Here is a 65,566-nt window from a genome sequence, read left to right as displayed (position 1 = left end):
CAAAAACAACTCTCGGCCTCCTACTGCGGCTTCACATACACATTAAACTGCATGTGAGAATCTTACGGGGGTTGGGAGAAATTACCCAATGCAGCTCTTTCAGTCCACCCCAAAAAGAATGAATGGCACCATTGTAAACACAGCCCATTCATCCCTGCCAGGTCCTGTGCATGAGTAAAGAGTGGGTGCTTCATAATCAAATGTGTCATATGTCACAGAAAGATCTAATAATATGAGCAAGAAGGCCTGAACTCTGTTCACCACCAGGAGAAGACTGGCAGCCCAAGAAATAAGTACATTCTCCACAGTGAGCCAAGGTCCTCCATGCCTGGTAAGACCTTGAAGATAGATAGACCTTCCCCACCAATCTGCTACAAAAAGGGGAGAGCTGAGATATGGGGAAATTGGCATGGTTAACAAGAGAAGTTTTCCTAAAGAAGAGTCTCACCACCACTTGCTTTAGGAGAGTAAACAGTTTGTTCTTACGAAGGGAAGCATGAACAATGCCTACTTATAATGGCCTCAAGCATTCCCCAGAAAGGAGAGGAAGACATCTTGCAGGCAGCTGAGGGAAAAAGCTTATTCAGAACATGCCTCTGGGAACTCCTGACGCGTTGAATGAAACTCAGCCAAAGCAAAGGAGCATGGTGGCTCCTCTTCTTTCTCTGACACTCCATCTAGTACGTCAGACAAACATCGAGAGAGATCCTATTTGTGACGTAGGCCAAGGGCTCTTCAAAGCAAGATCAGCTCGATTCTTTTTCCATGTGGAGACACTTGAAAGGCCCTGCAGGCCCACCGCTGCCCTGCTGCTCACAGACACTATAAGGGAGGAAAAGAATATCCTTAATTTCCATGGCATCCAGAGCATGCAGCCAGAATCTTGTAGTCAGAGTCAGAGCTAGCCACTGCCACAAGTGCTGTGGCCTTCTTTTCTTTCGTTTTAGCGTCCTGGGCCATCTACGTATCATAGTGACCTACAAGCACTACAAGAGGAGAAGGGGTTTCTAGGACCCAGTGTATACCTGTTTGCGGACAGAAGAGGACTGTGTTGTCCCAGCAGGCTGCATATCCAGCTTCACACATCAATGCTGAGCCTTACCACATGCCCACCTACGTGAGACAGAAACCACTCACGTCTCTCCCACAGTGATTATGAAACTCATCAACACACAACAGTCACCTTCTGCATGGACCCGTGCGTCACCCAGCATGAAGGGTTTCCAGCTCCAAGCATGACAGCGGCAGAGTCATGATTCCCACTTGCTAGTATCATGGCTCCTAAATTCATTTGATCTCAGGACTCACATAGCCACATGACTCCTCTTTCAAAGTTTGTCTGTGGTCAGGTGCGAACACCCAATCCCTCTTTTCCCGACCTACCTTAGGCTGAATCCAGTACCCGCTGGCTAGAACTGCACCCATACGGACCTAGCTCAGACAGGCCTTGGTGGCACACATGTGAAAGCATTGTTCTGGTGCATGGGCAGGTTCTGGGGGTAAACAGAGGAACTGAGTGTTCAAAGCTGGCAATCCAGCATCTTTCATCAGCACTTAATTCACTAAAAAAAAAACAACCCAATAAGCCACGCCAACCCTTAAAAGCTTTAGAGCTGTATTTCTCATGGATGCAATAATACTTACTTACAATATGGACTCTGGCTGCTCTTTATATAACCACTACTCTTAATCAGCTCAGTATTAGCAGCTCTAACCTGCTCTCATTTGATTTTTTTTTTATTTTTAAAACACAGATTTACAATCTCTTAGATTCTCCAGCTTTTAAACCACTTTGCAGAGATACTTTAAAAGTCTTATTTACCTCAGACACATTGGAAAATTACAACCCCTCCCCCCTGCCTAAAACACCCCCATAATTGGAAAGCATTACTTTAAACAATAAATCTAAACCAAAAGAGAGACTAAAACATGAAAACAGATTTTTGCTATGCAAATTAAGTGCTAAGCTTGAGTACATGGAATGCTCATTTGCTCCAAAGATTCTCTAGTTTTAAATCTAGAGGAACTGGTAGGGAGTATGTATTTTTCAAAGTCTTTTTGAGATGATTGCAAAGGTGAACTCTACCTTTTGTAACTGCAAAGCTTGCGGGGATTTTGCTAAAGAAATTTCGTTTGTGTTAATTTGGCTTGTTAGAGGATGTCATTGTTTTCATATCTTTTCCCTCTTCTGATCACTTCTACATTTGTGAGATAGTTAGGGGGCACTGGAAGTCATTGTTAATGTTTTTAAGAACTAGGATCTCTAAATTACATTTTCCTATGGAGTACATATTTACCATATGCTGCACTATATAATTTACTTAGTGAAAACTACGAGTTGTAGAGTTTAGTTATTCTGAAGATTACGTTTCTCTTCAGTTAATAATGTTTACCAAATATAATAAAGAACTATATTTAAGGATAATGTCTATTTTTAAACTAGTGACGCTGACAAATATTTAAACATTTTCTTTCCATGTTTATTGCGGTTTTCCTTTAATACTATTACAAACTTGTGTTTTTTAAACCTTTAAATTTTTTTTTCCTTAGAGTATTCTCTCATTTCTTTTCTAATTCAAATATAATAGATTAGCCATTCTTTATAGCATAGTATTTGATTTTGGAATTGCAAAGATCTACTTTTTTCCAATATTTATTGAGCATTTTGTTATTTTATACATATACTTTTATACATACACAGACACTTCTATATATAATATATATACAGCACACTTTTCCTGAATAAAATGTGAACCTATTCCCCATCTGCATTCTCCCCATCTCCTAACCTTTTAATATTTTTTAGAAATTTTCATTTACACTTTCTAAAAAGTCCGTTTAAAAAAAAAGACCCTGGGAGATTTTTCCTACTAAGGCTTGGAAAGTTTGAATTTATATTTAAAAAATAACAAAAAAAAATTGCAATAATTCACTGTACTTTAACAATTAAATCCAGCAATTTAACAGGGTGGATTTGTAAACATAAAGCTTGCAACAAATGAAAGTCTCCTATGCATTGATAGATCAAAACCAAGTTATAAATCTAAACCCTACATTCTGAATCACATTCCAAAATGTAAATACGCACACAAGCATGCAGCTACATATTTTTACAGAAGCAATTACAAACAAGTCTTATCTGACTCCACTAAGTCAGAAATGCACACAATACTCTGTTGTGCCCTCTGCTGGATAAAGTACACAAGGCAAGTAATATTATTTCCCATTAATTTTTGGCATCATCACTCTGCATCTGCTTTCAGAATGCAAAGCGTGAAATCTGTAGTAGCAGGTTTAATATTTGATCCAGCCAAAAATATTTTTGCTACAAGGACTTACCTTTGGTAGTTTTTTTCCCCTGCCCTGCTTTGTTTCTTTGCCATCCGGCCTTGTTTGCTGTCCAAACCAAAAGATCTGCCACCAAACGCAGTACGTGGCAGGAATAATTTCATGCTGTGCAAAATTTATTTAATTTCACATCCTGTAAGAATAATCACTTAGCATAATGCCAATTTAAATATATTTCTATCCGCAAATGCTAATGAAACCGCAAAATCCCAAACCATCTTTGGAAAGAATTATGGTATTTAAGGGTCACCCACTCTTCCCAAACGCAGTCTCTCTCAATAACCCGCGGCTGCAGGAAGAATTAAAATGAACTAAACAATGTAACTGTAATTTTAAAAAAATTAAAACCTCAAGGATACAGTAAGATCCCCAGAGTTCTGGTGTTTTTAATAGTATGTTTCCTTTATATACATTATCAAAGACAAATGCCCTGATGTGGAAGCACTTATGCAAGTGTTTAACTTTACTCATGTGAGTAGTTCCCTGAAGTCAATGGAACTTACTCATTTGAATAAGGTTAATTGTGAGCATCAGCATTTCCAGGATTGGAGCATTACAGTAGCTCACTCCCTTGCATGTTGCAGAGGACAGGAACCAGAGGACCAAACAAGGTTAGATCATCAGAATCCTACAACAGAAAAGTTCATTACTACGGTGACAACATCAGGCATAACAGAGAGGGATGAGAGAACCATGTACACAATAAACGGTATTTAGATAGTAAATCTGAGTAGTACTAAGCCATTTGTTTTCTATTCTAGTAGAATAGATAGGTGAATATCTATACCAGTATTGCTAGGAGTTCGGTAAAGTCAGAGTACCTTTTAATGCATAGACAGCATATTATGAGTGGAGTAAAAAAGGATTTTAATTAAGATCTACTTTACTATGGGTATTACCTGCCCTGATGTAATAATCTTGCTAGACATTGGATACGACTTTTAGTGTTTTTTAAGGAAAATATTCTAAAGCCACACATTGTCACAGACTCAGATTTACTACACAAATTTGTCAGATCGGCACAGTGGATTTTGTACTGTAGTTTTCCTGGCAGAAAAACAAAACAACAACTGAGGTTAAACTTTAACCAGTTGATGTTTCCATAATAGGAAGTCTAAATAGGAAATACGCAGAGAGAGAAGTAATATGACAACTGAAGAAAAGAACATGTAAATGCATAATGAAAAGTTTCAAAGAAAATCTTAGGAAAAAACAAAGCAAAACCCTGAACAAGTCAGATCATCCCAACATACCACTGTAATGTGCTGTTCTACTCTTAGAGCCCACATTCTGAAGTCTCTCACAAAAGGGAGAGATGCTTGCATGGATTTTCTGAAACAATCTCTTTATTTAAAACCAGAATTACTGGTGTTTCAAACTCTCTCAGCTGTAAAAATGGGCTTTTCCCCTACCAAAACCAAACGGAATTCTTCAAAAGAGTTTAAGTGTGGAATTGACTAATCATGGTAATGCAACTGATCAGTTTCCAAGAATCAGGTTATGAATGTATGGTTTTTAAAATACATTTTCCCTGCTTCTGAACCACATCTTTAAATTTGTCTGCAAAGTGTTTTTCTGCATGCTGGCAAGAAATAATTCCATATAAAAATGTTTTATGAATTACCTTATTTCTCCTGCATTTTAAAATGCAATGACATCACAAGCCTACACCAAAATATCTGGGATGACCTTTATGTTCCTCACCGCCACCAACCATCTTATTCTTCCCCATGCAAAAATGTATGTGGGTAAAACACTAGAGTAAATGAAGAGGAGTCACGAATCACAGATTCACTGGTGATCAATATATTCATATCTATAGATCAGACAATTTGGCAGCAATACAAAAAGCAAAACTTCAAGATAAGCCCTGTGTTATATTAGGGAAACAGGATTCTTTGGCATTAAAAACCACCAATAGAACACATTTGAACCACAACCTCAGCTGATGTAAACTGAGGCAGATCCTTCTCTTCATCTTTGGTCGCTCTCATTTTTAAACAAGTTTTTACTGAAATGTCGTTTCTGCATGCAACAAAAAAGTCAAGCCACACTAAGACATCCTTTCAGGAGTAGCTATGAACAGAAAAGGGGCTACCTTTTCCTCAGACATCACTTGTAAAGGGCTTTTATATTGAGGGATGTGCTACATGAGCTCCTGAATCAAAGTCCAAATTAAAATAAAAAATAAAATATACAAAAAAACCAAAATGTACCAAATAAGGTTACAGGTGTGTGTGTGTGGGGGAGAGGGGCTACCTCTCTATTATTTATTTGTTTTCAAGGCTCTCAAAGTTTAGCAGGTTGTTCATACATTTGATCTGCAGCGTTCTCGTGATTCACCCCTAAATATCTTGTGGCATATTTAAGAGCATTCGAAGGCTTTAGAAAGAGAGACCATACTATGAGGCTGTTTGGATTTGTGTATTGTTTTCCATTCTTTTTTAATCTTAGTCACTCAGCTTTAACCAAATGGCTCCTGATTGCAGAAAATTAGGTCTTGCAATTCACATTAATTTTGTTTTAAATTATTTATGACATCTAAGGACACCAACCAGACTGGACACCAACGTTAAAAGTCTGTAATGCCACTGACTTGCCATTAATATGGAGCCTTGAGAGTAGTAAACTTTCCAGATCTGCATTCCCAGGGGTGGAGTCTGGAACTTGCCAACCGTCACTATTTTGAGAATGGCATTTAGTAATTCTTTTACATCAATAAATCTTGCCCAAAGATTGTACGCTGGTTTATTGTAAAGGGATGAGAAATTAAAGAATAAAAAAATCTTACTACAGAATTGCAAAGACACATTTCCTGTGGAAAACTCATAGCTTACACACACCTCCAGGTAGGAACATCGCTCCATGATTGCTGCTCCAATTAGACTTGCATTGCAGATCCAAATTAAACAGACTTTTAGAGGGTACTGACAATGATGTCTTCATTTGATATCATGATCACTGCAGAAGCTTTAGCTGCATGTTTGCTCATGTAATGATGTGCCAAGATCTTGTCCTTTAAATGTTCCCAGAATTCCCTGGAAACATGACTCATTCATTTGAGAGTACAGGCTTTAGAGCTTTTTGCATTTGTGACAAGTGTCAGGATGAGCAATACGGACAATCCTCCCCCGGCATCTCTTAGTGGGTGCTGCAGTTAACCAGATGACTTAAAGCAAGCCAGCAACTCATCAGGACTTTTTTGTTCAGATCTAAGCTTGTAAATACCATCCTGAAGGCTGAAGCCTAGTCTGGTAAATTTCCAAAACACACAAGTTAAGTAGTGAAAATCAGAGAAAGGGTTTTGTGCCATAATGCGTGACCCTGAGGTCTTTCAGGCTGTGCTGGACCATGACATTTTTAATATAAGCATAAAAGCATTCTGAGACATGGAAACAGTTATTTTATGTTTCACTTGCCGAGGGAGGAACACACACAAGTTAATTCTATATTTAACACAATCTCTGTTTAAACAAAATTTTGGTTTACAGTAAAACACCTAAGTGCCTGCAGTTATGGATTGGTTGATTCAACCCCTTTTTATTTGTTTAGGGCAGTGGGTCTCAACCAGGGGCATGCGTATCCCTAGGGGTATGCAGAGTAGGGTGACTAGATGTCCTGATTTTATAGAGACAGTCCCAATTTTGGGGTTTTTCCTTATATAGGCTCCTGTTACCCCCCACCCCGTCCCAATTTTTCACATTTGCTGTCTGATCACCCTAATGCAGAGATCTTCTGGGGGTGCATCTAGATATTTGCTTAGTTTTACAACAGGCTACATAAAAAGCACTAGTGAAGTCAGTACAACTAAAATTTCATATAGACAATGACTTGTTTAAACTGCTCTGTATACTATACACTGAAATGTAAGTGCAATATTTGTATTCTAATTGATTCATTTTATAATTATATGGTAAAAATGAGAAAGTCAGCAGTTTTTCCAGTAATATTGTGCTGTGACACTTTTGTATTTTTATGTCTGATTTTGTAAGCACGTAGTTTTTAAATGAGGTGAAACTAGGGGGTACACAAGACAAACCAGACTCCTGAAAGAAGTACAGTGGTCTGGAAAGGTAAAGAGCCACTGGTTTAATGAGATATAGTTGTTAGATATGGTGCAATATCCCAAGATCAAAATCATCACTGGCAGATGGAAACTATGCAGTATCATTACACTTCATGTACTGTATAAATAATTTCAAATGATTGATATCAACTTTTCCACCCTACAAAATGGGTAGGAAACCTGCGGCACGCGAGCTGATTTTCAGTGGCACTCACACTGCCCGGGTCCTGGCCACTGGTCCGGGGGGCTCTGCATTTTAATTTAATTTTAAATGAAGTTTCTTAAACATTTTAAAAACCTTATTTACTTTACATACAACAATAGTTTAGTTATATATTATAGATTTATAGAAAGAGACCTTCTAAAAACGTTAAAATGTATTACTGGCACGCGAAAGCTTAAATTGGAGTGAATAAATGAAGACTCGGCACAGCACTTCTGAAAGGTTGCCGAACATCATTCCCTGGTCTGTGGAGTACAGCTTCCAGGGAAGTGTGCAGTTTTGAACGGGTAGGTGTTTCTATCACATACACGGGCATTTAATGGTACTGCAGACACGCAAAATCCAACTCAATCTCAGGAAAGAATATCCTCCTGTTAGGATTTTGGCGCCACGATTATTTTATAAGTAGTGACTATATGCAGTGTAAGCACAGACGTGCCCATTTACCAATTGCTTGCTTAACATTTTACACTGCACTGAACCCCAACAGGTTTGGTTTTGTTTTAAGGTAAACCAAGCATTTTCTGGTTCCTCCCCGTGGAGAAGTTACTTTCAAGTCAGTGAAATTTCTTGGCCCATGATTAAAAGTCTTTGCCAATTAGGACTCAACAACTTCAATTCATTTTTTTCTGGTTCAAGATGAGCAGGAGCCTAATAAGGCTGCGATAAAAGGGCAAAAGGCACCGAGAGCCAAAAGGGGATTAATGAGCTCCTCCATTTATTTGTCTTCCTAACAGCTGAACTGTTACAACTACTGACACTCTTCAAAAGGTTCCGCTCTGAACCCTACCCAGACGCTGCAGGCTCCAATGGACATCTTCAAATCCAGAGAATGCAGGGGCAAGAGCTTCCCCTGTGTGATGCCAAAACCAACAAAGCCCCACGGATCAGGTAATGAAACTTCAGCTTTTCCCCCTTGGAGATTTATTTACTGGCAGCTGACAAGGGGCAAATTCAGCTCGAATTGTGTAGTCAAGGCCCTGTCAAGCCTTTAGAGGCACCCTTGTCTTGAAGCACCTTCATGACTGGCATTTCACTCAAAAGCCCTCGGCACTGGTCCTTAACAGCTTATGACATCACAAAGGACACTCCAGACAGATGCCTACATGGCATCCTGCAGCATTTTAAAAGAGAATTAGTGGTTTTAATTATGGTCGTCGTCTGAAAAGGAACCATGCAAGCTCCACAGGAGACCTTTGATCAGACCCTTTTGCTAGTACAATGCCACGGAACTGTGACTATTCCTAGTAAGGGGCCTTTTCTTGCTGAATGACTCACCAGTGATCTTTGAATGCAGACAAGCTCCTAGCCCTCCCTCTTCATTAGTGAGCATTTCTATACAGAGGCCTATATAGTGCTTGGAGTCTAGGAGCTATACAATTGGGGGGAAAAGAATCCCTACAGATTCTGGCCTCTACTTAGGAAGTGCTGAAGGACTCTGAGTGACTTTATTCATTAAAACAGGTTGCTATTAATTAACTGTCATAATAAAATAAAGAACTATTATTTGCATTTCTTAGTGCGCTCCCTTTAGTAATATGTATAAAAGATGCTTGTAACAGAAATGAATTTATAAGAGAAACCCTCAGAAGTCTCCTTTTTTCCATTTAGGCAGCAGGAGTCTGGCTAATTATTAGGACCAGTTCTGCAAGAGAACAAACAGAGGTAAAACACACATATGAAAGTAATTAGGAAAATGCAAAATCCTGTTTACTTGGCAACCGATTCGTGCAACTGAGACTAACGAAGACTATATCAGCTTTGCTTGTTTGATAAACTTAAGGGTGCCACCTAAGAGGAGCCGATAAAAATTAAACTTCTGCCAGCATCTCTGAGCATTGCCGTTTAGCATGTAGGCTTTGAAATGTTCTCAGAACAATTGCTTTGGGTAAAAGTACCAGCAGACCTAATCCAAACGGTTTCACTGAACGGAATCTTGAAACTTCTGTTGCTTCCAAAGTTTTACCTTCACAGTCTGATGACAGTGATATTTTTCAGCTCTAGAGACACACACTATCTACCTACAACACGTGTATTGGGGAATAGATAATCCAGAGAAATTCCCTCCTGACCCCTTAAAATAGCTATTTGCTAGCTTCACATTTCCAATAATTTTCCAGCCAGGGAATGTATTTTTCTGTGGGAGAATTCGTCTCTGGTTTGTGTTGCTATTTACTAAAATAGAGACGACACATTATTTTAATCAGATCACAGCTGAAATGTCTTTGTGTGGCTCTGGGTTTTCCCCAAGTAGGCATTGGAATCCACAAAGGCTTCAAATTATTTCAGGACGCTGCAGCTAAGAAGGGGCATCTAATCAAGGTAGAAATTGCCTAACCATATTTACCTGAATGGATTGTGATTAATATAGGGAACAAAAGCAGTCCAAAAACCGGGGTTCCTAATGTCATCCATTGTGCTGAAGGACTGATCAAGAGAAGGGAGAAGAACACTCATTTTAAAAGGCTGGTATGTAGGGAGGTATGATATACTGTAGTTTTATATGAATGCTTTACTTATACAGTAATTGACAAAATGGAAGGGTACTATCAACCTGAAATCTAGTCAATTGCAAAACAATGAGTTAAAACACACCTGAGGACTTGTCTACAAGAAGCCTTAGCTCATGGCAAGCTGAGGTGTAAAGCAACCCCATGTCATGCACCCGGTGTCTGCTATACGCTAAAAGCTCCCCCCAAGTGAGGTAGATCAAAGCGGAACAAAGGGAACACAGATCAAAGGAAATTTTTAGTGCACAGTAGCAGGGTCCACATGGATACTCGGCGCACGCACTTAGTGCATTTAGCACCCCAACATGCTCACAGCTAAGTTTTCGTGCAGACAAGCTCTGAGTCACCCTGGCAATTTTTGTGGTTTTATAACTACACGTTCCCATTCTTCTCAGTGTTTGCAAATCGCCCACCACAAACATCGAGCGACCGACTATTCAAAACGTGCTGCCAAATGTGCACAGTAACCAAAATGGAAAGAAAGAGAGGAAAATATTTTTCTCTAATATTGTAACGGAACAACCGGAGGGTGAGAATTTTCAGAGAGAAGTGTGATCTGTAAGTACTCAGTGTCCACTTAAGCCTCTATGGAATGGAATGAAGCTGTTACATTTAAAAACACAGACCCTACACATGAAGAATATCTGAGAAATATCAGGGCTGGTGCGTGGAGTAACAGTCCAGAATCACATATGCACAGACAGATACATTACATATAGAATATATACACGATATATATATACGGGGGGGAGAGGGGAAATCCATATAATAAATTGCAGAGCCATGTGATAAACCTATGGTGCACCTTTGACCATTTCTCTTGCACTCTGCTCACTGTACAATCTCCACTTATTCTAAGGTTCCAAACCCCGAGGTAGCTTTGATCAGTGGTTACTGAAAAAAAAATTCAACCTGCCACATAAATGTTTCCTCTTTCTCCTCCCAAAATTACCTCCACCAAGATTCCATGGTGGGCCAATGACAGCTTCTCTAAATCTAAAAATATCTCAAGGGCCTGCAGGGCTAGAAACGGGAACTTTATAATCACTGGGAAGGTAAAATTCCTACCTTGCCAGTGGAGGCCCAGCACTCAGTTTTAGCCCTTGAAGGACCAAAGAAAAAGGAATCAAAATCCGTAACAAAATAAAATATAGAACAGCTATTTTAGGTCATTTTTAGACAATTCTGTTGGTCCCTTGAGCCTGACACAGTTAGATTCATGGTAACCAACTCACTTGGCTCTACAGGAAAGACAAAAAATAGTTCAGCTAAAATGCTATAAAACATTTCTAAAACTATTTTTTGTAGCATCTGTAACATCTACAGGATGTGTGAGAGTGTAGTGAGGTATAAAGGTTTTACCAGCACTCTTTCTGGATAACTTGTGTAACTCAATCATGGCTTCACCCACTATGAATAATGATCCTATATCCTAAACACCCACACACTCTCTCTAATGGCAGTGTGTAATACTGTACACAAAAATATACAAAATAGGGATATTTTACATAGCTGGAACGCGACAACAGAAGGAACTTTTTGTAGGAAATGAATTTTATATATTTATGAAGTAATTATACATATCAAATAAAATCAATGGACATATTTGCATACACAGTATATTGGACTTCCTCACTTTTTTTTTTTTTGTAAACATAATGCTTAATTTGGTAACAATTTTTTTTCTACACAAATCAATGTCAAATGCACGCTGGCTACCAGAACTCTTCATCTGGCGACAGCAAAAGAAAGAACAGTGCTACATTTCCATCCAGGAGACCACTTGATTTCCTTCCACTATCAGTTCTGTCGTATTTAAAAAACCTTCTCGCGTTGTTAATAACGGATTCAATTTTACCTCCCGACTTCAGAATTTTAACACTTCAGAAAGCAAGTCCACAAATGGGTTCTATACAGTCTGCCGGTTCAGATTTGTTTTCATTTTTCTGAGTCCCTGCAGCTCTTTCTTCAGGTGTTTTACAGCCTGCAAAATATCTGCTCGCTGGGGATCATCCTCTGCTTTCTCCGTATAGAGGAGGAAATGTTTAACAGTTTCAGATAACAACACTTCAGGGTCCACATCCACCTTATGGAGACGCAGCATCCTTTCGCAAGCTATCGCATAGTTTTTATGCCAATTGACTGGGTGGTTTTTATGTGAATTGATGATTTCCTTGTATGACTAAAAAATAAATAAAATATAAAGCACACACACATTTCTCTCTTTACTGGCTTTTTCAGAATTTTATAGAGTTAAGAAAACATTCACGATAAACATTATTTTGACGGCCAAAATCTAGACTGGCATGTCTGTGAAATCAATCTAGTAGTAATGCAGAGAATTATGAGTTGGAATAGCACGGGGTGGCAAAAATATGTCATTTACTAGCCCAGCTAAGTTTTTTTTAGAATGCTGCAAATGAATGATATAACCCCATTCCATGACATAATATACTTCCCTGAGAGAGTTGTTATCCTAGGGAAAAGAGATTTAATTGTAACGCATGGAAAGACATTTACCCAATAGTTCAGAAGGTCGGGACATGTTAAACAAGACTTAAGCAGTCCATTGACTTCAATGGGACCATTCACATGCTCAAAAGTTAGGCACGTGCTTAAGAATCCGCCTGAAGAGGGGACAACTCAAACTTCAAAATGCTACACAGTAGGGAACAATTTAAAGAAAACGATTAATTGTTCATCTGTTGGGCTAAGACGTTCCTCATCTCTACCAATGGAGATTATTAGTTTTGCTATTGTGCATCATTTAATACCTTTACCAATCAGGTACTACCAATGAGCCACTAATGAGGTCACGGCTAATATTTCTAGTGGTGTGAAGTGCAGCACAACTTATTTCCAGAAAGAAGATTTTAGAATGTTTTATTTGCTGGCTCAGTGCTGTGGCACAGCTATTCATGGACATGGGGACTACAGTGCTCAACTGGCATGGGTTAGGAGTACCTCATTCTACAAAACAAGGTGCTAGCTAGGTCGTTTCTAGCATCACCTTTATTTGCTAACTGAATGACCATCCAGGCTGCTGCAATTGTCTGGGGCAGGCTTTTAAAGGGGGGAAACAGGACTGGGTAAAATCCCTGAACAATCCCCTTTTAATTTGTTAATAGACTTGGATTGGATGAACAAGAACACATCTAGTACTCATGCTATCTAGCTATGTATACATGCCCTGGGCCTTGCTATGGTATCAGAGCACTAGAGATAGCTCAGCAACAACAACAAGAAAAGGAAAAACGGTGAGAGAAAGTTACCTACATTGTATGCAAAGGTATAAAGTTGGGATTTTATATCTGGAGACACGCTAGCAGTTTCTGCAAGGTCAAAGATAAAGAAGGCTGTTTTCATCCTAGAAAACAGAATAAACTCTATCAAGATAATTATAATAATTTTTAAATATGACTAGGTCACTTCACATTAACAGGCAAAACCTTCAATACTGTCTCATGGAAGATGCATCCCCAAAAGCCCCTTATAATGGTATATGAAAATCCCATCTCTTCTCCACTTGAAAGTTTACTGTGGATTACATTTGACACAAACATATTTTCTCACTCTATCTCCAAACTATCCTCTCCTTCATCGAGACATTTACAGCAAAATCCACATTTCTGCAGGAGCTAGTCAACAGAAATCACTCCGTTCTAACCATTTCATCAAGTTGATGTACAATCCATAGGATGCAGGGAATTTTCCTGTTAGGCAAGTCTTCCTCTAGACAGTTTTTTTTTTTTTCTGAGAAGGAAATATTTCACTTTGCGGCAAAGCAACATTCGCTATTACAGCACCCAATTTGTGCATGGCAACAAATTGAAATCATTAGCCGTGGGCTGCTGGGAAGTGAAGGGAACCTCACCTGGCTTGCCACATCTCTTCATTTGCTACAGCTTCCCATGAAGATGGATCAAACCTAAAAAACAATTCAAGTAAGATTCAAGCACGCCGCCTACAGCACTGCATTTCATCCACTGGACTCCATGCATATCACCCACTGCACGATCATCTTGCACTCTACGACAAAACCCCTTCCCTTCCAACTTCTCGGGTTATAAATCACCTAAGCAGAAGGAACGTGGCCATGGAGCCTAGGGCACAGCAGCAAGGAATTCAGAATGAACCTGCTCCCGGATAAACCTTATTTTTCTCTCTAGATATAATCTCTTGCTGCTCCTTTTATACGCCTCACAGCACCCTGACTATCCCCAGGCTGGGCGGCCTGATATGAGCACCCTTTATAGCTCTGTTTGTGATGCTTTGGGAGTTAGATAAGTCATGTCCTTAATACTCTTGGCCCCCGTGAAAAGGGAAGAGAAGTTCTGAGCCCAGTGAGTCACCAAACTGGCCTATGTCTCATAGTTTTAACACTGTAATATAAATAGCATCTTTCTTGCAAGCAGGCACTACTGAGATTATAATCTTACACTTTAAAACACCCAACTCTTTTGTTATTAAATTGGGGAACAGAAGTTGTCATTCAGCATAGCACTTAAGCATATGCTTAAATGCCATTGACTTCCCTGGGATTTAAACATGTGCTTAAGTGGTCCACTGAACAGAGATGGACTTAAGGACATGCGCTTAAGTGCTCCGATGGTGAGGGGCCTTTTTGCTCTTGAAGACAAGGGATCACAGCGCTGACTATAACCGGAAAAGACTTTATAAGACCCTACCGAGTTGTGTGGCTGCCCCTCAATTTCAACTTAACGTGCCAACAAATCTATAGTTATGAAGTACCTCACCAGTCCTAAAGATCCTCACTAGCCCATTCCCAAGCCTCTCATAGAGACACGATTAATCCCGGAGAGTGGTGCCACACTCACCATGGTGGAGGAAGACTGTGATGATACCTCTAAGCCAATTTTCACTCCTAACCTCATCAGTGTTTGAGCCTAGCTTTCTGAGGGTGAACTGCTAAGTGAATTAACACTGCAGCACACAGCTCCCCCCCAGTTTATGCTGGTGGCAGAGGACTAATTAACCGGAAGACCCAGAGCAGAGTCCCTCATGATTAACGAGGCCAAGAAAGACAAACAAGATTTGAAACAGCCACGCTTCATACCTTCCATAGTCTTCAGTCCAGTTGTAGATACTCCTTGTAAGACGTAACCACTCTCCTGGGTTAAAAACAGTTCCTGAAGAAACCAATTTGTCACAGGAACCCCATGGCCAAAGTGAATAGCTTTTTCTCCAAGTTGAGTCCCCTTCGTTAAGACCTATGCACACAAATGCTTCCTTACTGTCAAAAAAACAGAGACTCCGTTATTTGTAAACGCTTCCAGCGTTCTAGTTTTCACTGCATCACTCACCACTACAGTGGAAAACAGCTCCTCCCGAGTGTCGACAAGTACAAAGAATGGCATCAGGGACAATGCGCAGGCAATGAACTGGGAGAAGATCTGAAACCAGTGTTCAGTGAGTATGTGCTATTTGGGACTGACAAGAAGTGGGGATTGTTGCAACATCCCAGCAGATAATGGCTCCCCTGCCTGGCAGCTATTCGCATCCACGGCGCCGGCAGCAGATGGTTTTGTCCTGATGCTCCTGTTGGCAGCAGCGGTGACAAACAAGTCATCTTCTGACCTCGAGGGTGGTCAGGTGGGAGAATGAGCCCTGCCGGTGTTGAGCTGGATGATCAGTTTGGGGAGCATGGGTCTCCCTGACAGTCTTGAAATGGGCAGGACTCGACTAACAGGTGTGTGAGTGTTCCCCTGGCTTGTGTTGGTGGAGGGGGCTCCTTATTCAGTTTCCAGGCGGGGCCAGCCAGGTGTACACTAGCACATAGAGAGACAGGCTGCAGTACCTGAAGGACTTCCACTCAGTGGCGCAATAGCTTGGTCTGTCTCCTCCTCAGCTGTTGCTGGGGGGCTCACGAAGGAGGGAGGAGACTACAGGAACAGCATGTTGCACTGATGTGGGGCAGAAGGGAGCTCAACTCACACACTGTCTGCTAAGGTTGTGGCAACAGCGGGTGCACTCAAAGAAGGGGCTGCCCAGGGCAGAGTGAATGTAACCCTTTCTATGCCAAAGCCTAGGCAATGACTCCACCTTTTTCCCATGCAGCTGCATGTGGGTGTACTTGCCAGTGCTGCATAAGCCACCTCCCCTCCTTCCATTCCATTGAATCTATTAAGTTATTTCTAGCACCCCTACCACTGGGCACCAGATAGCAAACTGGAAGGGATCTTGCAGTCTGTGAGCTCTACAGCTGAACCTGTCAGGTTGAAAGGAGCATATCAAAGTCTGAAAACATACAGACGTAGACACACACACGCAGGAACAGTTTTTTTTCCCAGAGATCAACTGTTAAAATACTGACTTTTATAAAAAAAGGGAAAATTACCAGACCAATATCATAGGCAGGGTTTACTATCCCTATCACTTAATGCAGAACAACACTATTAGAACTCTGGTGTTAGGAAAGAGTGTTAACTGACTTGCTCAGAACTGCAGATGTCGCCTTTGTCAGGACTGGAATCAGAACTCAGGAGTTCCCAATCCCAGTCCTGTGTCCAGACCACACAGCTCTGTCCTCAAGATCTGCAGCTAGGAGACCTGGCAGTTGCACACTCAGCACTATATTGCCCATCCTTATTCAATGGTCACTCTTATGTGTGTCACAATCGTTATTCATTACATGCTCATGGTTATTGGCATAGTGTTGTGGTATGCACAGCATTTGACTTGCTGGGCTTTGAATACTGAAACCACAGCTATTACACGCCTGTCAAGGCCATTTAACTTTAGAAGGGGAATTTCTGTGGATTAGTCTAATGTTCAGTCCAGTGTTGCACCTCTGGAATGGCCAACACTGGATGCTTCAGAAGTAAGGAGACCCCTCCAGTGCACATGGCCAACTGGGAACCATCACACCATGGAATGGAAACACATTTCTTCCTGACCACACCTGGCAATCGTCTTACGCCTTGAAGCCCTTGCCATGTTTCTCCTGGCTAGTCAAAATGCGGATGCTACTCTTATTCATGTGAGTGTTTAATCCTTTCTTTGCTCTTACAAGGCTATTTTTGTAAATGTTTATTCCTGGAGTACATTCAATCTATACTACTAAGATGGCCGCAGTGTCATGAAGGGGAAACGACAAGTTTTCTCTCTGCCTGTGGTGATTTCAAGTATGTAGGAGCTTTGCTTTTTTTAACTGAATTGTGCCAAGATCTTACAAGCAGTTTTTGTTAATCACCTTTTATTTTTCCTCCTGAACAATAAAGTTTATAGCTGGACGGTGTTACTTCAGCCTAGATATTCAATTAAATCAGTGGGGAAGTCGGTGTAGACAATTGGTCTTTTGGAATGTAATAGCTGCTGCTAGGAAAACAATTTTAGGAAAAAAGCGTAAAGGTTTTAGGAAAGAAATGCTTACTGTTTATTTACTTTGAGAAAATGATGGAGATTAAACGTGAGCGTTCCGTCGGGTAATATTCCTTCCACAGGATTCCACCGCCTCCCAGGAAAAGAGACGCCTGGCAAATGCTTCGCCATCTTTGGTAAATACCACTCATAAGTCATCATCTACCACAAAAGTTAAAAAGATTTAAATGATCTAAACTTTAAGACTAAATTCCCCACCCGCGCGCACACAAAAAATGTAAGTTTGCACAGATTAAAAAAAAAAAAAATTGGCTCAAGAGAGTCTAGAAAAACCTCTCTGCGTGTGTAAATGTATCCACTGACTAGAGATGTGCAAAGAGGCTAAATTTTGGTTAAACATTAGGCAGCATGTTTTGGTTTTGCAGGCAAATCAAAAAACCTTGCAATATAGATCATTTTACACTTTCAAGGTTTCAGTGCTCATTTGTGACAAAGTGAAATAAGTGATCTCCTTTTCCGTGTTAAAAAATTCTTTCCTGCTTCTAGGGCTACAAGGGAATGAAATAAACCCTGCAAACACATCACAGATATAAACATAAAAGGACTCGTCAAGGCAGTTGTATAAAAACGGTACAACTAGGAGCCTGGAAAAATCTCACCCACAAGATTGCAAATGACACAGAGTGCAGGAAAAGAGCCGCAATGTTGTACAAAGTGACAAACCCCATCACTAGCAAACTGCGGTCAGCATCTTGCTTGGGGTGGGGGCCCGGGGCCTGCTCCCGTCTTGCAATGCCTTGTGGGGACAGATCTCAGACTTGCTCCCCCCTTTTAACATTTTCCAGGTGCCTTTCTGCACCCACGGGAGTCTCTCTCTTCACTGAGCAGTCACGAGAGGCTTCAGGTCCAGTAACTTCCCAAACAGCACAAATATTGGCTGTAAGTGGCACCTGAATATTTGCAGTTATCAGTTACTCGGGCAGCCGATTCCCCCTCCACCTCCTGTTCTCCGTGTTGCTGACAAGAGAGCACAGGAGGCAGAAGCACTGATCAGTGTCCCGGCACTGCATCTGCCTCTGAGGTCTGAGCTCCCCTCTTCTTCAAGGAAGGGGTATGATGATGTCCTTCTGAGAGCTCTCCTCCCGGGAAACTGGTAACGTGGAAGAAGTGGGGGGAGAGGGGGACGGAATGGCAAAAGTGACATGCGGCAAGAGGTACGATCTCACACCAGGGGAGACAGATTGGGCACAAGGGTTGGGGAAAGGAGGAAGCAATCTTTTGCAATAAACGACCAAGCTTCCCATATGACGGCAGCGCTCCATTGCGGGTGCTGGGTCAGAACCCCTCTGTGAGAGGGCGAATTGCCATGGCTGCTTTCAAGGATCTGCGTTTGAGACCATCTCATTGAGCATTTCACCTGCCTCATCAGAATAGCCCCAAACTCAAGTGACCCGTGGTTATGGATCAAGGCTACTTTCTTTGGGGTACTTTCTATCATTCCTCTACAAACTGTGCAAGCCCAGATCTGTGTTTTAAAGTTACGTGCAGCTAGTCCCAAGGGCAGACCTCACACTGGACAGCTTGTTACCTTGAGAAAATGTAATTTTTATAATTAAATTAAAGTCACATGGCTAACCATGTGGAAACCTCATGGGCTACTGCATAAACACACACATTGATACGGCTATCTCCGTAGTGACAGATGAAAAAACACTTTTCTTTTACATTTACAGATTTGCCATATTCTTCTTCACTTCTCTCTCACACCCACTGGCTATTGTGGTGACATCTTGCTGGTGTACATGTTCCACTCTAAGCCAAACTCGCTAGCGACAAAGTTCAAGTGAAAGTTCATGCCACTCTGGAGGAGTGCTATAGGCACAGCCTTGCAATAGAGAAAATGGGCCTCCATGGTTTGAACACGTCTTCTGAGTCAAGCCCAGTCACTTCAGGTCTCTGAGCTTGGAAACTTCAATTAGACCCTGAACTAAAGGAGACTATTTATAAAACAACGTTATAAATCAGAAAAATGAAACATAAGGAAAAAATGAAAAGCTGAACCTGTGTTTGCTTTCTATAGCAAAGTTTTGGATTGCCTCCTACGTATTTACCTACCTCTTGATCCACTAATGTGACAACGGGCCTCATTCCCTCACAATAATGAAGGTAACGAAGAGAATTCCCTGTTAGGTCTCCTCTGAGCAAGATTATTGCATCAGGTGGCATGGAGGACAGGAGGTTCCTTGCAAATTTATCGACAACGTAATTGCGGCTTTGGTCACAAATGCTTAACAGAAGACATCAAAATATAAACATCTTAGAACAGACATTGACGGGGCTTTAAACAATTTTATTCGATAGGCAGTCAGAAATAAAAATAATACCCATCTAGCTATTCAATAATATTTTTCACCCACAGATCACAAAGCCTTTTATGACAATCACAATCCCCATTTTACAGATGTGGAAAATGAGACACAGAAATTGAAGAGACTTGCCCAAGGTCACATGGCAGGCAAGTGGCAGAAATATGAGCCATTACAATAACTGTAAATAAATACACTGTAACCTCCCATTTTTATTGGGCCATCTAACCCAGACAAGCGTTTATTAGTGTCAGCTGCAAGGGCCAGTACAATGAAATGTCTGATAGTGTCAATTAAAAACCATTTTTCTAGCTTTAAAAAATACCTCATTGTACTGAGAATCTCAGCATGGGACTATAAAGTCAGAGGGAGAGGGGCAGATTTGCACCAGCTCTTTGGTCATTTTAAAACAAACAAACATTAACAGGCAGCTCCAACACAAAATGTCTGTGGTTTTCCAAACTGCATAGACCCCACACAGTCACAAGCTCTGGGATAGGCTGTCGAATGACTTTAGAGCACAGGCCCACATGCCTCAGAGGCCAGTAGTAAGTTGATGAGCTGCCTGTGGGGAAGGAACTCATGGATTCTACACTTCCCACAGTTCACTGCTTCTGGGCTCTTGCAACCTTTCTCCTTCAGCATGCAGCCACCCGGAGTTAGTTCATACCCAAGCTGGAGACTCTTTGGCTTGGCCATGGAACAGGGCTCTGGTGAGACCTTAACTCCCCCAAAGTACCCAGAGAGGCAGGCAAGGCATGTGGAAAGAGCAGCGGAAGGTCTAAATGGCCGTTCGGGCCAACTGAAATGTGTAACCCTCTTATTGAAATAAAATGGAAATGAATTGCTTTGTTTGTCTGAAAACAATTTAGTTTACCGCCATGTTTTTCTTCTGACGCTCCAGGAGGCCCCAGCTCTCTGGTCCAGAGTGGCATCTCTGGTCCCAGAGAAAGAGTAAGGGCAGACAATGGAGTAGATTATATTCCAGACGGCTCCAGCAGTCAGGTTGGAACACTAGAAGCAGGGGATTTGTTTTCTTGCCATAAAGGGAGATCAAAGCATAGGACAGCGGGGCAGTGTAGAAGGATGGAAAGGGTGATACCAACAGGGTTGGAGGGCACTCCCTTGCATGGATCAGAAAGAGAGCATCAACAAGACCCGATTATGGAAATAATCTGAGGCCACTTTGAGCGATGGCTCTAGGGACTTGGGTGCTGGGGGCAGGGCCTGCAGGACAGCATGGTGCTTCTCTAGGATGAGTGGGAGGCAAAACAGCACTTGCACGTCAAAAGGTCTTCAAGACGCTGCCACAAAGGCCCTGGACAGCACTGTCTCCAAACCCATCTCTGGACGTGGCCTTTGAACCTGCGACCTTCCTTGCCCAAAGCCAGCAAAGAAAACAGCCCCCAGCCTTTTACTGCCTTTGTACGCCCGCTGAGTCCATGCAAGGAATCACCCCAAACCCTCCACCCCAATGCCAATTGGCCTTTTAAAGTTTTATAAGCATTTGAGAAGAGAGCAGTATGGTTAGGGCCACAACGAATCTGAGATTAATGATGTAACAGGGCCATGAGGTCCCATCAAGAAGTATTTCTGGGTATTTGTTACCTGTAATTGGCATAAATTTGACTAATAACAAGAGCAGCAGCGGAAAGCCACTCCACACACTGCAGCACACGGTTGTTCTCAAGCACTGTATTTCCGACAGAGACAAGAGAGGCCAGGCCTAGTCCCGCTAGAACAGCAACCACTGCATTGCTCTGCATCCAAAATCGCTCCACCTACGGCACAAAACACAGCGAGAATGGACCCAGCTGACAGGCTTGTCATTATTAATTTGTACGTGGCAGAGCTCACAGTGTGCTCAGCCAAAGCGCTCTATTTCTAACTGAGTTTTGTGCGTCACCGTCTAGACCTGCACCCTCTGATGAAGTAAGGATAGATAAGAGTAGCCCACTGGACATGATAGGTGCCTCTTTGTAAAATTAATATAACACAAAACTTACCACACCCATAAAAAGTGGTTTTGTAATATCCAAATTTGCCCTCCAAGCAAAGAATAACGAATAAATGCAGAGCATTCCAGTAAACAGCCATATCATTGATGACTTCTCCTGCTTAGCCCTAAAAGAAACAATATAACGTTCCACTGAAAATGATTAAAAGGAGAACAGAAAAGTAACATTTATCTTGAAAAAACAATAATATATATATATATATATATTTAAGACAATGAATTGGCCTGTAGATAAACTCAGTCCTGCCATGAGCGCAGGGGACTGGATTATATGATCTCTCAAGGTCTCTTCCAGCCCTACGATTCTACAATTCTCTTTTATTACTAAAGATCAAAGTTCTCTCTTTTCAAAGTGCACCACCAATGGAAGGATTCCAGAGCTACACATTAAACACTAAGTTTAATTTAGAAGAATCAGAAACAAGTAAAGTTTGTCTAATTAAGACACACCAAACAGCAGGTTCCCTGAAAGTGGGCACTGTGATTAAAAATGCCCTGCATTGGCACAGTGCCGAAAAATGTTACTTAAAACTATCATTCAGCCAATAACCAAAGACAAAATAGAGCATATTCACTCTGACTTACTGCATTGCTGTATGTAACCATGCCACAATCGCAAGGGCTGGGACAGTAAAGGAAAGTTCTGCTTTCATGTGTGTTACCTGAGAACTATAGAGAAATCAATGTTCATTTCATCCCCCCAAATCACAGTTTGCACAAAATGTCAATGAAAGTACGGCGTAAGCACAGTGTAATTTATTCCTGCTGCACTGTGATATAGCTATATGAAACTGCAACCAAAGCTGGGCCTAGACACACATGTCAACATGGCCACATACTTTCTAAACATCCCCCACCAAAGCTATGAAGTCCATAAACTCAGAACTACAGGAAAGGAATAATTATTACAAAGAATACTGAGGGAACAGGGATGACCCCACAACTTTGGGATGCGTTAAAGCTTTTACTCACAGCAACATTTCTCTCATACTGGATCCTGCCTCCGATTTGGCCTAGACACAGAAGTTAGAAAAAACATATGCTTAGACTGGGCACTGTTTGGGGCGCAGCCTGTGTTTTCATTGTGTAGGTGTGAGTGCTTAGTACAGTGGGGCCCCCAACTGGAGCCTCTGGGCATGACCACAATACAAATAATAGCAATTAACTTACATTTTTGAAGACAAAGCTCTAGTGGAAGCTTTGCTGTGATATAATTGTCCAGCAGGTTACATTCCTTTTGACATCCAGTTATCAATTGTACTGTATTTCATGCATGCAATGAGAACTTTATTTCAAATATACCTCTACCCTGATATAATGCAGCCCGATATAACATGAGTTTGGATATAACGTGGTAAAGCAGTGCTCGGGGGGGGGGGGGGGGCTGGTGGATCAAAGCAAATTCGATATAACGCGGTTTCACCTATAACGCGGTAAGATTTTTTGGCTCCCGAGGACAGGGTTATATCAGGGTAGAGGTGTACTACAAAATCACTATTTCTTCCACCCTTTCAGAAACATATTATACACCTTAGCAGAATCTTAACTGACAAACATGCATGGTATCCTAGGTCTGCTTTCTGACTGTCCTGACAATCTGTGTCATACGTGGGTGTTGTCCCATGTCTTAAGACACAGAAGCCATTCACAGACAGTAAAAATATCAGCCCAAATGAGAAATATGTTACTAAATGATTTATTTTCTGGGATTTACACCTCCCCCAATGAGAGACATTTGGGCTGCACCTCTCTTCCTGAATACTGGCGGCAGCTCGTGTTTGTCCACGTGCCCTGAGGGCTTGGCCATGCCCCTCCTGCCACCCTGTACAAAGCTGCACAGAAGCCCGGGATCCTAGCAGCAGAGAAAAGTAAACTCTTCACAACATCGCTTCAGTCAGTTGTATTAACTACATACATGGACCTGAGACGAGGCTACTGCAGATGTAGCAACAGAACTTACCTCGCCTGCTGTAAACTGGAAGAGAGAACAGTCCCAAAAAGGAAATCACCACCTAACAGACTTTCCATTCTAGACTCCAATCCCCACCCACCTAATGAGAGACATTCAGGATGGCGTGAGCAGTAAGGAAAAGCTAACGGAAGAAGAAATAAGTAGAACAGGAAAAAGATTCTCCTCTTCCCTACAATTAGCAGTATTTATTTTGCCATCTCTACTTGGAACAGCATCCTGCTGACAGATGCTGCTGCTGAAGACTGGAGGTCAAGCCTCTAGAGAAGAGGTTCTCAAACTGTGGTCCGTGAACCACCAGTGGTCCGCGAGCTCCATTCAGGTGGTCCACGGATACTTCCCTCTAAGATGAGCGCTGGGGCGGCCGCACAAATTCGGTGCCTGGACCCTGGAGGTGGTGGCCTTGGGGGGAATAGGGTGTCGGTGGAAGGGGGTGGTGGGGTAAGAGGGGATGGGGGCGGAATATGGGATGTGCAGGGCTGTGGCGGCCAAAGAGGCGACTTTCCCCAGCTCCAGGGCTGCGGCTGCTGGGGAGAAATGGCCCTTCTTAGCAGCCCCAGATCTGTGGCTGCTGTGGCAGGGGAGAGACCCCCCTCCTTCCCAGCCCCAGCTTGGGTGCTTCTGCGGCGGAGGGGAGAGGGCACATCCATCGCATTAGAAAGGTCAGATTACTGATATTAAAATATGAGTTGTGTGCTTTTTATTTTACTGAGCAGGGGGTTGGACTAGATGACCTCCTGAGGTCCCTTCCAACCCTGATATTCTATGATTCTCTGAAAACGTTCATTATTATTACGGGTTTTTTGATATAGCGCTTTTATCCAAAGCACTTTACAATAGTTCGCTAACGGTACAAACAACATTTGGAAAGATCATTAAGTGGTCCGCCGAGACCCTCAGCAATTTTCAAGTGGTCCATGAAAAAAAAGAAGTTTGAGAACCACTGCCTAGTGCTATATAAAAGGTGTTAGCGGATGAGCATATGGTAGCTTTGTAGGTTTCCTCTGTGGAGGATGATGGCCTTCCTGCTCCAGATGATGCAGTGGAAATGTGCTGAATGGGTTAAATCTCTTTCTAGAATGAATTTATATGAAGCTGAATATATATTGATTCAGCACTTGATCCACCCAGCTATGGAGGATTTACATGTTTTCAGACCCATATATTGGGATGGAAAAAAATGAATGAAGATGACGTTCTCCTGAAGTGGCTAGTTCTAGCTAGATAAGTGGTAGCAGCTCCTTTTTCATCGACCACGCTTTTTCTTTTAAGTGTTGAGGCTTTGGGATAAATGAAAGAAGAAAGCTTCCCTGTAATCTATGGAAGAAAGAGTTTATCTTGGTAAAAAAAATTACACTGGAGCACAAAGAATGACATGACCCCTTGTGGAATCATGGAATCAAGCAAGGATCATGCTTTCCAAGAGCAGAGGTTCTAGAGACTCTTTTTGCCAATATGATTATGATGAGGGAGCACATCTTTATGAAGAGAAAACACAGGAAAAAGGATGCTATCAGCTCAAAAGGAGTGTTATGTAGAACTCATAACACTGTGGTCTGGTCCCAGGGTCAGGAAAACAGGCCTGACTTTTTGGCTGGATACACGTTATGCCTTCAGTAGCCTTGAACTAGCAGGTGACTACCAGACACTTGGATCTGCCTGCGGTTTTGATATTGTGCAGAGCTGAGATGTGGGAGGGTCTTAAGTTCAAATCTAGGCCATCATGTGAGAAACACAAGAAACCCAGAAGAGCTGGAACACTGTTTTCGCCAGGTTGATATTCCTAACTTGACATAAATAAGAGAATCCTGTTCAGTCTCTTGCCATCTACGAAGGGGTGGAAGGCCTGACGATGGCTTCCAGAGTATGTATCACCCTGGGTGAGGATTCTATCTTGGCTAGGCTAAGCTGCCAGATGCAGGTAACTCATGGTGTAGGAGCAGGCCATGGGGTAAACTGACCGGGGATCGATTCCTGGGCGTCCAACTTGAGATGGCTTAAAGGGGCCTGATTTTCAGAAGATGGTTGTTGACAAAGTGGATCTGAGGGAAAGCTGAAGAAGCTTCCAAGTCCCTTCCGAAGGTAGCCTCTATCTTCCTACCTGCAGGATCTTTGGTGAATAAACTCCCTTCGGCAAGCGTTACAGCCTTTGCCAGAAACGCTGCAACTACGCTGCCCTTAGGTAAGGTGGTAGTGGGATTCTTTATAGCAAGGATGGAGCTTGCACCAAAAAGTTGTGATGCAGCTACTGTGCACATTGGACTTTTCTACACAGAATCTTTGGGTTCTGGGACCCTGTGGAGTTTGCCAAATGAGACTTTAGTTTCCTACGCTTCTCTAATGACTTCTTTGAAGAAGGCACGAATGCAGGGATGATAACCACCTGCTCTCCTCTTGCTGCCAGAGACAGGGAACCTGATGCAAGGGGCTTCGCCAAGCCCCCAAACTCCATGGACAAGTATCTAACTCCCGTATTTGCAGGAAGAAGGGCAAGTTAAAATGTTTCAGACTGAGGGAGAGGTCAAGAACCAAAAAACTTCTTTCATTTTATGTAACATTTATACTAAGAAATACATTAGAAGTACATTCTTTTAAAGAAAAGAAAATGAAAACTGCTTGTGACACTTTTTAAACAGCTGAGATTTCCCCCAAGTTTTACAATTAAAAACCCAACACAACTGAAGCTGCGTAATTTGACTTAAGACAGGGTAATTTAAAATTTACTTTTCAACCTTTCTTAAATATTATTCTTCATGCCAATATACACTGGTAACAAGACTGCAACTGAATGTACTTGTACATTTTCCAATAAATAACTGTACCCCGAATAGCATGAAGGTGGATTAAATTATTTTTCCATTCTCCAAGCCACCTTAGCTATCCCAAGAAACAAGCTCAGGAATAAAGCGCTGAAGGTTAACATTTTACATCACTTCTCCTGCAGGACACTAACCTAAATGAATACAAAGGCTTTACTGCTGCATAACTTCAAGAAGACTTTTCTCTTTTAGAAAATGACACTATTTACCAGACTGAATGTCCCATATTCTTCCCTGAGAAAGTGGGTCAAAAATCCTTGAAAAGTCGTCTGGTCTCCCCAGGTCCAACGTGCTTGATTTAGGTAGGACGAGGCAGGCAGATAGAGATAAGGCAGCAAACCAGCCAAGAAGCATAAGCCCAACTTCAGCAAATGGCCAAAGGACAATTCCTGCACCAAAATGTGTCATATTGCACAACAACGTTTATTTTCGTTTAATCACACTGGAACTTCAAGAACAGATAAAGAAAAACATCAAATATATTTACACAGAGTTGATCTCTCAATTTATAGTAAGTCCCTACAAAATGTTATGTTAAACCTTACGATTTTGTGGATTACTAGGAAACTGCATCAAACTGATCTCCTTTGCATGGCAGGGTGAAATTTAAGTGAAGCAAATAATATTAGCTAGGACTCATGAGTATCATATGCATTGCATCTTTTACATTTAAATCATGTCATGACATGCAGAGATGGCTGAAGCCCTGCAAGGCTGAGATAACCCACTTTCCAGTGATTAAGAGTTGGCTGGTATTCCATCTGGAAAAAAAAAAACAAAAAAACCCCCCGCTGTTCTCATGTAACTGCTTACATCACCGCCATCATCAGGAGTCAGTTCCGCCATTTATTTTATCATGATCACACTGGCTAAACTGGATCGCTCAACTTCAGGGGTGGGATTTTGAAAATGCCTAAGGGAGTTAGGCGTGCAAGACTTTCCAAAGGACTGCTGCTCCTAATTCCTTTAAGCACTTCTGAAAATCCTACTCTTGAATATTTCATGCCGCTTTTTGGGGGGTCATTTATTACATTTTAGTCAAACAAAAATATTTCCTTTCCTATTTCAGATTATTTGGGAGAGAGAATGTTTAAAACAACTTTCCACAGACTGAAAAGTAGTTTAAAAGTTGGTGGCGAAAGTTCCTTAAAACTGAGGTACAGCAATCTCGGAAGACATTTTACTAAATCAAATAACTTGTCTATTATAGGTTCTCTGTAGCACGGAACACCAGGGTATCTAAAGCATTTCTGAGATACACTGAGTCTGTATGGCAAATTCCCAGCTGGAATTCATGAAGTTTTCTATTCTTCACCCATCGCTGGTTAAAAAAAGGCTTTGCTTAGGGAATATATGTTGATTATATCATTAAATCAGCATCACACCAGTTATGGTGGAAACATTTTGGCAAAAAGGGCTTCACAAAATGTGCTGAATATAATCAGATTCTGCATCATTTCTTCTGGAAGCTCATTCCTCTAGAACAGTGGTCCCCAACGCAGTGCCCGCGGGTGCCATGGCACCCGCCGGGGCATTTATGTGCGCCCGCCTAGTGCCCAGCAGAGGAGAGAAGCCGTGGCTCCGTGCCTGCCGGGGACAGAGGGACAGAGAACTCCGAGGCTGCAGGCTTCATTCTATGTTAAAGTAAGAATAATAAATATATTTGGACCAGCAGTTCAACAATGTTTGACTTTTTTAAAATAAATAAGATGAAAACTGTTTATGATATTTATTTTGTAAACACGCCTTAATTTTTCTTACAGGTAGATAAAAAAGAGCAAATTCACATGGTAAAGTGAAAGAGTAATTGCCGAATAATTTAACTAGTACCTTTTACATGTAAAATTACCCTTTTTAATCTTATGGATTCATATATTATGTAATATTAAATATGTTTTTCGTATTATTTAATGTACAAATACAAAATAAGCCTTGAAAAATTGTTGGCACCCCCCACACCTTTCTGAAAACATGAATGTGCTACTGGCCACAAAAAGGTTGGGGATCACTGCTCTAGAAGATGAGTCCCGCGAGCCAGAACATCTTATCCCCAGGTGTAATGTCATCCTGGGCCCAGTACACTGCCTTGTCCCAAAGAAGAGCAGCTGTTTTATTGGGTCACAGATACTGATGCACTCAGGATCTGACCTGTTGACAGCTTTAGGCTCAAGATCTTCAACTGACAGTGGAAGCAAACTGGAAGCCAGTGGAAGCACTGAAGCCACGCTAGTGATGTGCTAACAACATCTGCCTCTTATTGCGCTTTGAGATCTATGTAAGACCTAGGTATTATTATTATTATTTTTATTGAAGTGGGTCACCACATTTTGTGCAAACTGAAGCCTCTGCATTCCATCCATATCCAGCCAGAGGCAATGATTTACAGCAATCCAGTTTGGAAGTGAGAAATGTTTGATCTCTGGCTCGATCCTCACCTAGAAGGAATGTGCAAAGTTTCCTAGCAAGCCAGCAGTGGGAAAACATCACTGATGTTACCTGATTAGCTATACTTAGCCATGAGTCTAACAGAATAGGGAGATTTTATACAACTTTGGAAAACGGGACTTTGACAGAAGGAGAGGACAGTGTTTCAACTAGTTTTTAAGACCAGCATCACTTTGGTCTTGCACAGGTTGAGTTTGAGCCAGATGCTTTTTATCTGAAAGCTGATCTTTTGCAGACCTTGTGACATACTTGGGATGGTGCTGGTTGCATTTGTGGGAAATGAGATATGCAGTATGGTGTTACTGGTGTATTGCTGACAGCAGAGCCTATGGCATCTCATCCCCCTCTCCAATCAGTTTCAGACAGATGTTGAAGTTGAGTCCTTTTGGAGAGGAATGACTGAAGCCATTTTACTGCTGTGCTGTCTACTCCAACCACGGTGGCTGACAGTGTCAAAAGCTGCAGAGAGGTTGTGCAGTATTGAGATGTGGCCTCTATTCACTACCAGGAGGAAGTCAGGACGTGGAGACTAGTCCTGTGGGTTAAAAGGATTTCCATGCCACCATCAGCCATCAGGAGCTCTGAGTCATGAGGTCCAAACAGCTCCCACACTTCTCCGATCTCCTTAAGGGACTACAGTCACCACCAATTTGATCTACTCTTCTGTTTGGGGAAGGTCATTTTAAACACTGAACATGCTCATACTTCCACACACTCAGAACTTCCGTCAGTATCCTCATCACAGTACTAACAATGCTCTAGCTACTTTATAGATGGTCAGAAGACAAGGTCCCTGTCCCACAGAGTTTACAATAGAAATGGACAGCTCTGAGAATGCTCATGTGACTGACAGCTTCAAAATCCTTCAAAGTCATAATCCTTGGCTGTGATGCCAGCCTGATGGATTGTGACTTTATGTTGTCAGTGGATTATGGTTGACTAGCTTAGGCATATCATGAACTGTTGCCATCCATACACATATACTTCAATATAAAAGCAGCGTCAGACGGGAAAGCAGTAAGTGTTCAAACATAAGAATTACAATCTGCCCTAGAAAAATGAGACTTTACTATTCAACTCAGCAATAGATGAGTTACCTACCTTCCCTTTGAAAAGTTGGAACAGAACCCATAGTACAATGCACAACACATAAAGCACTATGGTGTGCTGATTGCACAAACTAAGCCCACAGCAAAAGGCGCCAACTTTCGATATCTGAAAGGAAGAAAGCACTTACAATTATTCTGAAAAATCTGCAAAATATACACACAGTGAAACTGCATCAATGCTGTCCGGGGTATTCTTACAATGGAAAGGCAGCTACCTTGTGTGTAACGTTCAACAAATATTTACAAAGAAAATATCACGTATGTCTAGACAGAGGTATGCCACATAATTTACTGGAAATCTATTTAAGAACTATTTCAGATTCATTTTTTTTAAATGACTATATATTGATATCTATATAGGTAGACAGTATACACAGATATGTGGTGGTGGTATTTATGTCATACCATGTACATGAGGGTAGTATTTATATGATAAATTGCAGAGCCAGAGTGATAAGCTGCCTATCCGTGTGGTTAACTGCATGTATCATGGACCTTTGATCACCTTACCTACCCGCTGTCTACTGGGAGTGCCTCAGCCATCCCCAATCTCTCAGCAGCTTCTAACAACCTGCCTTCTTTCCCCAAAACGTGCAGTTCCCCTAAAATTACATTGGTCTGAGGCTCAGCAAAAATAATATTCAGTCCTGCACTAGTGACAGGTGTGGGGTCCAATATCTCGCAACCCATGAGGGCTAGAAAGGGAACTTTACACTGCTGGAAAAGGGAGATCTCTTGTAGCACTGAATATTCCCCAGCAATCAGACTCTAAAATCATGATTTTACTATAGACGGAGAAACTACTTTAGGTTGTCGTTTCAGTGGTTTTAAAGATTCATGGGTGATGATTTTTCCTCTCCCTCTCAGGTGTGCACAGCTGGCATCGGAGTTTAAACATAAGCACCTTTGCTTCAGAGGCTAAGGGAATTCAAGACAGTACCAATAAAATGCATACAAACATTTCTAAAATAGTTTTTCTATAAAAAAATAGCACATCCAACACATACAGCTTAGACCCAATATTTTAGTGGGGTTGCTCCCCACTTCACTACTTTGTTACATGGCCATCCCAAACTCCTGCTGATAGAAGACTTTCTGCCATGCCAGAACACCACGTGCTCTACGTGCCCCCAAACCTGCCCCACTGAAATCAATGGCAAAACTCTTGACGGTTTCAGCATCAGCCTCATATGAGCATTGGTTCCCCACCTTTAATCTTTCCTACATGAACCACAAACATTCCCGTTATTTGACTTCATTGTCTACTTATCTTCTTTGGTCTTAGGTTTTGTCTGAAATATATGCCTGCCACCAGCCTACTTCTATTCAGCGGGGTGAATCCTCAGGTGGTGAAAACCGACAGAGATTCACTGAAGTTAATGGAGCTGAGGATCTGCCCAACATCATCTGCCCTTCCGCATTCCTCTGACGGGTCAGGCACTGTCGTCTCTTGCTACTCAGGCACTTTTAACATTGAAAATGTAACCATGACACTGCTTTCTTTGATGGTCCGTTAAAATGGCAGAGATGCGCAATATGAATGTTTGCTTTCACTGAGTGATGAAATAATATCAGCCAGGGCGGCTCTAGGCATTTTGCCGCCCCAAGCACGGCAGGCAGGCTGCCTTCGGCGGCTTGCCTGCAGAGGGTCCACTGGTCCCGCTGCAGGAGGTCCGCCGAAGCCACGGGACCAGCGGACCCTCCGCAGGCATGCCGCCGAAGGCAGCCTGCCTGCCGCCCTCCCGGCGACCGGCAGAGCGCCCCCAGTGGCTTGCCGCCCCAAGCATGCGCTTGGCGTGCTGGTGCCTGGAGCCGCCCCTGATATCAGCACGGATGTGAGTTTCTATCAATAGTCTGACATTTTACTTTGAATATGATTTCACCATTAACAAAGGATTTATTTTTTTGCACCACTGAAATACTAATACATCTGAGATTTTCAAACCTGCTTAACAGGTTTGGACACTCAGACCATGTTTTTCAGAAGTCACTAGTGATTTTGGGTGATGAGCTTGAGGTGTCAAATAGGTGGGCCTGATTCCCAGAGAGTGCTGAGCACCTGCTTTCTAAGTACCAACCCCCTTTCAGGTGTACATAGTAGGATACCTCAAAAGTTGAGGCAACCAAAATCATTAGTCACTTTTGAAAATCTTGGCCCTAATTCCCACTGGAAATTGGGTATCTGAATCTGTTAGGCCAGCAGTTCTCAACCTGCGGTCCGTGGACCAGCGGTGGTCCACGAGCTCTGCAGGTGGTCCGCAGATAGTTCCCTCTAAGGTGCGCGCCTGGGTGGCTGCACACAAGACAATGAAGGGCCAACCACCTAATTAGTGGAGCTGCGCAGGCATGGCCCCACTAATTAGGTGCCTGGAGAGGACGCACATGTAAGGAGAGGTGGTGGCCTTGGGTGGTAGGTGAGGGGGCAGTGGGGTGAGAAGAGGGGAATAGGGGGAATTTGGGACGTGCAGGGCTACGGCGGCCAGAGAAAGAGGCAACTTTCCCAAGCTCCAGGCTGCTGGGGAGAGACCCCCCTCCTTCCCAGCCCCAGCTCGGGGGCTGCTGCGGCAGAGAAGAGAGGGCACATCCATTGCATTAGAAAGGTCAGACTACTGATATTAAAATATGAGTTGTGTGCTTTTATTTGTAGAACAAAAAATGTTAATTATTATAAAGTTTTTTTTATATAAGCACTTTTATTCAAAGCGCTTTACAATAGTTCGCTAATGGTACAAACAACATTTGGAAAGATCATTAAGTGGTCCGCCGAGACCCTCAGCAATTTTCAAGTGGTCCATGAAAAAGAAAGTTTGAGAACCACCGTGTTCGGTGACTGTGAAAATGTCAAATGACGTCTTTGTGGAATTTAGCAGTCAGTGATCCAGAAATGGTGGTAACCAACACAACAATTGCTCTCTGTGATGTTTAATGCCAAATAAAAAACCCCTCATCTGTAGCCATCCAGAGAACATGTATGATTTGAAGACCCATTACAGCAGCGCAGAATTAGTCAACTTCTAAAATTCTGCGCTACTTTTATAAAAAAAAAATTATTCAGAGAATTTATTGTGGTCATTAAAAAAAAGAGTTTATAAAAGAACAGATGTGATGTCCCCATGCTTAGGGAGAGTGGAGAGAAACACTATCAGTTTTTAAAAATTGTTTGAATGTGCCATTTTATGAAGTATGTAATGTGAAATTTATGGGTGAGATTTTCAAAGCTCTAGGGCAGATCAAAATTTCCCAACCAGACTTTCAACAGAAAATTGGGTTTTCAACTAAACAAGGATTTTTGTTGCTAGTGCCTGGGTTCCATCCAAAATACAGACTTTTAACTGAAAAATAAGAACCTGAAAACCTAAAACTTTTCAGTGTTTTGACAAAAAGTTGCACTTTTCTGCAGAAAATTGCAATGAAAGCCAGTTTTTGTTTTCATTATAATTTTCCACACCACCTTCTGAACAGCACTCAATGACGCCAACTTAGACCCTTAATAAGGGACCGTATTTTTAAGAGCTCGGCGTGGACAGAGTTTCAGAAATGCTCAGTGCCCAGCAGCTCCCATTCAGAACCATAAACACTTAGCACTTTTGAAGATCTGGCCCTTAATTTTTAAACCAACCAAAATAATTAAAAGCAAACAAGCCACATACGACAAATAAATTTAAAACTAATATTCACTTTGATCCAAACAGGTTACCTTTGATCTCTCCTTCGCAGTGGCTGCCTCCTCAAAATGTACAGTAAGCGCCATAAGCAGCCCCACAAACAGATTGTTTAAGCTAAAAACCTCTGCTGAGATGGACCACTGCCATGTTAGACGAGAAAATGAAAACACCCCCGCAGCAAGGATTCCTCCAGCACATGAGCCAGAAAGCCTGCAAACACAGATAACATGAAATCTTCTTTTCCAACAAAAAGCGCCTACTTCATTGTCCTTTTTTTAACATACTGTAGCAGCAGAAATTATGACTGCCATCCAGCACCCTTCCAAAACATTATATGGTTAATATGTCGCTTCTAATAATTTCCTTGCATAAGATTTCAATTAGTAAGGCCAGTTATTAACCATACTGTACGCTATGCAAGGTAGCGAATGCACTTCCTTCAATGACCAATGGCTAGCATGCCACACACAATATTTCTTTCAAGCACAGAGAGTAACTTCCAGTATTCGAGTCAGTTTGGAAACCTTGATGAGAGATGACATAGTGGAGCATGGCACACCAAGCCAAAGAGTCATGCTTTCAACCAGATACTCTTAGCTGGCAGATTTCTGAGCAACGGTGCAGTCTTAAATTAATCAAGACACTGGATAAAAAGTGGATTATAGATATTCATGGCGGTTGGCATTATAACGCTTTCCTATGGGGGAGCTTTTAGTTTCGTAGGGCGGGGGTGGGCAATGGAACAGTGAGGGCGCTAAGAAGGAAAAGTGTACTTTGGAGCTGGGAGTACGGCCAGGAAAGAGAGGAAACAAGTGTGAATCCCGATGAGGAAGCAAACACAAGCAACACACGAAGCACCCAGCATTTGGACGTTTGCAACCTTTTCTGTCAAACCCAGATCCCACGACAGTAATCGCTGCCTTTCTGACTTCCAGACTGGATTACTGCATGCGCTTCCCATGGAGATACATTCCAAGACCACTTGGATGCTACAGCTGGTGCAGAAGGCCCATTAGATGGTATTTAGCCCCAAGAAACATATTACGTCAGTTCTTCAGCAACTACACTGGCTTCCTACTCTATTCCAGGGCCAGTTCGTTATTTAATTTGATCTATAAAATCCTGAACTATTCAGAATATGGCTATCTGGGAGACCTTGCCTCTGACTCAGTGATGATGAAAGTGATGTCAGGTGAGGCACTCAAGCTAACAGTCCTTAAGATTTAGGGAGTGGCAGCAAGACAATCTCAGTAGAAGACTCTTGTCCTGGAAATTCACCTTCCAAGCTGGTATGACTTAGCCGGAGTGTATTGCCTTTCAGAGCATGGTGTAATGCTCATCTCGCTGCTCAGGATTCTGTCAGAAAGGACAGCTGTTAGTTTATTTGGGGGATTGTCATCTCTCTGCTGCTCCCATTTATATTTTGTTTTTTAAACTCTCTGCATGTCCCTTGAGATGGGGACTTGGAACATTTGATAAGTTAATAAAAGAAAGAGATTTCACCAAGCTATACACAGTTGTTGAGTATCTACTGTATCCTCTGATACTGACATGCCTTGAATCACATAATTGGTTATTCAACCTCAATTGTTTCAGTTGTTTGTGATTGTGAAATGCATCGTCGCAATGTCTGCTTCCAAAATATTTATTCAAAAATAGTAACATTGAGATGAGTGTGGGCACACACTCTAGGTACACCTTCTCCGATATAAAAGAGAGAAAGCAGCTGGCAGAACATTCTCTACACAGGCTCCTTTCCTCTGAGATGCTCTCCCTCCCCTGGTCTGAAGTAGCCCAAACCCATCAACCTTGGCAAACATTGCAAAGCCAAAGCATTTGAGCAGGCTCAGCCAGTTGGGGTGGAAACTTTAAGCCATACTGGATCAATAACAGATGGGAAGCAGTGTGGTCTAGTGACTAGAGCACTGCACAGGGACTCAGGAGACCTGGGCTGTATTCTTGACTCTGCCACTGGTTTGGTGGGTGACCTTGGGCAAGTCACGGCACTCCGCTGTGCCTCAGTTTCCCCATCAGTAAAATGGGAATAATGATAGTCATCTCCTTTGTAAAGTGCTTTCAGATCCATGGATAAAAAGTGCTGCAAGAGCTCGGTATTATCATCTACTCTATTCTACAACTATTTCATCATGATTGGTTGGGTGGGGGGAAGGGGAAAGAGAAGCACTACTGTTGCTTTAACTCACTGTGTAACTTTTTTATTGGGTTTTAAATAAACAAGGGCCCTCACAGCTCCTTCCTGCAGCGTGGAATCCAAAATCTAAACATAGAAAGGTCCAGATCTGTTTGTTTCATTTAACAATTGTCCCCTTCTCTTCTCTGCCAGACCATAGGACTCCACAGTTAAGCAAACTTGAAAAAAAATCCAGATTTTGTCCCAAAATAGATTTCATCATAAAACGTGCTTCTGAAGGGGGCATCCCCCCGACCCGGAGAGAAGATACTTTCATGAACGTGTCTAGTAAATTGATTCCTGAAATTGGTAGGCAACTAAAATCAGCCACTACTGTAATTTCAATTTGCAGGTATAGTACCACAAGGCCCTGATCCTGAACTGTTGCAATCAACGGGATCTTTGCCACTGCTTTCAATGGATCAGGCTTGAAATGTCTGCAACCGGAACAACTGTTAACATTTGGTGGGAAGGGGAGAAAGCTGGGTCAATGGGACGATGCACCAGCCTTTCCCTCCCCTTTGGAGACTGAATTCAAATCCTTGCTTTGCTCGCAGGGGAATGTGAATTTGATCTGACCCAATAACCCCATCACAACATTACTATGTAATCTGGCATGGCTGCTGAGAGGGGCAGAGAACAGGAACGGCAGCAGGTTGTTTTTACAACACAGGACTGAGATACACTGGCACAAATGGCTGAAGCTTGCATAATCCCTACTGGCATTGTGCTGGGCTCCCGACAATTAGATCAAACTTCACTGACAGTACTTGCACTCCTGAAGATTTTACATGCTGCCTAATTGATACAAAATATTTATTGTAAGTGTCAAATTTAGGGCTTTTTTTTTGTCTAATACTCAAAATCATTTAAGGGCCAACTTAGTAACACTTTTATTGTGCGTATCGCAGCTGCACCGCAGAGTTCCACTCAATGGCCATGCTTACAACCTCAGCACTACAGATTTGGACATCAAGCTTCAAAAGGGATATTCTAAACCAGCGGCTCTGAACCTTTCCACACTACTGTACCCCTTTCGGGAATCTGATTTGTCCTGTGTGCCCCAAGTTTCACCAGACTTAAAAACTACTTGCTTACAAAATCAGACATAAAAATACAAGTGTCACCGCACACTATTACTGAAAAATTGCCGACTCTCATTTTTACCATATATAATAAAATAAATGGGAATATAAACATTGCACTTACATTTCAGTGTGTAATATAGAGAGCAATATAAACAAGACATTGTCTGTATGAAATTTTAGTTTGTACTGACTTTGCTAGTGCTTTTTATGTAGCCTGTTGTAAAACTAGGCAAATATTCAGATGAGTTGATGTATCCCACGGAAGACCTTTGCGTACCTCTGGGGTATGCATATACCTGGTTGAGAATCACTGATGTAAAACACAGAAATAAGATTTTAAAATCCCACCTTGATAGTAGCATGGAAATCACAAAAGTCCTGAAATAACCCTGCTGGCTAGCTAAATGCACTCACCCATTCATGACCCTATTGTGCAAGGTAACCCGGTCACAACTGACAAATGCGGGCATAGCAATCACGTCTCCTTGGAGTGGATGCATGCTCCTTCCATAGGCATTTTGAAACTGCATTTCACCATCTCTGCAGTGCAGGAACATTTTCATCACGTTAGGCTGAGATTGTCAGAGGCCTGAGAGAGTTTAGGCACCCAAATCCCAGTGAATGTCCATGGAGATGAACGCTTAACATTGGCCCTTTTGAAAATTGCAGATTTAAAATATTATAACGCTCAGCTCTGATATAGCACTTTTTATCTAGATCTCAAAGCACTTCATGAAGGAAGGTCGGTATCACTATAACCATTTTAGTGATGGGAAAACAGCAGTAGTAGCTGCTGAACTTCCTATATGCAAGACACTTTTAAATATGCTCCCACTCAGATCAAAGGTGTTCTTGAAGAAAAAGAAAGGTGAATCCATACTAACCGGAAAATAGGTAGATGAATTTGAGCACATTTACTTATTGTCCTCATGGCCACAGAAAATTCAGTGTAGATTTCAAGTTGGGTTGGTTGGAATTGGCCGTATAGTTTGTTGCATACGGTGTTTGTTCGGGTTCTTTGATTGGCTGAGTCTATCTCACGTAGTCAGGAGGTGCAGCACAAGCTATCTGAACTGTTTATTTGATGCTGATATCTATGTCTTTGTATAAAATTACCATATACGCACCCAGGCCTGTACTGCTGTGGTAACAGTACCCAGGCCAGTCACTGTGGTAACTACTTTTTTACTTGTCTCTTATAAACTAGGAAGAAAATATCTATTTTGAATATGTAGAAAAGTCCCCTGTGCACAGTAGTTGAATCTCAAGGGAAGATATATATGTATTTTAGGGCAAATGCCATCACACCTACAAGATTAACCACTGCACCCTTACCTAAATCACCAAAGCAGTGAAAGCAAGTTTAAGGTGAGGTTCCGACTCTGAAAATAACTCAAACATGGCACTATGGGTTTTCACGTTTGTTGTCTTGAAAGTATTTCCATATCAGGTGTGCTCTGTCTCTAACTCCCATCCATGCAAACTCAATATGGGTTCCCTTCTTGTGCAAGTTCAGGTTCTGCAGGCCAAATTCTGCTTTCAGGGACACCTAGGTAACTGCACTCTCTTCAGACGATGCACCAGGTAACACCTGTGTAATTCCAGTGATTTCAAGTGTCTTGCACAAGTGTAACTGACTGTAGCTTTGTAAACAACGCCGTTGGTAATGCACTAGAAAGAGTCTAGAAAAACTGATTTTTGTCACTGAGGTCGGCAGACATGACCTGATACACACACAGAGCTGATCTGTTCAGCAGAAAAGGAGTTTTCTCACATTTTTTGCCTGTCTTGCCCATGTGGGTCCCAGTCCTGCAATGAGGTCCATGTGGGTAGACCCTTGCAGAGCTCTATTGATGTCAATGGAGTTCCACACAGGGGCACAGGGTCTGCCCACAGTGAGATCAGGTCTTCAGCAGTCAGTTGCTATGTGTGTAGAACACCAGGCACCACGGGGACCTGTTTGGGGCCTCTAGACACTATTATAATACAAAATGAAATAAATGATAACAACAACAACAGAAAGGTGCTGTTTTACATAATTACTTTTTAGAGTGGAACAGCAATTTAAAATCCTTAACAGACAAAATGCAATTCTCTTAGTACTCAGAGTAATTAATAATTAAGGTATTCTACCACCAGTAATATAATACAATTGCAGGAGTCATTTGACAGAGACACAGAAATGGTGCTAAATAAAGCTGAACTTTTCTCTATGAACCTTGACCCTGCAATTCTGATAGGCTCGTCTGGAAGCGCTGAGTCACTGGATGTCATCACCTGGACAATGGGCAGAAACACCTGGCAAAGGTTTCGGCCCTGAGGACTCACTGATTTTGCTGTCCTCCTCAAATATTCAAGCGATGTGGCAGTCAGAGCGGAGGAGGAATGATAATGGGGAACGTTACAGAAATTAAACAAACCAAAGGTAGCGCCTAGTCCTCACCCAACCTCCCTGCAACCCCGTGGGGTTGGAAAAGTTGTAAAAGCAGGACGTCATGATCCAGCCACATTGCTAAATAGTGACTCCACGTACTCTCGGATGGATCTTTTTAAAATTCTCATTTCTTTCTGATTCCAAAAAAATAGCCTTCTAAACTACTATGGAATCTTTTCTGAGAATTCAAGCCATAAGATCACCCTGTGCTATACACTTCTGAATGTAAAACAAAGACTGAGACAAATTTCCCATTACATTTATTTACCAATTTATTCTCATTTTATAAGCAATAGGTCCTTCCCTGGCAGAAACTTCAATGCTGTGTTAAAACCTACATTAGCTTTAAATGTAAAGTTGAACTTTTCTCTGTGGGGGATTGACCTAAGATACGCAACTTCAGCTACGGGAATAGCGTAGCTGAAGTTGACGTATCTTAGGTCGACTTACCTTGCGTCCCTCACGGCACGGGGTCGACTGCCGCCACTCGCCCATCAACTCCGCTTCTGCTTCTCGCCGCGGTGGAGTGCAGGAGTCGACGGCAGAGCGATTGGGGATCCATTTATCGCATCTACACTAGACACAATAAATCAATCCCCGATAGATCAATCACTACCCGTCGATCCGGCGGGTAGTGTAGACGTACCCTGAGTCACTGGATGTCATCACATGGACAGTGGGCAGAAACACCTGGCAAATTTTATAAGCCATAGGTCCTTCCTTGGGAGAAACTTCAATGCTGTGTAATCTAATGTAGGTTTTAAAACAACTCCCCATTTCCAGGTAGACAAAAAAAATCTAAAACCTTGTTCTAGTTTATGGAATAAGACTTGGGCAGTGGCTGTTAAACCCAAATGCTAGAGACTTATCCTAGATTGTGAAGGGTGGAGCAGAATACTGTCCTTTTTTCCCCTTATCTGAAGAGCGCCTAGCACAATACGGCCTTGATCCTTGATTGGGGTACTGCTGGTCGTCTCCGGGAATTAGCTCTCCAGCCGTTGGAGCGCCCTCTGCAGGCCAGTGATCCGCCTTACCTCACTTTGGCCTCCGGTGCCCCGTTATCTGGGGTGCTGCCCCCAGCAGTAACCCCACAGTTCTGGGTCTCCCCCTCCCAGGGGAACCCCCACTCACTATCCCCACTTCGCCTCAAGTCTTGGCTACTGTCCAGTCACCAACTAGCCCCCGCTCCCTGGGGCAGACTGCAGCATCAGCCACTCATCACAGGCAAAGGGGTTTGGACCAGCTGCCTTTGCCTACCCCTTGGGCTGCCCTCTGGAACCCCCAGGACCTGTTGGCCTTATGCTAGGCCGCTGCCTGGGGCTTTCCAGGCTGGAGCTCCCCAGCTCCTCTGCCTTTCCCCAGCCCTGCTCCACTCAGGTACCCGGTCTCTAGCGCCCTGAAGCCAGGACCTTCTCCCTCTGTAAACAGAGAGAGACTGCATGGGCCTCTGGCTCACAGCCTTTTATAGGGGCCTGCTGGGCCTGATTGGGGCATGGCCCCAGCTGAGCCTACCTTCCTCCAATCAGCCCAGGCTTCTTGCCCCAGCCACAGCCCTCTCCTGGGCTGTTTTAAGCCCCGAAGGGCAGGAGCAGGGAACAACCGCACTACAGGGTCCTTAGCTGTTACTGCAATAAAAACAAAAACAGCTTTTACTTCCTAGTCTAAAGTTCATGAGTCCTCATTTAGAATAGATTTGATTTTTCCAAAAGCTGAAACAAGCCTTAAAATGCTTAGCAGCTTCTAAGATGGATACGATTCTTAGTTCAGAACATGCAGTATATACATGGCTAGAAACACATGATGGTAAAGACCAGTGTAAGGGTTCCCATCCGACTCACTAAGCACTAATGTCCAATTTATCAGCAATACTTTGAAATAAGTGACACTGAAGTAAACCCCGTAGGGATTTTATGAGAGGCAATGAAGGCCTGATTTTCAAAAGGGATGAGTTCCTAACAGCTCCCCAGCCAATCAGCTAGAGACAGACTTGGGAGAGCAAGTCTGCTGGAGGTAGAAGTTTAGAGCATCACACTCAACAAATTCCCTGCCATCAATGCACCTTAGTCCCTCCTGTTCTCCCCTTGTGGCACACAACAGTTTAGTCTTCTGAGGCCTCTAACACTTGGTTTAATTCTGGTTGTTGGGCTGGGTACAGGGGTGGCTGGGTGGTGTTTAGTGGCCTGTGATATACAGCAGGCCAAACTGGATGACCTGAAGGTTCCTTCTGGGCTTAAACTCTATAACTAATTAATGCAAAGTAGCACAGACAGGACAGACAGACCCAGGAGATGTGCGTTTAAAGTGGCTCTCTCTAAGAAATGTTCCTTGCTTACCTCCCTAGATTTATTAGCCTTTTCTCTCCTATTTACCTCTTTCGTTTTTCCTTTCAACCACAAAGGAGCAAGGGCATGCACTGGCAACACACCTCCGTAGAGCAGAGAAGGGCTGGGGAAAATAAGGAGAGAGGCAAAGTGGAACCTAAAGGCTTCAAACCCAAAACTTTTGCTACCACAAAACGGCAGCATCTTCCTGTCTGACACTGGCCGCTAATGACCCAACAGGTCCAGATGACTCTATCATATGTCGGTTCCCTAATTCTAACAGATGCAAGCTGAAGGCCTGAATATATTAACAGCAGACAATGAGCTTCTCTCCTCAATTAAAATATTTGGACCATCACTCTTTCATCACCACCTTTCTCTTCAGTGCTCCTTTTAAAAAAAGTTTATATTTTTTTCCCCAATGATTAGTAAAAATGGAACCAACTCGAAAGTGCTCACGCTTATTTTAACTATGTTATGTATTTCAATAATAAAATGTAAGTACTTTAAAAGCAAATGAAAGTGAAATACGAGTTTAGAAATTCTTTCCTTATAACGATAATAGTGATTATACAAAACGAGCTCCTCTTTTCGAGTGTCTGCTACGTGCATCTTCTAATCACACTTACTTTCTGAAAAAAGCAAGTTTCTACAGCTCTTAGCACTGAATAGCCAAAACAGATACTATAGGGAATGCTAAATTAGACTGCATTCTTCCTCAAGTATCTTCAGTTGAATTGCCACTACAGAATCTATTGCTCAGGAAGAAGTAAAAGGCAGAAAGAACACAGCTTGAATTTCAGATCTGAGGTTGAATCTGCAGGGCTGACACTTGAAAAAAACATCTTTTGATATATAAATTGCACAAATGAAAGAGAAGCACAATGATACTTTTTGTAGTCACTTTAACAATAGTTTTTAAAATGAAAAATTTTCCATAACATAACTTAGCATTGAAAAAAACCAAAATTACCATAAATTAGAGAAATCAGAAATTAAAATTTAGTCTGAGTGATCTGTCAGCACTATTTGTTATTAGTTATTCTATGCAAATTGTGGGGGGGTGTTGTGCCAGTGGTGGTGGTTGTTTTTAGTTTTTGTTTTGTTTTCTTGATTGTCCACATTAAATACCCTTAAACTTGTCCAACCGACAGAACAATTTTCAGCCAGGTCAACAATATACAGAGGATCACCAAAGGAGATCCCTTCCCCCTTTCCTGGTGCAATGCTTGATTCAGCAAGGTCAAAGGAAGAACCACTTCATGCTGGCAGAGCACACTGCTAGTAGCAAAGGTTAACATCGCCAAACAGATGAACCAGCTCTTACAGAGTTTCCTCTCTGCCCTCCACATATCCTCTACTTTTTTATTTCGTAAAGCTGCTTGTCATTAGAGGGGTGGAAAGGACTTCTTTGTATTCAGTCAAGAACCGCAGACCCCCAACAATTATTGTTATTTTTGTTGAAGGTAGCACTAGTATAATGGCGATAGATAGATGGGACTGGACAATGAACTCCTCTAGTTAGAACAGGTAAAAATAAGGGCGGTGGCATTGTAAGTTTCTCAGCATTGCCCTAACATGTCTCGTCTCTAGAGATGAACAGGTAGTTTAATCCCAACACGTATTCAAACCTTCGCCTCTGCTGACACTGCCAATAAAAATACTATGATGGTGGTTTTCAACCTGTGACACATTAACTTCAGCCACTGCCTCAGAAGGGCAGATTAATATCCTCAATATGCACAAGAGACACCCACTGACAGCAATAGGAACTACGGCTGGAATCCTGGCCCCAGTGAATGAGAGTTTTGTCAGCAGGGTCAGGATTTCACCTTCCGTGCACCAATCAAGGGAAATTCAGTTCCTAAACCAATACTCAGCTCAGGTTATTTCCATTATTGGCCATCAAAAGGAAAAGTACAGCTATTTTAAAAGCAGACACACAAACCCTGATGGACAGCGTATGCCCAAAAGGCATTGCCCTGCTTGAGACAATAGCTTATGACATGAAGAGTGATAAGAGAAGAGTCTTACGCACAGCATGCCCAACCTCCTTGTGCCCATGTAACTAACTGGTGCTTAAGGCCAGTTAACCTGTCCTCTCCTCAACAATCTGATTAGCTTGCCTAATGGGCTACTCCCTGCAAAATGTTGTAAAACACACAGCTAATAGCTTTGAGTTGCAATAATGGAAAACAGTTGGATAAACTCAATGTTTGGTCCTACTCCCACTTAAAAATGGCCAGAACAAGCTCAACATTTGTAATAAAAAAGACAAGACACCCTGGGACGAGAGCATTTTATTCCAATTTCGTAGAATTGGGCAGAGAGGAGGTTTTTGGAGGCGTTTGTACAATGGGGGTCAGATATTATGGTGAAGGCACTTGTGCGCTGAAGTGATAGGGGCAACATAAATACCTAAACCAGGGGTTCGCAAATGGATTTCCATAATGGAATCTCTCAACCAAACCCTCATCCCTATCTAACAATATTTGACGGGCAGGGTGGTTATGGTAGAATGCCCATGACCTAGATAGGTGGGAAGTATCTTCTAGCTGGTACTGCAACATGAATATTCAACAAGAAGAACTTTCAGCCTGCAATGGATGTTTTTAATGCAGGTATGTCTACATGCCATGGAAGACAAGCCTTTATTATGCAAATCTTAACAGAGAATTAGTTTTAGTTATGTCAATGGGCTTTGATGTACTATTCATAGAGCGAGGATGAGACAAACCGCTACTACCATAGGCCCTGATCCTGCAATTGCATTGTCACTGGGACTCTGCATGGGCAGAATGATCTGCTTGCATGGATCTGATTACAGGATTGTGGTCTGAGCGGCCCGATCTCGCAGACTTTTGTAATCAGTAGTAAATGGTTGCAGATCAGGCCTATAGGTAAGGACTAGTTTGCACTAAACTTTTCACATCCCAGGGAATTTAATTCACAAAAAGTCTTTGAAGTATATAATTATTAATACCAAAAATACCCTGTTTATTACAGTTATAAACTTTCAAAGAAATAAGACAGATGAATGCTTAAAATCAATGGCTTGACAAACTATATTGAAGCAATTTAATGAGCAGCATTACCCAAAACAGTACAATACTCTGCATATACGCTGAACTTCATAAAGAAAAATATTTCACCGTTAATAGCTTTCTATTATACAAGTTATAAGAACAGTATTTCAAGTTGCTAAAATTCAGAGGGGAACTGCTTTCTTTATGTCTTTGTAAACAGCATGGGTATATTAGTTATGATCTATTCTTTGATTAATAATTTTTTTAAAAAATCTTTAGAAAATGTACATTTATCACTGCAACCATAATAAGTGGTGTCTAGTTCCAGTGGCAGAAACTCTGTAGGAAACAGATTTAGCAATTTAAATGTTTTATAAGTTTTTGTAATTGAAGAAACTTTTCATAATCTGACATTTGTTAAAACCACTTATTAGAAATTATGCAGCACAGTAGCTGTGGAAATATGAGCTCGCTTCACAATTATAAAGTCAGCCTATGTAGCCCTTTCCTATTGTATGAAGTGGCATAAACCCCACGGCGGCCTATCAGCTAACTGGCAGGCAGGGGGCTGCTCTATTCAAAGTGAGAGATACAAGCTGCAGGGCAAAAACCTGGCAGCTCCCATCTGACCCCACAATCCCCTACTGGTGACAGCTCCAAGCTCCATAGCAAATTAGGCCTTCTCATATTACAATTGGAGAAGACAGATTCCATTAGCAGTATCTGAAATTGAGTGGAGAGCTGCACTGTTATCAGACTTGACTCATAAGCACTGCTATTAATCAGAGCTATGATAGCATTTATATATTTCAAGCTATCTGCTGCCGCTGTGATATTCTGCTACAAAGGGTTGATGGGACTTAGGAAAGTGAACAATAGAGCTTTCTGGGAAAAGCAGAGTAAATCAAGAAAGTCTATGACTTCCGCACATTCTGAAGGGATTGCGGTTTACATAAATTTTCTCCCAATTGGAGATTGAGCTCTTCCTCATCTTACACATGGGATTTAGTTGTCACTCAATGGTAACAGCTGTGAAAAGGTGAAGCGGCCCACCGCTCAGAATATTGCCTTCGCTTTTAAAGCAATTAACCCATGAACAGGAGGATACCTGGTGATATCAAAGGGATTAAGCTAGGCAGTGCATTATTAACATTTCCTTGAACTAATTCTAACTCTGACTAGCTGTCAGAAAAGACTCTTCAGTCTTTAAAAAAAAAAAAAAAAAAAGGAGTTTGCCCTGCTTTTTTCTCCAGAATGAAGCACTGCTATTTGAGCCTAATGTGCCTATTTTATAACAAAATGCAAATGAACAGATCTGTTAATGTCCTTAAACAGCCTGAACTCGATGCAATTCTATATCAAGTATGAGGAAAAAAATATATGATCAATTAGCCACGGGTCATGGCAGATAGTCTTCTAAAAGGAAATTAATACTTGAGTACTTTCCATTCTTCTATCCCTATTAAAACTTGGTAACTACTTGTTACTTATGCATAGCTGCTTTTGAAATTGTGAAGATTTTCATATTATGCTATAATAGCAATAATCTAAAATAATCTCTAATCTGGAAAATCCAAATATACCTTAGTCAGAAAATTCCTCATTCTCTAAGGTACTGTATTTTAATTTTCTGTTCTTTGCTGAATACGTCGGTGGTCAAGGGTGTAACAATTGGAAAAAAAATAGGCTCTCTGATTGCAGTAAAGTACTCCCCACTTACTCCAGATTAATAAACTAAATTTCTGCATTATAGCTGTGGAATATTTGAAGTCGCTCCTGGATCCCTATACTACCAGTAATGGTAACTTTGATAAGTCAATTTGTCTGAAAATGAACATAATCAAAATGTAAATGTGTAAAATGCTCTAAAATATAATTTCATCAGCTCAGTGCACTGTAGGGTCAATGTATTAAATGAACCTTTATCTCTCTACTGTATATGGCTGCTTAGTTTCTATGCTTTTGGGTTAACTTTGACGGGCAATAAGGGAACACTTCTCTCTTACACTTAGGTCTCTTTTCAACTCCATCGAAAACGTTCAACTCCCTAGTGACTATTCCTGCTGGAGCAAACTGATACATGAAGCACCCAGGGGGTGGAAGAAGAGGTTTTCCAACAGCTGATGGCCTTCCGGCTCTGTTTTTGTTTTAAAGAAGCAACATATTCTGATAACAAAACTGCAAGATAACTTTCATACAGTTTTTTGCTTCTGCCTCCTGCTATTAACTACGAGTGCACTTTAGAGAGCACAACAAAGATCACAAACCTTGCTAACTTTCCAACTCACACAATTTGCAAGACTTCTTCTCCAACTGCAGACCACAACTCCAGAACATAAAATATGGTGCAATGAACCTCAGAACGTTTAATATATTAGGTTCCATCTACATAATACAAAGATGATTTAATAAGAAAGTGTTCCTTGTTTAGGGAGGGGGCTTTGTCTCAGATTTTTGTTTATGGTCACAGTTTCTTACAGCATGAATTGTTTTGGAAAAAATTCACATTATTCTAATATTTGACATATATTAAATGAACTTACTTAGTGCAACATCACTTGAGAATGAAGCTGCAAAACTTTAAAAGAGACACCTTTGAAACAATGACTTTTACTCTAGCATTGTGACCGCAAGTATAACTGCTTCTCTAAAGACTACTACACACTAAATGGGCTACTCAATATAGGTAATTAAAATACCCAACTATTAAATGAATACATAGAAAATATATACTTAAAGCAATGAAATACATAATACTGAACTTCTCTCAACAATAGAGAATGCATCTTCTATGCAAAAAAAATTACACATTGGAAATCATATTATGCAAACACAAAAGATTCTTTTGTAAAATGAATAAATATTAACTGAAAGGAATCATTCATACTTTCTACATACTGAAATTATAATATAGTTTCTCAGTATCACAAAGCAAAAATTAATGAATTATTGACTTCTATTATCAACAGTCTAACTAAAGAATTCTTTCTAAATGCCACTTTATGGACCTTAAAAGCAGTATGTTAAGAAACGTAAAGAGAAAAAACGATATTTTGTAATTGTAGCTCTAAAGAATAAGCTGCTCATTCAGTAAAAGTCTTGCTTACTGAAAACAGCTTTTTACATCAACACATTTCAAGTGGCCTTTGTTTTAAGAAACAAAATCTGTGGTAAAAAAGAAACAGGAGTTCTTTATATGTATCCCAGCAGTAAGTACAGAGAACACCATGTGAACAATTACCTGGTCGAAGTATAAATCTGTTTAAAGAATAAATGTACTGAACACCATTCAACACTAATCCCATATGTACTGTAATGTCCTCTTAAATAAGAAAGAATGCCACTATTCAGAGACTCAAAAGCCTCTCATTAAACATGAAAATAAATTGTTCTGACCTGTGAATGAATAAACTCGTGAAATATCTCAAACAAATGCCTGACAAAGGAATAACCCTCCTAAAGGAATACATTTCCAGTACACACATGCTGGAAAATAACAAAACACAACAAAAATTAAAAAGACAATGTTTCACTGTAGTGGATGTATAAGCAAACGTGCCCTGCTGGTGGTTTTACGTTCATAGAAGAAAGGTTTTTAGAGGTTAAGTTCAGGTCACACGACAAATGAAATTGTAACAACCCAACTGACATTGTATAATGTCTTCTTCCACTCAATCAATAGGGCACTGTTAGTCCTATTTCCATAGAGATGGCTTGCTCCTTTCTGAAGGGTGCCTATTGTTTGAGGAGAGAGATTTGCCACTTGAACTGTGTTGTTCCCAAAGGATACGTACTTCATCAATTATTTGTATTCTTAACATCTACATATTTTCATATTAACATCTGCAGCATACCTACAGCAAGCATGAGCACTTTGCTGTTTTTCTCTTGACCCTGACAGGTTTTCAGAAGCCACTTAATCAGCTAAATTGTAATTACGGCACAAAGATGTAGAACGATTTGATACACTGTTTTAGAGAGCTCAAGGTGTCTAGAAACCTCGTTTAAAAAATGCAACAACCCATAAAATTTTAAAGCCATTAAAGTAGATTGTGCCAGTTCATTTTCAGAAAAATGTATAAATGTGTAACAGACCCAGACAGCAACAGCTTCTTTGTTAAATAAATGTCTTAAGCACTAAGAACTGATTTAATAAAACACCACCAAACTATACTTTTGAAATATATTTGACACACAATGCCTCAAAATGCACTTTATCAGTGGGCACTGCTGAGCTTCCATGATGTTAACAAAGATAACATATTATTAAGAATTATGAAAAGTTACTTCAGAGACAGAAAAGATTATGGCTGATTGTTGACTTGGCCATTTCAAGAGATTCTTGTTGCTCTTTTAAATAAGTTTTAAATATGACTGAACTAACAAAATTAATTTTAGAATCCCTGGTTTTCCTTTAAGAGTAAAAAAGCACCCAAAGCTAGTTTGCCATTTTAATATTGCTTTCCTGTAAGAACACTTTTTTTTAAAGTTATTGGGAGTGGGGGAATTACAAGGCTTCATAGGCCAAGTTTCAGCACATAACAGATGTCTTAGTTATAAACTAAGAACCAGGGAAGATCCTTAATGACAGTGCAATAATAGGAACTATAATAATGATCAATCAGAAAGATTTAGAGCATAAAAGAAGGTGTTCTTCTTGCTAATTAATTCAAGTGTTATGATGTTTTGTGCCCTGACACTGTGCATGGTGCTGTACATAAAAGAAATGACAATACTTCCTGCCCTGAAAGTTTACACTCTAAATATACTGTTACAAACTGAGAGCCTTTTAATTAGAGACATTAACTAGATTTATTATTATTTAAGGATAAAAATGATGGAGCTAAATTTTATTTATATGCTATTATAGAGAATTATCTAGCACATAATATAGCTAAAGATATTTCAGTCTATAGACATGCACTTCGGGGTACAGTATGAAATCATATATGAAGGACTATGTTTGGTTTTAAGGTATGTTAAAATATCAATTTCTCTTTAATAAAAGAGAGCTTGTCGAATGACAGGGGCCATTCCTGTGTGGAGCTGAGAGCTCTCAACACCTACTGAAGTTTGTCAGAGTTCAGGGTATTCCAGCTCTCACAGGCTCAAGTCCATTGTTAATTTCCTTATATATATTTTAAGTTACATTTTGTGCTTCCACTCAAAGAACGTATTAAAAATTCTGATATGATTTGGTAACATTTTCAAGTCATGAAGTATGCCCTATTTTTCTCTGTAAAAGAGAATTAGAAATTGTTTATATCTTTTGCCATAATCCTCTCCGATATGGGTCAGGCTAAGGTTAAGAGTATAGGGAACTATCACATCAAAGACAACCAGGGTTAACAAAATCCAAAACCACGTGCAATTCCAGCTGTCTTCTTGTTACAAGGTTAGAGGTCTAGAGAAAATGGAAAGGTTAGAAGGTTCTGATTCTCCTGCAGACTGCAACGCCTACAGTGGGAGCAAGCCGCAAACCACTGTAATAGATGCAGCAGCCAATATTGATCTTTGCTGTTCACATTATCCTTCTTGAAGTATTCTGAATTAGAATGAATATCCATTACAGTGATGTAACTAGAATGCAGCACAGGTATGAAGACAAATCAGGTACCACAGAAAGGTATCTGCCCATAACCTCTAACACAATCAATTAAATTAAATTTACAGTTTACCAATAGGTAAAGCTCATCTTGCTAATTTAAACGGACCATCTGCATCTTTATATAATGACAAACTTCGTTAGTCCTGGTTAGTTAACCTGATCGGTGATTTGTAATAATGAGACTGAAAAACTTGTCAATCCTTTTTAAGAAGAGTGCTGTTTTTTTTTTTAAAGGAACTTTTGTGAAGGAACCTAGATTAAACTATTGCTAGTTTAATCAGATGAATCTATTACAGTTCAAAACTTAAGGGAGAAAATCATGGTTAAAAAGGCCCGGAGGTATTGCTGGTTAATCTAACCCACTTTCTGAGATGTGGAAGAGAGCTGGGAGGAAAAAAGATAAATACTAGCAACTACTTTACCTGAAAACTGTGTAATAAAGCAAAGATGCTGCAGCTGCTCCCAATAAGCCACAGAGAAGATTTACTCGGTAGGCAATGGAACCAAAAGGGAATAGACCAATGACCAGTTTGGCCAGCAGAGTGAACAAAGGGTAACCAGGAGGATGGGCAACCTATGGACAAACCAGTAATAGGTTCATAAAGTTTCCACACAGCTAAAGTAAAAATTGCAATGACATTCTAACTGAGAAGTATCTTCTTTATTAGCCTGGTATTATACACGATGGTCTATCATCAATAACTAGGGTCTTTGAACAGAAGCTTCTCTGTAACAATCTTTTTGTGCCAATTTTAACTTAGCAAATATTTTCTTTAGTAGATTTGGCTACACAAATCACCCACAATAATGACTCACTTAGAAAAGAGGTGACACATTTCATTATGATTTCTTAAACTGCTTGTTGTATGGGGTCACAGTATATTAGGGTCATTCAAAAGGCTGTTTTTAAAAAAGCAAATTCTGAACTATTTTATTGGTTAGCAAGTTGAAAGACCACACTGCTATCGGATTACCACCATGCTGACAGTCCTGAGGTCTTGCCTAAAGGGATCATGCACCATAATAAAGTTTATTAAATAATAAAACTTATTAAAATTGTTAACCCGATTTATTTTATTCTCCCCAGCTTATACAAAATTTGGGTTGATAATAAGCCAGCTACTGTATATACAGTAAAGCCTTTGCTTTATAATTTAGTTTAATTGGATTTAAAACTTGAAGTAAATTGTCGCGTGCTGTACTTATAAGTTAGTAAAAACTGTGGTTTGAAAATAAATTAATCTACTTTACTCCATGCTTAATTAAACTTCCTTAATTCCTAAAACTGTTAATGAGAGCATTGATTAAACAATAAAACTAATACTTACTCCAAGCTCATATGCGGCTGTGATCAGCTCCCCTGTGAAAAAATAATGTAAAACCAATAATTACTATTAGGAAATGACACTCCTCCAAAGTTTTCAAAATCCAAATGCTTGCATTGGGGTTTTGCATTAATTTACTGGATAAAACTGTAAATCTGTAGAGATTTAACAGCATGAAATTTTCTAAGAATATTTTCTCCCTCTGATGTCGTTGCACAAAATATCTTTTGTATGTTTTTTGCAAGACTCTTATGGACAGATAAGTGAAGGTATAGGTAGGCTGCATTAAAGGATGGCCTGATACGTTCAAGTTACAGACATTATTTAAAAAAAATATTAAACCGAGACTGCTTGTTTCAATAACTTTCAAGAAAAATAGCATTACAGTTTGTATAGTTTATACTGCATTGTTTCTTAACAACCTGGTTATTTCTCATGAAAAAATACAGTTTTATATTTTTAACAGGGCAAAAAAAATCATTGTGCATGTATGCCTGGTCAGTTTATTTAGGAGACCAGCTATAACATGGTGCAATTTGAATCTGCAGCATTATTTCATTAAAAAGTGACCCTTGTTCCTGCTAGGAGATATTAGACTCAGCTGACATCTTCATTATATGACATAGTTTAGATTTTATATTTCGTTTGTATTGCCTATGATTTAAAAAAAAAAAAAAGCCAAGAAAGAACTGTTAGCGTAATAATACTAGCATTTCTACAGTGCTTTATATCATTAAAGCATTTTACAAACATTATGTAGTCATATATATTAAATATATTCAACACACAAATACATTTAAACAACAGGAAGACAACAACACAAGTAGTCACGAAATTCAAAGTTAATGCTGATATTCTATCACTAAATGGAACATCAAGAATCTAAGTCACCTTGGATAGTTTGCTACCTGACATTCTAAATCAGTGATGTGATCCTTGCCTTGAATTTCTAGTGCCTTTCTTAAATGGAGAGCTGCAGTCTCTCTGCTGTACTGAATGTTACTGGTCATTATTATTACTATTATTATACACGTTTTAAGATGCTTGTGCAGCATTTTAAGGTGCAGTCTGTATGGCAAAAAGATACATGATACAAAGATAATATGAACTGCATTGCTCCTTGCCGTATAAATGGCTAAGTGTATATTACAATAGTATTTTTTTTTCATTTTCAAATAATTCTATAACAAAGATAAGAATTATACAAGAAGTTTTTAAAAACCATCCAGTTACAGTGCACAATTAGGAAAAGAGGTGGTAGTCAAGTTACACTTCCTGTTAGTCACTGATGTGAAATCAGGGATCTCATCTAGAGTGTCTGAGAAACCCCGAGGCAGCCCCTGCTAGCATAAAAACCTCTCAGCCCTTGGTTTTGTAGTGCTATAAAGTAAGTGCTATTTTTATTACTACTCTATTTTAGGAAAGTTTCCATGCAACGGAGGATCTACAAAAACACAGTTCGGATTTGGAATTTACTCATCCCCAAATTTAATTTAATCCATAATGGCTACGGCATTTCTGAGGCATTATAAATCCAGGGAAGCCAGCAGGACTTGGTTCTGCATGAAAATGAGCAATGCAGAGGAACTGAGCATTCTTGCTACCCAGAGCATACTCAATAGGGTGCACACCTAGCTGCAACTTGCTAAGCCAGGGTCGTCTCTTTTCTTTTGCAGAGAATTAGGTAGAGCTGGGAGTGGGTTTAGAGACCTGGGGTGGAATCCTGAACTAATGGGAGTTTTGCCATTGACTTCAGAGGCAACAGGATTTCACCCCTTCTACTTAGATGTGAACCTATAAATTTAGGTTCAGTGGCAGTGGTTTTATTGTTCCATAAAAGTTACTAGAGATCTCACCAGGCAGAAACTCCTCCTAGGTGCACACTCAGCAACAAGACTAAGACATTCTGGAAAGCACAGTGCAAACCCCAGTACAGAAAGTTTAGACAGCACTGGCCAAAAGCTATCTTAACCACAGCCTGAGGCACGTTAGCAAAGCAAACCTCTGTAATTTGTTCCAAGTGATTCCCCAATTTTGACTACGACCATCGTCTAAGGTGTTCCTTGTTTTCCTTTGCAAACAGAAATGTATGAACACCTGCAGCACACTGCGTCTTGGAAAGCAGAGTCATGAGAATCAAAATTAGCAACCACTGTGAATGTGGCTAAAGGTCACACTAATAAAGGAACCCCTGAATTAGGCTTCCTGCCACTTTAAAAGCGCTGTGATAACTGCATACCTGCACAGTTGCTAAGGAAGCTGAATTATCCATACTTCAACTTGCTGGATTAACAGCAGGTAAAACCAGGCTCAACAGAGTTGGATTTTTGCACTAACCTGTAGCCCAGGGGTCCGCAACGCGGTGCCCGCGGGCTCCATGGCACCCGCCGGGGTGTCTAAGTGCGCCCGCGCACTGGCCGTCGGACGAGAATCCGCCAAAATGCCGCCAAGCAGCGTCATCCAGAGGTGTCGCTGCCAAAATGTCGCCGATTTTTGGCAGCGACGTCTCTGGATGACGCTGCTTAGCGGCGGCATTTCGGCAGCGACGCCTATTGACGTTGCCACTTGGCGGCATTTCGGCGGATGCTCGTCCACTGCCACGGTCCTCTGTGGCTCATCATCTGGCACCTGCCAGACGAAAAAGGTTGGAGACCACTGCTGTAGTCAAAGCCACAGATCATAGGACTGAGCCAAGAATAAGGCAGCATCTGAAACAGTATCACAAACTATATCTGAGGGTATGTCTACACTACCCGCCAGATTGGCGGGCTGTGATCGATCCAGCGGGGATCGATTTATCGTGTCTAGTCTAGACATGATAAATCGACCGCCGAGTGCTCTCCTATCGACTCTGGTACTCCATCAGCACGAGAAGCATAGGTGGAGTCGACGGGGGAGCAGCAGCAGTTGACTCACCGCGGTGAAGACACCACGGTAAGTCTAAGTACATCGACTTCAGCTACATTATTCACATAGCTGAAGTTGCATAACTTAGATTAATTCTCCCCCCCGCCAGCCCTGCCAGTATGGACCAGGGCTAAGAGATGGCTAGGGACTCAATTAAATCTTTCTAGGATATTGGGTAATGTATTTGTTTAAAATGCCTATTATTGATGAGAAAGATTATGCACTATTATGCTGATACATATTACTATGGTATTGATCCATACTGCGGACAAGAACAACATCAAGATAATATGTATGTAAACTGCCAAGAAAAACTGTGTGAAAAGTTACAGGATGTATAGCATTGTCAGTTGTTAAGCATTACAACACAGCTTTTAACAAAGTGTTAATCAGAACAAATACCAAAACCTCTAAAACACTTTATGCGCCAACCTTCGTTTGAAAAATGAAACAGTACAAAAGAGACAAAGAAAGTGCTGCTGCAATCTTGACCAACTACTAGGGTATGTGATTTGTAGGTCTGCACACAGGACAAGGAGCCAGGAACAACTGGATTCTAAATTGGCCTCTGACCCTGCCTAATTCTATGACCTAGAGTAAATCATCAGCCACTTAATCTCTCTTCCTCCATTTCCCTGGCCATCTGTAAAATGTGGATAATAATGACCTACCTCACAATCACGCTGTGGGCATTAATTAGTGTTTATAAAACACTAAGTATTATTATTACATAACAGGGTATATGTGACACTGATATAAAATCAGGACATGAACATGAACATGACTTTAAAAAGAGAGGACAACACGGTGTGTCTTGAGGCTCAGAATATAGAGTGCTGCTGTCTGAAACAGAGAGAAACGTTCTTTTCAACTTGAGTTTATCTGATCCGTTTTAAGCTGGTTTAATGTCTGCAGATGTTTTTGAATTAGTTGTAAATTTTATTCTCTCTTTTTTTAATTATTATACCAGCAATGGCAAAACACTATGAGAAAGCTGCCACTGAAAATATCTGCATCATTCTTGGCATTTACATTTTACGATTACAACACTTTAAGGACAATTTTTAGAAAATATAGTATTTTGAAAATATTGGGCTGCCTTTCAAAACTAAGTACGATTTTAGACCCCAATCCTGCAAATACTTAAGCACTTGTGCAACTTTACTTAAATGAGTGATCCCATTGACGTCAATGGAACTACTCTCATGACTGAAGTTAAGTGCTTGCAGGATCAGGGTCTTAGAGCCCAGATGCTCAGGGACAAAATTTACAAAGGACTTGTTTGTCCAGGGGTGGGTCGAAGGAACTGACCTGGTCCTTAAGCAGAAGTGCTTATCACGACTGTAGTACTGCATTTATTGATTCAATACGCTGTAGTTTATCGCTATCAGCCACTGTTCTGGAAGGAAAACACCTGATCCTCCCAGTGGGATGTGGTGTGGAAATGCTGGAACCCGAGACGCACCTATTCAAATATTTTAAGTGGAAGCCTGTGTAGAAGGCTAGGAAGAGCAGGGCTGGAAATGTCCTACGCCTCAGCAAGATCCAGCTGCCAAGCCCCAACAGCCACAGATGGTGTAACTGGTAGCTGACTCGGAATGAAATGGAAAGAACAAGGGAAGAAGAGACACTATCAGGCAGACTACCAGAGGGACATGCTACAGGAGCACACCTCACATTAACTGCTGCTTAAGCCCCACAACACATGCAAAGACTGTCACTTATGTCTTTGTCTTACTCACCACCTCAAGTGGAATCTATTGTAGACCGCCTTTAAGGAATCTCTCTTGCAGTGTATCAAAGGCATTCCCTCTGAACTGAAAGCAGGCATTTCCATGCAGCTATCTTGGTGGCAACACAATTCTTATTAAAGTTCGGGGCCTCTTGTGATCAGAGTCAGCTCATCATGCTAAGTTGGGCAGTGGTGTTGTGACACAACTTAGCACCTGCCTCCGGAAATTTCCACTACATGCATCTGACGAAGTGGGTATTCACCCATGAAATCTCATGCTCCAATACGTCTGTTGGTCTATAAGGTGCCACAGGACTCTGTCGCTTTTTACAGATCCAGACTAACACGGCTACCCCTCTGATACTTGACATAGTACAGTGGCACTCATAATATGCTAGGTTATTATTAGCAGAATTGTGGTAGCACCTACAGACCACAATCACAGACCAAGTCCCCTTCGTACTAGGCACTGTATAAACACAGAACAAAAAGATAACGCCTGTCATGAGGATAACGCCTGTCGGGAGGATAACGCTTGTTGAAATATCACCAACACAAAAAGACACAGGGTGGATAAAACAAATACAACATACAAGCAAACAGGTATGAGGGATGAATAGCACATGCCTTGTTGTTTCTTGGGTTTTGCTGCTGCTGTTTTTGATATACTCAGATGTAATCAACGCCCAAAGAACTAAACTCATTTTAATTTATGGTCTAATCAGGAAGCAGTATTGTAGAATCACAGAAGTGTAAAGTGTCTATCCCCCTGTACTGAGGCAGGACTAAGTAAACCAAGCCCATCCTGGACAGATGTTCATCGGATTCTTAAAAACCTCCAGTGACAGAGATTCCAAAACCTCCCTAGATAACCTATTCCACTACTTAACTATCCCTATAGTTAGAAAGATCTTCCTAATGTCTAACCTAAATCTTCCTTGCTACAGATTAAGCTGGTTACTTCTTGTCGTCCCTTCAGTAGACATGGAGAATACGTATATCACATTTGCTATATTTCTTTTCATCCTGGATACAAAAAACTGAGCAAGATCACAATCAAAACAGCACAGAACTGTTCCATAAACTGACAACCCACAGGCATTGTCTAAGGTAATACAGGTATGTATCCCAGCAGGGATTATTTTAGAAGATGAAAAGGTTATTATTGTAAATATATTGTTAATTCCAGATTAACATATAATATGGTTAAAAAATTTAAACAGGCAAAGGAAGATGCTTAAAATTAAAATAAATGTTAAACTGAATGAGAAGTCATCGAATTGTGCCCTAGCTAGCCAATGAAATGACATTGTTACCCCATTGTCTCTCCCTTCACCCTCCCATTATCTGCTGAACTCACTTCTTCCATCTTGTCTTAAATATAGTTTGTAAACTCTTTGGGGGCAGGGACTATCTTTTACTCAGTGAATATACAGCATTTAGCACTACAGGGGCCCAGCCCTCATTGGAGCCTCTAAGCATTGGTATAATGATAATTACAGCCCTGCAGCCAGGTTACTTGCAAGGCATGCAATGTATCTGGGGACCCAAATGTGCACTTTATTAGGAAGATTTTTGTGAAGTGAAACAATTCTGTTTTCCACTGTCCTTAAATCAAGTACCTATCACGTGAAACACTATTCAACTCTGTATTAGTGTATGCACAGTTATGCTAAGTATATATTACCTTCAAATTTACAATACTGCCAATGTAAAACATCCACAGATTAAGCAGGAAATATTGTACTTTGCATAACTATCAGCCCACTACTAAAGAAATCAAAGGCAATTGAGCACAAGTCTAGGAAAAAAGCATTGAAAAATATAATTTAAGATTAAAGTTAAAATATAGTTCTAATTGGTTTTCCATTCTAAAATTACTTTCTCTAATTAAATCCCAATTTCCAATAAGGAGCAATGACCAGGAACAAGAAACATCTTGGATTCAGAGGTTAAGAGGCAAAGCTTGAATAAACTGCTCAGCTTTTTTGGGGGCTGGGAAAGAGAAAGCAATTTAGTCTGGAAGTCCCGTTAGGTAATTAGCATACCATCGGACACACGCTAACTCAAACTGCAGCTGGACAGGCAACATGCAAACAAGAAGTTTAAGCAGGATCGGCCTTACAATTTGCAAGTTCCCCAAGGAACTGGAGGAAAGGTGACATTTTCCCTTCTTATTGGCAGAAAAAGAGAGAGTTTGCTTCCCATCTTCCCATAATTATACTACTAGGAGGACAAATCAGTCTAGTCAATACACTGCCATGTCGAATATAGCCAGACACGTGCTCAAAAGAGTAAGAGCCCAAGCAATCCCATATTGTTTGCAACACTGGCTCGTCTTGGACACAAATTGTCCCCCCAAGGCTGCTTTCTAAATCCCTTATTGAAAGGCAGGACACAGACACAACACATGTCACAAAACCTGACGCCACATGAAATCAGCATGGTTTGGGGTGTGGCTCCAAAATAAATCTCAGAGAGTAAGCTGAGGTCTCTAGAGGTTTCAGGTCCCTCCTCCACTGCAACAGAGCACAGCAACTGGGCACAGAGGAAGTGACCATCCCTGACCCTGAGAGACCATCCCTGGAGTGGAGGAGGAAGAGGCAGAAGGCTACACAGCGGCTGGACAGCAGCCTTCGTAAGACTTGTTCCCGCTCGTTACTGCCTGGCTATGGGAGAGTAGGGGACAGGCATGGGGGGGCTTCTGGACCTGTTAGGGAGACAGTCTGCATATACTCTTCTCAGTTCTCACTTGCTGGGGTGAGACTCTCCTCATTCATTCCCACCCAAAGTCTCTCCCAGGGGAAAGGGGAGTGGTTGCTGTACAGGGTTCTCTGCTTAGGGTCCCTCTGTAGAACCCTGACTTTGAACCTCTGACTCGCACCCCCTGCCTGTTTTCTCATTTGTTGTCCCACAAAATCAGCTGATCCCTCTATTCTCTTTTGGCCCTTCCCCTCTGAAGAGGGGCAGGCCCTTCTGATTTGGTAGCTAGATCCTCAATGGCGATCCATAGAATCATAGGACTGGAAGGGACCTCAAGACGTCATCCAATGATGGAGATTTTGCAACCTCCCTAGGCAATTTATTACAGTGCTTAACCACTCTGTTAGTTAGGAAGTTTTTCCTAATGTCCAACCTAAACTGCCCTTGCTGTAATTTAGGCCCGTTGCTTCTTGTCCTAGCCTCAGAGGTTAAGAACAACAATTTTTCTCCCTCCTCTTTGTAACAACCTTTTATGTACTTGAAAACTGTTATCATGTCCTCTCTCGGTCTTCTCTTTTCCAGACTAAATAAACCCAATTTTTTCAATCTTCCCTCATAGGTCATGTTTTCTAGACCTTTAATAACTTTTACTGCCCTACTCTGGACTTCCTCCAATTTGTCCTCATCTTTCCTGAAATGTGGCACCCAGAACTGGACACAATACTCCAGCTGAGGCCTAAACAGCACGAAGTAGAGCGGAAGAATTACTTCTTGTCTTGCTTACAATATTCCTGCTAATACATCCCAGAATGATGGGTTTTTTTGGTTTTGTTTTGTTTTTTTACAATGGAGTTACATTGTTGACTCATATTGAGCTTGTGAGCCACTATGACCCCCAGATCCCTTTCCGCAGCACTCCTTCCTAGGCAGTCATTTCCCATTTTGTATGTGTGCAACTGACTAGTCCTTCCTAAGTGGCGCATTTTGCACGTCTCCTTATTGAATTCCATCCTGTTTACTTCAGACCACTTCTCCAGTTTGTCTAGATTATTTTGAATTTTAATCCTATCCGCCAAGGCACTTGCAACCCCTCCCAGCTTGGTATCGTCCACAAATTTTACAAGTGAACTCTGTATGCCATTATTTAAACCATTGATGAAGATACTGAACAGAACCCGACCCGGAACTGACCCTTACAGGACCCCACTGGTTATGCCCTTCCAGCTTGATTATCAGTTACTGATAACTATTCTCTGGGAACGGTTTTCCAACCAGTTATGCACACACCCATTTAGAACACAGGAAACGAATAGGGCACCAGGCACCAGCTAGCGTTTTCTGCTTGGTGTCCCCATCCAGAACCCTGATTTCGACCCTTTGACTTCACTCCCCTTCCTGCTTTTGCACTGGCTGCCCCCCAGTACTTACTGGTGTTGTGGGTCTTGCGCTCCCCATGCCCCGCGCTCACTTGAGGGGTGAGCCGAGGCCTGCCCTCCCCAGAATCCAAAGAGCAGGGGAAGGTTGTACACAAAAGCTCCCCTTGCCCACCCCCACCCCCCCGGTGGTTGGGGGGCTGTTTGTGCTTGGCAGACACTCCCTTCGGGGATGGGGGCTCGGTGTATAGGGGGGGGGGTTAGTTCAGTCTCTCCCCATGGAGATCTGGGCCGGGGGGGGGGGGGCACAGCCGCTGCAGTATCACCCCCCCCCCCTCCGGGCTGGGTATCCGGCTCCGCGCTGCGGGAGCCCGGGCTGGGGCGGTGACGAGTCGGGGGTCGCTGAGCGACACCCCCCCGGGGGTGCCCTGCTGGGGTGCGGCGGGGCGGGTCCCGTGTCCCCCGGGCTGCAGGGGTCGCTGGCCCAGCTGCAAGCCCCGGACAGCGGGAGGGGGGGTCCCAGCCCCCCCCGCAGGGCGAGGCGGCTCCCGGGCCCGGGCGCGGCAGGCTGGGCGGGGGCGGCGGGGGCGGCCTGGGTACTTTACCCGCGTCTCCCCCGGGCACGGACGGCGGCAGCGTCGCCGCGTACGCGGCAGCCACGGCAGCGCCCAGCGCCCCGGCGAAGCCACCCGCTCCATGGCGCTGGGGGCCGCGCTGCCTCCCGGGGCGGCTGCCGGGCTGGGGACCCATGTGCAGCGAGCCCGCCCGCCCGCCGCTCCTTCCGGGAGAGCCGCGGGGCGGGGCGGGCGCTACCACTGCCGCAGGTCGCGCGGGGGGGGGGCCCACAGCGGGGCAAAGGGCGGCGCTGTGGTCCGACCCGGGCCCCGCCTGCTCTCCCCCCCCCCCGGCGTTGGTACATTCGGAAGGGGCGGGAAGGAGGGGGGCGCCGCTGTCTCCCTGTGCCCGGTGCTCCCTGCGGTGGTGAGAGGTACTGCGGGCGGGAGCAACCACTGAGCGGGGGGCCGGGAGAAACCACTGCGGAGGGGGAGCATTGGGGAGGCTGGAGCAGGGAGGAAGGGGGGAGAGATGAGGCGGGGAGACAGACTGGAGGGAAGGAGGAGGGTAAGGGCATAGGCGGCAGGTTCGTGTAATTTTTGGTGGGGCCCAAAATGGTCCCCCCCCCCCACCCCCCGCCGCTCTCACCCTGTAAGCCGATATAAAATGAAGCTACAACGCGTCGGCATCACAAGATTACAAGGGTCAATTAAAAGTGGAAAGTCAGAAGCAGCACTTGCCTGCTTCAGTATACGGGATTAAATTTTGTTGCACCTGTTGTGACAAAGTGGGAATGTTCTTAATGTTTTCTCTGAATACTGTGTGGGTGCCTCAGTTTCCCCTGCAAGGTGCCAACTGATGGTGTTGGGGACAAAGAGATCAGGTGGCCTCCTTGTCCGGAAGAGACACAAAGGCCAGAGGAGGGAGTGTCAGTTTGGAGCTGGCTGGGGAAATGGGGAGAGGCCCAGAACTTGGTTCTGGGCTCCCCACCCCGCAAGATGGACCTGACTGAGGGGTCCTGTTTTCTGTACCTACAAGCTCTGTTTTAGACTGTGATCCTGTCATCTAATAAACCTGTTTTACTGGCTGGCTGAGAGTCAGGTTTACTGCAGAGTTGGGGTGCAGGGACCTCTGGTTGCCCCAGGAACAGCCTGGGCAGACTCGCTGCGGAAAGCGCACGGTGAGGAAGGGCTGAATGCTCCGAGGTCAGACCCAGCAAGGTGTAAGCTTCTTGCCCTGGAGACAGTCTGCTCAGAGAGAGGAGGCTCCCCCAGAGTCCTGACTGGCTTTGTATGGAGTGGTTCCAAAGCATCCCAGCATCCCCTTCCACACCATGCGCTTCCTGGAAGTCTGCACAGGCACTGACACTCCCTCCTCTCGCCTTTGTCTCTTTTCCAGGAATTAGGAGGCCACCTGATCTCTCTGTTCTCCAACACCTTCAGTTGGCAGCTTGCAGGAGAGTGGCCCAGGCCATCAGTTGCCTGGAGACAGGGTTGCAGCCATTCTCTGTGCAGACGGCATCACACTGGCCCTCTAGGGCTCTACAACAATCACACCCCCTTATCCCACCATCTAGATCCTTGAGAAATGCATGGGAGAAACTGAGGCACCCACACAGTATTCAGAGAAGAACATTCCCACTTTGTAGCACCTGTATACGACTAGTTATATACTTTAAAGGGTGTAAAATAATCAAGTATTGTGCTAAACACAATGATACTCCAAACTGACCACCAAATTTAAGTTGCACGTTTTTCCCCTCAGGTGAGGGCTCTGGGGTGGGGCTGGGGATGAGGGGTTCACAGTGCAGGAGGGTGCTCAGGGTTGGGGTGCTGGGGGCACAGGGCTGGGGATAAGGAACTTGGGGTGCAGACAGGCTGCCCCAGGGCTAGGGCCAGAGAGGACTCCCCATCACCACCACTGGCAGCAGCAAGCTCCAGGGGAGGGACCCCTCCTGCCCCCCACAGCACACACACTCTGCACATGCTCCTAGAACCCCTCTCAGGTCCAGAAAGCTCACTCCCCACCCCTATGATGGGTACTGGGGGGGGCACAGGTGGCCTTCCATGTTGCTGCCCCTCACCATAACTTCACTGTGGATGGGGGATGGGGCTGCCCCTTGCCCAGCATGGGGCAGAAGTGGGGTAGGCAGGGTGGTGGCTGGCTATGGGACGGGGGAGCAGGGTGTCATAAAATTCACCCAAGCCCCAGCTGCTCAGGTCTAGGAAGCCTCCCTCTCCCATCCCTCCTGTGGCGGGTGGGTTGGTGGGTGCTGGGGGAGGGGGCATTGCCTTCACATGTGGCTTCCTGCCTCCCCTGTGCAGCCTGCTGTGCCTCACTGGGGGTAGGAGTAGGGGCTGGGACTGGGGCTGGGGCAGGGGGGGAATCATAGGGTCAAACACTCAAACACAATAAAAAAATCATAGGGTCAAACACTCACGGAAGCAGCTGCTAAGGTGAGTGATGTCCGTCTCCTGGCCAGAAGTCCCCTTCCCGTCTCCTCCAGGTAGGGGCAGGGGAGGGGAGCACAGCACGGCCCCCTCCACTCCTCTCCCCCTCCCCTTTCCCCTCCCGAGGTGCTACAGCAGTAGCTAGCATTGCTCTTTCTTATGCTAATGCTGCAGCTTTAGCCCTTAGGCTGCGGCAGCAGAAGGGAGAGAGACGCGCTGAGTGCTCTCTTTACATTCAGGCAGGGAAGCTCCGGGGAGGGGGAGAAAATATTGGTGGAGCCGAGCCCCTGATTATGAATATTCCTGGGGCTTTAGCTCCACGAGCCCATATAAGCTGGCGCCCATGGGTAAGGGGGGAGGAGGGGCACAAGGAGGGAGTGGGGGCGGGACACAAGGAGAGAGTGGGGGAGGGGAAAAGGGCTGGGGGAGGGGCACAAGGAGAGAGGGGGGAGGGGAAAGGGGCTGGGGGAGGGGCACAAGGAGGGAGTGGGGGCGGGACACAAGGAGAGAGTGGGGGAGGGGAAAAGGGGCTGGGGGAGGGGCACAAGGAGAGACTGGGGGAGGGGAAAGAGGCTGGGGAGGGGCACAAGGAGGGAGTGGGGGAGGGGAAGACACTGGGGGAGGGGCACAAGGAGAGCGACTGGGCAGGGGGACAAGAAACGACGGGGGCTAGCTGAGCTCAGGACTAAGCAGGGCAAAGGGTAGGGATTTATGGGGGGTGCTGTGGGTACCGGTCTGGTCCAGTCAGGCATATGGGCTCAGCTGTCACCTCCCCACCTCATCTCCTCCTCGGAGGCATGTCTGGCCCTGCCCCTGGCACACGCCCCTGGTTGGTGGACGGCTCCTCACAGCTGCTTTGCCAGCCCCTCATGCTGCAGGCTGAGCTGAGCCCTGATTTACACCCGGGTGTGCCCAGCTGGCAATGCCACAGGCCTTCCCCTCACCCCAGCGACAGGATCATCGGGGGTGGCATTCCTGCAGCTGTTAGAGCCTGCTGCTCCCTCCACTGCAGCTCCTGTCAGTCACCTGTTTCTCTCCGTCCTGCTGGCACAACCCTACTTCATGTTCCGCTCCTTTCCTGCCTGGCTAATCTCCCTGCTGGGCCACTCCTCTCCCATCTTCAGTTGGAGCAGAACAAAGCTGCCATGAGCATCACCCTCTTTCACCACTCTGATCACATCTCCCTCCCTCCCCTCATTATTATTAATGGCAGAAGAGGGGGTGTATAGGGTAAATTCAACAGCATAGTAGACAGCTGCATCCATATGAAGGTGGTTTGCTTGCAGTTAGTCCTGGTGCCTCACTCATCTCCCACTAGTGACTTCAAGCAGCTGCAAGTGCACTGTAGTGTCCTCACCTCTGGCACCTTGCCTCAGCTGGCATGCTAAATCTAGTGAAGGTAACTAGCTGGGGCAACGCAAATGAATGACATGACAGGTTCTCCAAGTGCATGCCCAGGAATCGTCAAACATTAGACCATAGAAACCAAAAGAAGAACGGAAATTTGGCCCCCTTGTCGTTGAGCTGACAGATGGGGATTGAAGAAGAACGACAAAAGGGACCATTAAATTCACCTGGTCTGAGTTCCTACATAGCACAGTCCATGGAACCTCGCCCTGTAATCTCTGCATCAAGCCTGTACCTTCTGTTTGAGCGACATCATAAATGTTCTATGTAGAGCTGTGGTACCTAGGATTCCAAGTGATGGATTAAGCCCCCATTGTGCTAGGTTCTGTACAAACACATGTTCTTGAGTCTTTTCACTGACATCCTTTGGTTTGCTGCATCTCTTACAAATTCCTCCTGAATTTCTAAAGTGTGTGAGAGCTCTGATTCAGCTACACCACAGTTTGATTCCCTCCCATGTCCCCTTCCATTCCCAAGCTTGTCCCCAACTGTCTCTTCTTCCTATCTTTGTCTTCTTTCCCCAGCCTGATTTCAAACTTTTTATGATGCCTCTTAATATTGGAACATA

At 42.7% G+C, this 65,566-nt stretch overlaps 1 protein-coding gene across 2 annotated transcripts; it reads right to left on the bottom strand.

Annotated features, from left to right (window-relative positions):
- Positions 1–11,680: 11,680 nt before the first annotated feature.
- Positions 11,681–61,375, bottom strand: TMEM260 (transmembrane protein 260). 2 transcript variants are annotated; one of them, XM_045015444.1, is made up of 16 exons: positions 61,192–61,375; positions 51,875–51,906; positions 50,969–51,120; positions 33,911–34,088; positions 30,206–30,319; positions 26,869–27,048; positions 22,844–22,884; positions 22,457–22,540; positions 21,861–21,978; positions 21,463–21,635; positions 19,604–19,775; positions 17,541–17,689; positions 15,225–15,401; positions 14,022–14,075; positions 13,424–13,514; positions 11,681–12,329 (listed from the first exon to the last, which is right to left on the bottom strand). In XM_045015444.1, the coding sequence occupies exons 1-16, from the start codon at positions 61,334–61,336 to the stop codon at positions 12,057–12,059; spliced, it is 2,133 nt and encodes a 710-aa protein (XP_044871379.1). In that variant the 5' UTR covers positions 61,337–61,375; the 3' UTR covers positions 11,681–12,056. The 2 variants fall into 2 exon arrangements, with proteins under 2 accessions (XP_044871379.1, XP_044871380.1); XM_045015445.1 differs by lacking the exons at positions 50,969–51,120; positions 51,875–51,906; positions 61,192–61,375 and adding an exon at positions 38,042–38,103.
- Positions 61,376–65,566: the final 4,191 nt, after the last annotated feature.

This window comes from Mauremys mutica, chromosome 4 (assembly GCF_020497125.1).
Source record: "Mauremys mutica isolate MM-2020 ecotype Southern chromosome 4, ASM2049712v1, whole genome shotgun sequence".
Classification (NCBI taxonomy): domain Eukaryota; kingdom Metazoa; phylum Chordata; order Testudines; family Geoemydidae; genus Mauremys; species Mauremys mutica.
Note: the sequence above shows the minus strand (reverse complement) of the source record. Positions and strands in the feature narration are given on the sequence as shown.

What these genes read in the sequence shown, in the direction of transcription:
- TMEM260 (XM_045015444.1), bottom strand. Translation starts at nt 61,336, where the DNA reads ATGGGTCCCCAGCCCGGCAGCCGCCCCGGGAGGCAGCGCGGCCCCCAG. An exon ending in CGTGCCCGGGGGAGACGCGG is followed by an intron (nt 51,907 to 61,191) that starts GTAAAGTACCCA and finishes ATTTTTTCACAG; the next exon opens with GGGAGCTGATCACAGCCGCA. An exon ending in CTTTATTACACAGTTTTCAG is followed by an intron (nt 34,089 to 50,968) that starts GTAAAGTAGTTG and finishes CTGTGTTTGCAG; the next exon opens with GCTTTCTGGCTCATGTGCTG.